General features: G+C 44.3%; 1 protein-coding gene across 6 annotated transcripts; it reads right to left on the bottom strand.

Annotated features, from left to right (window-relative positions):
- Nucleotides 1-13586: 13586 nt before the first annotated feature.
- LOC146810040 (uncharacterized) lies at nucleotides 13587-62263 on the bottom strand. 6 transcript variants are annotated; one of them, XM_085616921.1, is made up of 4 exons: nucleotides 62192-62263; nucleotides 60098-60362; nucleotides 47635-47825; nucleotides 13587-17010 (listed from the first exon to the last, which is right to left on the bottom strand). In XM_085616921.1, exons 1-4 carry the CDS (start codon nucleotides 62226-62228, stop codon nucleotides 16697-16699), a joined length of 807 nt encoding a protein of 268 aa, XP_085473047.1. In that variant the 5' UTR covers nucleotides 62229-62263; the 3' UTR covers nucleotides 13587-16696. The 6 variants fall into 6 exon arrangements, with proteins under 6 accessions (XP_085473047.1, XP_085473048.1, XP_085473051.1 ...); XM_085616922.1 differs by having other exon boundaries at nucleotides 60098-60359; XM_085616925.1 differs by having other exon boundaries at nucleotides 60098-60359; nucleotides 61897-62238.
- Between the last annotated feature and the right edge of the window lie 9826 nt (nucleotides 62264-72089).

Genomic DNA, 72089 nt, shown 5'->3' with positions numbered 1-72089 from the left:
GCAGAGGTCTGGGAGCCGACCGATGATGCAAAGTGTCAAAGATCACTGAAGTGGGTGCCTGAGGGATGTGCAGCGCGATGTTCAACTTCTGCGCCCCTCTACCCAGGACGTCTGAGAAGGTAGCGATGTCATCCACCGGGGACACTCGCGATGGAGGTGTAGAGGAAAAAGTAGGAGAGTAGTCCCGGACTGAGGACCTTGTGGATGAAGTCCCAGTGGGCGACCTGGTGCGTCTCCTCTTGTGAGAGCGTTCGCTATGGTGAGCCCTAGACCTTGAGCTGCGCTTTGATGGAGATCTTGGACGTCTGTGCGCGGAGCGGCGGTCCCTGGAACGAGACCGACGGGGAGTAGGTGGCCTTGGATCCCTTGGAGGAGACTTACTCCTGCGTGGTGGAGAATACCTGCGGGAGTAGTCCGATCCAGGACTTCGACATGTACCAGCGCCCACATCACGCAACCAGCGAGGTGACAGTCCGAACCTCTCTGAAGACTTGGGTGAGCCTTCCGGAGATATTTGTACGATGTGCAGTCCCGGAGATGATGACTGCTCTCCTGGAGATCGAGACCTCTCCGCGGGAGCTCCAGCTGTACCCTTCGACGTCGAATTCCTCGACGTCGACGACGTCTGCGTCACCATCGGCAAGCGTGGGGTATGGCGTTCTGGCCTCGACGGCGGTCTCGACGCCGATCGCGGAGACCTCGACGTCGATATCCTCTTCTCCGGCACCCGACGTCGACTGGATGACCTTGACGTCGGCCTTGCACGCCGTCGACTGGGTGACTTCGACGTCGACCTCTCACAACGTCGAGTGGGCGACTTCGACCTCTCACGGCGTCAAATTGTGGATCTCGACGTCGACCTTCCTCTCGACGTCTACCTTCTATGTCGCCGAGTGGGGGTATCCCTCGATGGCGACCTGCCCACTCGCGGCAGAACGTACGTCGCCGCATCTCTCGACGCTGACCCCCTCGAGAGTGTCTCGACGTCGACGGAAGCCTCAACGTCGACTGAGACAGTCCAGACCTCCCCGGACTAGCAGCCTTCGAGCCCGAAGGGCTGCGCCTCGACGCCGACTTACTTTTGCGCGGCGGAGATCGATGGGGAGATGAATCCCTTGACGCCGAAGTTGTCTTCTGCCGTTTCGGCGGCCTCTTCGACGTCGACGATGAATCCCTAGGACTCTTGGTCTTTCTGGAGCCAGAAGAGCTGGTGTGTAGCCGTTTTTGCGATTGTGTAGCTGAAGAAGGTGATCTTGATGAAGAAGGATCGCCTTCACGACGGCTTCTGCCCTTCTCCAGCTGTGCCTGTAGTCTAATGCGCTCGCTATCCCTCAGAGTGCGCTTGGAGAACTTCTGGCAGTGAGGACACCGGTCAGGATCGTGTTTAGATGGTAAACACGCAATACACACCGAGTGTGGATCTGCCAGTGCCATCTTGTTGCCACAAGAAGGGCATTTTCGAAATAAAGGAGGCATTCTGACTGGAAAAAATTCGAGATTTTACTGGAAACCAGCAGAATCAGCCCCCAGAAGCCAGAAAACGTCGAAAAATGCTTGAAAAAGCTGTAATTTCCAAAATTTCAGTCAAAAACTGAAGAGCTTAAGCTCCAGGATCCTCACAGAAGGAGCCGGAAAAAAGAACTGACCCAACTACCACCTGTAATGCATCATGGGAGCAGGGGGTCTCATGCAGGTCTTAAAGGCACGGTCCCCCTACTCTAATGCCTTAAAGGCAAGGTGTTAGTTTTCTTTGTTTCTTGATACTCTGCTGCAGCCTACTGGCGAATGCTCACAATTACAAGTTGCTTTATGACAATAAAGCAGTGCTGTGTTATAATTTGCCCGATGCTTCCTTTTTTCCTTACGGGTTAGGGGGCACTACTATGCAAACATATGTAATTTACAGCATTGCCATGTTTTGAACATTTTTAGGCTGCATGTATATGTTTTCACATATGTATATATATGTATTTTCTATATGCTCCCGGATCCCGCACATGGGCGGGGATTATTCATAGATTAGGACTATTGATGAGTATCCCCTGGATGAGAACTATGTTGTGATCTGGCTTTTATTAGCCAGTGGTCTAGGTAGGGGAAGACATGAATGTGCTGTCTTCTTAGATGAGCCGCGACTACTGCCAGACACTTTGTGAAAACCCTGGGTGCTGTAGTTACTCCGAATGGGAGGGCTTTGAATTGATAATGTTGGCTGTCTGCCACAAACCTGAGATGTTTGCGCTGAGCGGGGTGAATAGAAATATGGAAATAGACGTAATTTAGATCCAGAGTGGAGAGAAAGTCGCCTTGCTGAAGGAGCGGGAGAACCTGTTGAAGTGTGACCATGTGAAAGTGGTCAGATTGGATGTAGAGATTTAGTTGTCTGAGGTCCAATATAGGTCTTAAAGAGCCATCCTTCTTGGGAATTAAGAAGTACAGGGAGTATACCGCGGTCCCCTGGTATTGTAATGGGACTGGTTCTATGGCTTGTTGTTCTAGGAGTGAGAGAACCTCTTGCTTCAAGAGTGTGAGATGTTCCGATGACATTGCATGTGGACTTGGAAGGATATTTGGGAGACTGGCTGTAAGCTCCAGGCAGTAACCATGTTGGATAATTTGCAGTACACATTTGTCTGAAGTGATGGAGTTCCAGACAGGGAGAAATTGGGAGAGACATCCCCCGATGATCGGGGTATAGGATGGAAGTCACTGTTTGATGCCGGTGGGGGAGGAGCGTGTGGAGTTGCTTCTGCTTCTTGCCTTACCATTGTCTCCTCTAAAATCTCCTCTGAAATAACCTCTTGGTGAGGGGGATTGATTATTACCTTTGTAAAAGGAGGTAGTTTTTAGAGCCACCCCTATAAAAGGAGCGGCGAAAGGAATCCCTATTGGTGGGTGACTGCAAAGCCCTCATGGACTTTGCTACCTCTGTTTCTTTTTTCATTTTTTCCAGTGAGGTGTCCACTGCTGGTCCAAAGAGATGTTCCTTATAAAAGGGTTGGTTGAGGATGGAGGTTTGCACCTCAGGTTTGAAACCTGAAATTCTCAACCAAGCATGCCTTCGTAATAGTACACTGGTGTTAATTGTACAGGCTGCTGTGTCTGCCACATCTAGGGCACACCGGATAGATGTATTTGTAATGAGCTTACCCTCTTGAATAAGGTCGTTAACCTTAGTCTTATGTTCATCTGATAAGAACTGCATGAGTTTCTCTAACTCTTCGTAGTGAGCCCTGTCATAAGGGACCAGTAAAGCTTGAGTATTGGCATTACGCCAATGGCTAGCTGCTTGTGAAGCTACTTTTTTGCCTGAGGCGTCAATGAGCTTGGACTCCTTATCTGGAGGACGAGCTTCACCTGATGTTTGGGAATTCGCTCTCTTGTGAGCATTAGATACAACAAGAGAGTCTAAAGGTAACTGGCCCTGGATGTATGTAGGGTCGGTGGGTGCCGGCTTATATTTTTTCTCCACCCTAGGAGTAATAATTCTTGCCCTGACGGGGTCTTTGAAAATGTCCTCAGTGTATTGTAACATGCCTTTGAGCATAGGCAATGTATGAGTGACTCTGTGAGGGGAGCTAAGGGTCTCAAAGAGGAAATCCTGCTCTAATGTCTCAGAATGTAACTCTACCCCGTGATACTGAGCAACCCTAATAAGGAGCTCAACGTACCCAATGTTATCATCTGGTGGGGAAGGTCTGGAGAGGTACAAATCTGGATCATTGTCTTGATCTGGATCAGTGTGATAGTCCTGCCAAGCATCAGTGACCTGTGGGGGATCTTGATTGTCATCCCCATCATCTTGTGGGTTAGGTGAAGTTGGTGGTGGTAGTGAACTTTCAGGTGAAATAAGTAAATTAGGATTAATAGGAGAAGTAGGTGTAATGTAAGGAGAAGGGTTAGAACCCACACTTTTCTTCTTTCGAGGAATGTGGTAGTCCTCTGGTAGGTCCAATTTCCTCTTTTTGGGTATAGTGGCCTGAATATACCCTGTACCCGGGTGAATCATCAACTTTTTTGTTTCAGATCCAAAAGGGAGTGATCAGACCAAGGCTCTTTTGACTGAGTCTCTTTATCCTTGATTGCCTGTTTGGCGCCAAAGGTTTCAGCTCCAAGCCTTTCGGCGCCGGCGGTGTCGGCTTGGACTTGTGCTTTGGTGCCGAAGGTGTTGGGGTGGCACCGAGCTGGGGTCGGTTCGAGCCCGAACCAGAAGGCTTTTCTCTGTGTTTCGGAGCTGAACCCAAAGGTAGGGCGTCTGAAACCTTTTGTCAGTGCTGACCTTGGGCCGAAGGCAGAGGAGGGACCGGAGCCTTTGTCTTAGGTTGTTGGAGGGGCAAAGGGTTGTCTTTACTCACGGTACGCTGACCTGGAGTAACTTGCTCCTCTTCTTCGATGTCTGAGTCGCCCTCGGACACGGAGAAATGTTCTTCCTCTTCTTCGGCTCCTTGGGCATGATGTTCGGAGTCGGACTCTTTGCCGAAGATGTCCGGTGCGGAGCCACTTTGCTGTTGCATCTCGTGATGTCGAGCCCGACGATCACAGAGTTTTTTTCTATCGGAACGATCGGCACGCATCGCAGTCTTTCTCGTCATGTTCCCGGGACAGACCGAGGATGCACACTTCGTGCAAATCGGTGGGTGGAAATTTCACACGACACTCGGGACATAACATGAATGGAGTCCGTTCCATCGACTGCTAGAGCGGTTGGCAAGTGTAGGCCCACCGGCCTTCTACGAGTTTTCCGATCAAAGATTTTACAGTTGATACGATACGCGACGAATGTGGAATCGCGGTCAATAACAATACCGTCGAGGGTATGGATTGCGCGTTGAAGGAGTCCGAGACACGGTGCTGAACCGGAGCGCAGCAATACACATCCGAACCCGATGGCGGAAAAAAACAGTCTAAAAAACAGTCTAAGGATGGAGTCGATGCCCATGCGCACTATCACCGAAAGGAGGAGTCACCTACCTCGTGACTGGAAAGACTTCTTCGAACAAAAACCAAGTGCAAACATCCGGACCCAAGACTAGATGGCGATCTATGCTTAAGCATATGATCTACAGCTAATATGCCTCGAACACAAGAAACACAAGTAGGCCTCACCTCAGTTTCCGACCAGGCCTCCACCGATCGGGGTGTCTCGTAGCACCCCGGCAATATCAGATGAGGGTATCCATGCCCCAGACGGGCTCTGTACCAGACTCTGCCCTTCCACACTGATCAGCTGTGTCACACTTGAAGGCAAGAGCCCTCTGGTCACCATCCTGGGCACGGAGGGCCCGCCAAGGTACCACACTCCAGGACCCGGAGGCAGCTGGGTCTCAACAGATCCAGCGCTGCAACCCCAAATAGAGTCCACGTCCACCACTTCACTTGCTGCTGCCCTTCACGAGGGGGGGCACTCTAGAGTCCAACAGGAGCAGGACAGCAGCTCTGGCTCACATGGGTTATCGGCAATGGTGAGCCGCTCTGCCCGCGGTTCCATGGTACAGCAGGCGACGGTCAGGATACGGGCAGTTGGAAGGCATTTCACGGGGCGCAGAACGGGTCCGACGAGACAGAGGCACAGCAACAAGCCTCAGTGTCCTGATCCCTGGGAGGGGGCGGCACCACTGTCAGAAAAATTTTGAGAAAGGATTACATTCAGACAACGGGAGCTACACTAAGGCTTGACCGCCATCTTGGCCACGGCCCAAGTCTTTGGCTTTTTAAAAAAGATATGCTCTTTAACCATGAAAATCAGGGGGAAATTGGAGCTAAATTTAGCCCATACCTATAGTGTTACAAAACAGGAGTTAGCTTTTTGTTTTTCGACAAAGATTTGGCATATGCAAGTGACCCAGATGTATTAGAGACCCATATTTAATTATTGGTTTTAATTCAGGTTATTTGAAACAATGAAGTAATAGATGGGGAACTAAATCAATATGAAGTAATAAGAATTTCTTTACTCGCCCTCAATCTTGTCTTCCATAGTTAAACTTGAGCAGTGTTAAGGAAAGGACACTGCTGCTTGAGGCCTCTTTGCTGGTCTTTGATTCATTAGGCTGTATATGCTGAAAGTGCACGGTCTGAATGGCATATTAGGAAATTGAAACTAGTGGTTGCCTCTTGATGTTTCTGGGATATAGTGTGTATAGCTCAAACACTAACTGGTACGTTTTCAGAGATAACATATGCGATGTAAGCAGCACAGTTTCGGCAAAATGACCGCATTAACCCCCTCTCCGCCAGTGTTGAATATGTTTATGATATGGTTCCCGATCTTTCTTCAAAAGGGGCTTTGGCTCCTGGGTGCAAGCCGTTCAAGCCATAATGGTGTAAAATTAAGAGCAGGAATGCACATTGATCCTTGTAGCCATGATACGGATGCCTGAGCATTCTCAAAGTAAAGCTCAATCCCACTCTCAGAAAAGGAGGATGATATCATGTTGCAGCTTACCCTGGACTGCAACACTACTAATTGTCCAGCTGCTAACCTACTGGCCGCTTCACAGTAAGGCTCAGTGAACACTCAAGCCAAAATCTTATACAGTGAGCTAAGCTCCCAAAATGGGTGCATAGCCCCCCCGCTTAGGGAGGTCCATGGTCCTTATATGTATGGCCAAAACGGCATATTAAGTGACTTACAATGGCCGCAGGTCATGGCGGAAGCATCCATCACAGTAAAGTGCTTAAAAGTAGTGGACTGTTTAGATACCAGAGGGTACCAAAGTAGTAAACGTGGAGCATAATACAGGGTTTCCAGTTTCTATTGAAGAAGAAATATTCCCTTTGGTGGCGTTTTATTGGGTATAATTGTTTTTCACTGAAAAACAGAAACTCAATTATTATTCTTCTTCATTGGTGCTGAGAACTAAGTAACTCTTTAGAGAGTTCAGCTTGAAATAGGCATTTGATATTCAGTTTTGCATAGTGACGATGCAATTGTTTTGATGGCAGATTTTTCTGTGAGAGTTCTTCACCTGAAGCTTTGTGTCATCTGTCTATCATTGGAGGGTGAATTTCTCGCTGGTCAGGAGAACACCAACAGATTCCATGAAGAGGCTGAAATACTCTGATGGTTACAAGAATGTATCCAGATGGTGAAGTGTTCATTTGCACAAGCTGGTACTTTCTGAACAGAAAGGAGTTGAATCATTGTAGTATTTCATGGTCAACTGTTGCATGCAGCAGAGTAGTAAAAAGGGTATGTGGCTGCAATAATCAGAGATGTGCAGGGCATCATCAACCATCTGAAACGTTGTTGATGCTGGTGTCATGTAGTTAAAATCCTGATTAGCAGCCCAGTAGGAATGTGTTAGTTTTGATTTATTTATATCTCTAGAATGTAACTCCTGTATAACTTAACTCAGGAATGGTAGGTGGGAGGATAGACGATAGTTGGAGAGGCATCGGAGTCAAGATGGCCTATATTACATAGTCTGGCCTATATTACATAGTCAGACTATCTAGCCGCCAGTCTTGAGAAGTGATGCAAGTGCTTCACAAGTCTGAACTACTGATAATGGGATGATGTAATGGTTGTATGATGTCCTGAATATTGCTAAGTTTGAAAGGTTGTCGAGTGGGGGTGGGGATGAGGGTTCATTTAGCTGAGCTGAGTGGTGCAGAATTAATTTTGTTACTGAGTTGTAAAATGTTTCCTGATATTGTTAATTTTCTCCTTGAAGATATGTTTGATTGAATGGCAACTGTCTGAGTACTGTATCTTTCATCGGTCTGTTTTGGGGTTGAGGCTGTGTTAGATGGCTTTAAATAACGCTCTACTTTTGTTTTTTGGCTGTGCCAAATGGTCACCAATTAGTAAGTTGCTATGGCTTCAGTGATGAGTTTTCTGCGAGTTAAGCAGAGGGTTTTCAATAAATTAAGATCTGACTGGAGTAGAGATATTAACAATTTATCCTCTTGCGTTTGGCTCTTGGAAACATCAAAAGGGGCGATGACTACAATTCTGATGTGCATATATTAATGGTGAATTTATTTCCAAGTCAGCAAGGAGTGTACAGCTGAGGGTGTCAAATTGTGTGCAGCATCTGTTATGGGGTCTACAGAGATGGTTAGTCTGATGGATCTTGCTGAAGTGTCAAAGGGGTATTTCTTGAAGGAACAAAATAGATTTTTATTATGCTGTCCACAATTAAATGGTCTAAAATGGAAGAGGCTGCTGGGTTACTGGCACGGTCATTCCCTTATAGGGTTGGGTGGGAGATTAGGATAGGTTTGGAGAAGACAAAGTGGTAGTGTTGTGTATCGGGACAGACAAATGCCGCCTGATGTAACGGAGGCTCAGATGGTTGAGGAGTATTTATCATGTCTGTGTTATTAAATATATTGAAGTCACAGAAAAAGATGTTTGCGTAGTTTATTAAGGCTCTGGTTATTAGGTCATAGATTTCAGTGTCGAAGGTGAAGCTTGGTCTTTGTAATCTCCAGATGATATGGAAAGTGCCAATCATAACTGGAGACTGCATGGTCAAGAGGAGTAGTGGATGACTGTCATGCTACCTGTCTTGTGGGTTTGCTCAAAGTGTTTGATTCTCTGTTGCAATAGCATGAGGCATTGAGGATGTGTTTGGTGGATGAACAGTGTATCTAGTTTATGTGCTGAAATTATTTTTGCTGCTCGACACAGGCTGGTGTGTTGTGAAGATAAGAAGGAGTGTGTGTTGTGAGTGGTGGAGAGGGATGGCTGGCAGTTGTAGGTAATGGCGTGCCCGTTTACAGTATGAATGATAAAGCATATTAAATACTCCTTCCTGGTTTTAAAACCCTAATCTTTCAATATATGGTTCCTATGTATGTGAGTAACAGTATTTATAAAGGGCAAGCTGAGAGATACAAAAGCAGAGAGCTGTATAAGAGGAAGTACTTCCGAAGACATGTGTCTTCAACATCTTCCTGGAGAAAGGGTGAGAAGAAGTTGGTTGATATGTGCAAGGATTGTGTTATAAAATCCAAGACAGATCGTAGAAAGCAATTTGCCCTCTGGTATTTCCATTGTTATATTTCCTGATTTCATGCTTAGACTGTGCAGGATGTAACAACCTTGAAAAAGATGCAACACATTATAAAAGTGGTACGGGGCACAAGGAGCACACAAAGTTTGTAATGCACCCTTAGTTTCTATTCTTTGATGAATCATGCTGCTGTGGGGGAGCATACCCTTCAGCAGTGATTGGTGTGTGACTTGGATACTGGGGAGTGTAAGTTATTGCTGCTATAGAGTTGAGACAGGATCAGGGCTTGAATGGCTGCTCTAAAGTTGGTTTCAGAAACAAATGGCTTGACCCTGTGAAGAAAGGACGGCTGGTCTTAAGCGGTTCTGGTTATAAAGAGCTGCTGATGTTGAATCTGAGGAACTTAGAGTTGCAGTATAAATCAGTCAGTTTCTCCGATGTGAGCCAATCTTGTGCCTGGACTTGTCTGGTGGCATTAGCGATCAGACAAATTCTCTCCTAAGCTGGTTCCAGCTTAAGGTGAGCCATTGAGATTCAGGCTTGCGTAGTGCTAATGAAGTCCTTTAGCAAGTTGTGGTCATTGCATAAGGAGATCTTCAGGTAAAGAAGAGTCATGGTTGCTGCATACTGGTTGACTTTGATATTCTTACTAGCCAAGAGGTTCTATGTATATTTGAAGTTTCCTGATTGGGGTTGGGAGGAAATGGTGTAGGATGGGGTTGGGGGTAGTGGTGTGCGAAAGTGACGCAGTCAAGAGCCTAATGTAAACAGAATGGAGTTAAGGGTTAAACGTGGACCATAGTTAGTCTGCAATTCCTTTCAACTATCTTTAGCTGGGTACACCAGGGCAAGAAATGCCTTGAGTGAACAACACGTATGGAACAGGTAGCAGTTACAAAGATGTACTGTGAACACTTCAGTCTGGCAGTCAGTTTCTTAGTAGCCTCTCATCACGGCAACCTTGAGATTGCTTCTCATTGACTAACCTAGGTTCAATATCAGTTTGTACTGCTTTCTCCAGATACGTATGATACGTTTCTTTTCCTCATTAGCACTACTGCTACTTGACAGGTGGCTTATTTGGGATTTTACTAACTACTGTGCTTCTACAAGTATGGCACATCACTAGTACCAAGAGACTTGAACTCCCCTATAGTTACAACTAATAGGTTCATTCTCTTTTTCAAAGACTTTCAATGTCAATCATTTTTGTATTTACTGCCCTTCCTCCCATTTTTTACAGAACTTTGCTAGATCTTTAAATTTTAAGATATTTAAATTTTTTGTACTAGTAACTTTTGACTGTTGGCTTCTTCTCAGTCCCTTTTATCAAGTCTGTAAGCCAAAACTGCTCCATATTCTTCAAGCACAATTAATGCGCCTGGTTGATATTATTTGACTTGCACTCCATTTATAATTCCTTTGTAAATAGCCACACTTTGTTCCCTTGCTGACATTTGGTAAAGACCACTGTTTTCCATTTCTAAAACATTTCACCATAGTATCTTCTTTTAATAGCTCCCCTTTAATGTTTTGTATCCTTGTACCACCCCAATATCGTGTTCCAGCTAAAAGGCCAATAGAAATGAGTTTACAAATTAAAATGTTTTTTGTAGGCACAAAGTCGTCCATGGATAGTCCCGATCTATTCCAATATAATTCTTAGCAACAGTACTCCTTTCCTAACTGGTCTTGAGAAGTACTCTTATTTACACACCGTATAGTCCTTATTAAGCGTACTCTCCTTATTGAACATGTATCTACATAAGCTTCTAGTGCTATTGGTTGCTACCCCCTTTTCGTTCTCTCCTGCTTCTGCCAATCTCTACCTTTATGCCTTTCAATTTGCTATCCCTTGCCCTCCTTTCCACCTGGTTCGTCACTTTCACCATCATGTCTCAATCTTTCCCACAATTCCACATTGGTCTACTGAAAATCGACCACCTCCTTGCCAAACCAAGCTCAATTGCCACCACTGTCATTGTACAGTCCATTTAAATAAAAGGCTAATAGTGATTTTGCAGTCACTTTTAACTCTGGCATTTTCAGCCCTCCTGGACGTTTGGAGGCCCTGGCTCAGTGGTATCTAAATTTGCATGTAGCCCAGTCTGTCATTTATTTCATTTTCTCATGCTCACCCATATCTTGGTCACCAATGCTCCCCACTCACTCACACAACAGTCATCATGTAGAGGTGGAGCACTTTGGGTGCTCACACCCAAACACTGGAACTGCTTTCCTGTAAAGTTTCAACAGTTCAGGGACCACTCGTTTAAGAAGAACTTTCCAAAAGAAACCTTCCTCCTCTTTTAGACTGCTGATCGAGGATAACTGTCATGGACTACCTGGCCCTCTTTTCCAAGAGTACTTTTCCAATATGTCTAGGGCCTTCTGGTTTGTGTAAAGCCTAACTCCATAAAGCCACTTGTTGGCATACAAGAGCTAAGAAAATACCCAATCAATCAACCAACCATCAATACACTAAGGACCTGGTTGACAAAGGTAAGTTACACTTTGGAGTAGATTTACACTTTGGAGCAAGTGTACTACTTTTGTTATTCACAAACTCGGAGTGCAAACCTACTACAAAAGTGTAAATTACATGCCTGTACCCCAAGAGTAAATCAATTTGCTTACTCTTGTGTGGGTGCGTGACGTCACTCCATAAACTCCACTTAATTCTCCTTACATCAGTCACCTTTTGGAGTAAGTCATTTTCTCATTTCCCACCCATTCCCTTGTGTCCCTCCCACATTTGCGACTAAAACCTATACTTACATGGACACACTGCAGTCGGGCGTAGAACTCCGCACACATAAGTATGAGTAAAACGTATACCTTGTCGTGCGTTTTGTAGAACTACAAAATGTATGACAAAGCGCAATTTGTGAATCAGGACATTAATGTAGATCTCCTGCTGTGAAGAGCATTTATCACTGCTTTGCGGCTCCCTCTCTTTGGAGCTCTTCAACGCTCACTCTGTGCCCTTCTTTGTTGCACTTCCCTCTCTTTATTGCCGCTCAACTCACTGAAATACAATGTCTCCATTCTCCACAGCGGTACAAAAGGGGGTGGTGATGGATGGAGCATCAGAACCAATCAAACACTCACACCCAGTCAACAGATCCGGGTTTGATCCATCACCGTTCTTTAGCCCACTCTGCCACCCCAGTTCAGACATGGCCATATGCAAATCAGTCTAACCCTGTGACTCATGGGAACAGTCCAGCCCGAGCTGCCAAGCCATGCCTTCCCTAGACCGGAAACAAGCTTCCTAGGACTGGTTTCTGGCATTTCCGCCGTCTTCAGCCAGGCTTGCTTGAATCCAGTGGCAAAGTGAGCAAGGGACTCACGTCTGAGCATACCCTGCCAACTTATGGCGAACAAAGCGGTACAAAAGGGGGTGGTGATGGATGGAGCATCAGAACCAATCAAACACTCACACCCAGTCAACAGATCCGGGTTTGATCCATCACCGTTCTTTAGCCCACTCTGCCACCCCAGTTCAGACATGGCCATATGCAAATCAGTCTGACCCTGTGCCTCATGGGAACAGTCCAGCCCGAACTGCCAAGCCATGCCTTCCCTGGACCGGAAACAAGCTTCCTAGGACCGGTTTCTGGCATTTCAGCCGTCTTCAGCCAGGCTTGCTTGAATCCAGTGGCAAAGTGAGCAAGGGACTCACGTCTGAGCATACCCTGCCAACTTATGGCGAACAAAGCGGTAAATCCGGTGCCACTGGATTCAAGCAAGCCTGGCTGAAGACGGCTGAAATGCCAGAAACCGGTCCTAGGAAGCTTGTTTCCGGTCCAGGATAGGCATGGCTTAGCAGTTCGGGCTGCACTGTTCCCATGAGGCACAGGGTCAGACTGATTTGCATATGGCCATGTCTGAACTGGGTTGGCAGAGTGGGCTAAAGAACGGTGATGGATCAAACCCAGATCTGTTGACTGGGTGTGAGTGTTTGATTGGTTCTGATGCTCCGTCCATCACCACCCCCTTTTGTACTGCTTTGTTCTCCACAGGGCTTCGGTGACTAGAAGAGTCTCTGGTTAGTGTAATCAAAGGCAAAACAGAGCCTTCAACAACTGTGGCTCTAATCACTATTTCAGCAAAGCCACCTTATATCAATAGAAGATATTTTCTTTTCAATTCTGCTGGAAAAACAGTATAAAAGGCCGACTGGACCTGTTGTTCCTTGCTTCTCAATAGCACAATCTATTTTGATACTATTTCTGGAGTCCTAGTTTCTAGTTCTGTAAATGCCCACCTTGCTTCTATGTTTTGACAAGAGATTTCCTAGCCATATCTTATCCCACAACCAACCAGTAACCTAATCTCCCCACATTGAGCAGGGGATAAGCTATGACAATCTCTCAAAAGCCCAACTCAACCAGAGTACAAACAAGTGTCTGCTGCTGATTAATCATCTCCATGACACAAACGTTCACCCTCAAAAATGAAACAGCCCGGTACTTATTTATATAATTTGAAACCATATTACTGAAAAGGAGTCAAACCTGTACACTTTGAGAATTGAGAAAACAATTCTGGGATGAAACGGAGGAGGCCTGGAACTCGTTTGTGTTCAACATTAAAAAAAAATAAGGACACCCACCAATGTTTTGTGTTTAAAAATAAAATATCTATATAACGAATGTTTTAAATATATTACAGAAGTAGAGCAGCATACCTGCCTAAGGCATATACAGTAAAGCAGGTACACTGCCACAGGTCCCTTTTATCAGTCAAAGTTCACAGGATACCCTTTGAAGTGAGCGCTGCAGTTTTACTCCTTCAGTTTCTGTTGTTCATTCCATCAACTCTCACTTCATCTTTTGTTTGGGTCACTGCTTTTAGGGCATGGGCTCACTGCAAGTTTCGGCCACTTAGAAAGTCCACTAGTTCCACATAGTCTAGGCCGCATCATAAATTATGTCTGAGCTCCTTCTCTCTTTTGCCTTAGGGTCTGAGGCAACCTGACCTCAAGTGCAGAATCGGATGTGGTGAGGAACCAGGTATCATACCTTCTACATGGCAGCTCGACCGGTAAGCAGTTTGACCATGTCTCGCCTTCTCCTTGGTGCCTTTTATTTCTCATTCACTCTCTTTCTGACATACGCACATGCACACAAACACACATACACACACACACCGTTCTACCAACCTCTTAGAACACCTCCCCTCTCAGGATAATTTCCCTTTCTCTCCGACTAGCTCTCTATGTTTCTTTGTATTGCAATTGTGTCCTTGCAATTCTTCCTTTCTCTGTTAGGTCACAGTTTCTAGTTAACCTCTTACTCCAAGCGTTCTTTCCCTACCTCGTTGCCTTCATGCTCCTGTCTTCACCCCAGGTTCTCTTATCAAACGATCTCCCAAATTCTTTCACATCTCCTGGTCCACTTTTTCCCTCTCTTAATAACCATTTCTTAACCATATTGTCCGTAGTTTATTTTTCCTAGCTTCCTATTTTCAAGCACAGGCTTCATCTCACCTGGGGCCATATGTATGAACACACTTTCCCATAGACACAGAATGGGTAAAACTCCGATATAGCTGGCCCCTGATGTTTTGATTTTCTCGTACCATTTGTACCAGCAAGTTCCCATCTGAGTCCCACTTTTCTGCCCCACATCTCTCCATTTCAAGGTCTTTTGTACCTGACTGGGGGTTCTTGTCCCACTGTTCCCTTTAACCCTTCTTATTTCAATTGTGTAATTTAATTTATTAAGGTTAACATTCAACTAATGGCATCTTCCCTTCTAAATACTAGTTACCCCCTCAGGTGAAACAAACTTGATTAATGAAATAAGAGATGGTGCTATTAATAATTCAATTGAATAACAGCAACCCATCAAACCTTAGATCGACCGTTCAAGGAAGGCCTTTTCCAAAGTTTTAAGCCAGGAAACACCATTAGACATTGGAAAATAAACCAGAGGTGCCCTGTTAGGCCTCATCAGCCAGGCTTTTTTTGTTGCTGAAAATCCTGCTAGGGGATTGAAGGTAGACAACTGATAACATAGGACAAGGCCCCATATATGTGAGCTAAAGATCATGCAAGCATGGTTTTTGATTAACTAACCTTATTTGCAAGCAGTTTTAGCATGTTGGGTTTCGTCCAATTTGAAATTGCTGCCAAGCATGTTTAAAATGCATCATGGTTCACTCAAGGCACCATAAAATCCAGGCCCTTAAATGTTATCTGCATACAAGTAAAATTCAAAATCATGCTGTAGGAGATTTGTCAGTGGCCTCTACACTAGGATGCAGATAGAATCCTGTGGGATCAAACAAATCAGATGGTTCTACTTATTGAGGGCAGAAGTGCTATATCTTGCATTGTTACTATGTAAGATTTTATCCGCATAAGGGCCTCCTTATGTTTTACCCCTACTGGATGTCATCTATTCCTTTAAGGCAGGGTCATCAACCAACATATGTCTAAGGCTGCAGATGGGTCTAACAGCAATAGAGCAGGGACCATTCTGTCACCTATTATTTGCAGGCCATGGACAGAATTTTCTTCAATTGGGTCAGATCCCACATGATCATCAAATGCAACACTTTCTTCAACACACCGTTTTTCGGTCTGGTCAAGAGACAGCTTTAGTAGTCTTGCCAGCCTCAGGTTTTTGAATAATATCATAATAAAATATATATAGACATACATGCAGAGAGGGGCTTTCATCTTCATCCAGTGACTCTTTAGCTATTGGTCTGTTTAAGTGTAATTCATATTGTTTCACCCACCCCAGCCTACAGCATCGGGAAATGGGTCAACTTACTTTAGCCATTTATTATGGAGTAACTCTGAGTTAAGCCACTTTGCACTTGCACACACAACCCTATAATGTAGGGCAAGTCATGGGCTTTTGGGCCAATCTCTGCTTTCATTTCTTTATTAATTTATTTTGTGGTGGGACATTTTTATGAAGTCATTTTTTGCATATTTTTACCATATATATGCACGTCACAATCAGTAATTTTGACTTCTTATAACTTTACACTTTTAATGTCTATTGCAGATGTTCGCAAAAGGTAACAAAAGTGCAGGCTTGCCAGATAGCCCAGGCCTAATGGCTTTGCCGATGGCTATTTTCTATGAAGAGAAGTTGAGGTATTGGCCATTAACTCACTGGATTATTCCTATCCAACATGTCCTTCTACTGTAATGTTTTAATTTAAAGAGATTATTCCTGGCATAGATGACAAATTAAAACATGCCACAAAGAATTATTTTTAAAATGTAAGGGGGTGGTTTTGCACTTGATGTTGCTTCCTTAAATGAAATATACATTTTAATTCATCTAAATGTTCATCTCTTGTTCCTCTCTTACTTTTCCCTTCAAGACTGGTCCATCGCCTGGCTGGTTTGTCCAGTTCTTCCTCCAGTTTATTTTTCAATCTCTTAGTCTTCTTTCTCCTAATCTCATTTCTCAACCTAGATCCTTACTACATATATATACGTTCTTGAATATTTGTTCTACTCTTGCTCCTAGTCAAGCATTGCATCTACTGGTCTTCTTTTCCCACTTATGCTCACAGCCTCTCTTCTTTCATTCTCCTCCTTACATACATCCTACCAGTCTCTCATCAGTAACCCATCACACTCATCTCTTTCTCCCACACTTCCTTCTAGTACCATTTTGGTTTCATGGTCTTTTGTACTATCCTTCTTTTTGGTCTCTTTCCAGGTGGGTCCACCTCTGCTAAAGACTCCTGCAGGATAGTCATTTCTTCATCATCTTCTCTTTGAGAATGTCCAGAATCATTTGCCGCTCTTGACTCTCCAGCTCGAAGCGCTTCTCACGCTCCCTACGCTCAGTGTCCAAACGCTCCCGCTCCAGGGCCAGCTTCTCTTTTTCGATCTCCAGCTCTTCACGGCGCACTGCTAGCTCATCCTCCCGCAGGCGTTGCTCCACCTGTGCTCGCCGCTCCTGTAACAGCAACAGCTCTGAGTAGGTCTGGCAGCAGCCCTGGCACACTCTCTTGAGTAAAGGACCCTCATCCTCAGGGTCTTCAACTTCTTCCTTTGCCTCTTGAACTGCACAATAAAGAAAATCAAGACATTAACATGAGGAGCTGCAAGACCCAAAAGCAAGAAATTAACATATCACCAAATGTATGTCTATGAGCCTTAACTCTTTCTTTGCTCCATCTGTGCTGATGTCCCCCCCCACTTGCTTAGTAGCTTATAGTGCATACCTTGTTAGGGACAATCGAGTATTGTATGTAATGCAATGGAGAGTGAGTAGATTAATCTAACTCTTTCTGACAGAATACCCCATCTGTTTTGCCGATGACTGCCACTGGCCTACCACCTCCGCCTAGTAGAATACTCCACCTTCCTGTGTCCTCAGTATATATGCATTCTGTGTCCAGCAGAGCACTTCACCTTTCTGTGCTCTCTGCGTGTCTGCATCCACCATCAATCTGTACCTTCACGGAGGACAGGAATGCTGGAGAATGTTCTTTATTTCATGCAGTGACACTACCAGCTACACAGGACAGAAATTCCTTGGGAAGTGTTCCTCATTTCAAGAAAGTATAAAGTGACATCCAGCATCAAAATACACTGATGAGTCCTTATTCTCAGACCCGGCAATCCTTCCATTACAATTAGTTGTGAAATGCCTACAGACAGAATAAGGATCAAAATACTCTTGTCCAAAATAACGAGGTCACTCTACTACTCTGGCAGCAATCCTAGAGCGAGTGTCCCAGGGATGCGCTGAGTACCCACCCCCTGCTGATACTCCTAAATGACCAACTCCAATAGCTCCAACTTATTCCGTGGCATCCACTAAAAGGAGAAAGCATGATGGGTGTTCTGAGGGAGGGAAAGCAGACTCAGAATAAATATGAAGATTTTTATTTTCCCCTTAGTCCTGCTTGCCTCCTGGCACAGACACCATATGCCGGAACAGCCTACAAGCACAAAAACGTGCACAGACCTCAGAGCCAAAAGCTGCATCTTTCTAAGAAGATGCAGCAAGAGAGTAAGGAATAGAAAATACAAGTAAGTGACCCACATCGCTGCCATAAAAATCTTGGATTTATGCATTTCCCTAAAAAGCCACTACTGCTGCCTTTGATCTTCTGGAATGTATTCATTTATTTTATGTTTCAATTCAGGGTTTTAGAAGTGTTATTAACCACCCAACCGTGGCCTCAGAGAGCTTTGGGTGCACATACACATACCCAAATGAAGATTATAGGAAGGTGCATTGCAGAACATAAAGCTGATCCAGGTAGTCTTTCTGGTAAGGTTGAGGCATACCAGGCAACCTGCAATCATATATAGAGCAAATAAAATAGAAAAGCCTTAAAAAATGATGCCTGAAAGAAATCAGTGTGAAACACATGCTGGTCCTAGATGTCTGACCAACGAGGGCTACGAGCAAACAACGGGGGAGGCCTTGAAGAGGATTGGATCACTGAAATGCTAGAGAGAAGAGGTGGCTCGAGGCTTTTCTGTATTTAAGTAAGCCCTTGCCAAGCATACTGACGTTTTGTAGGACGGAGCCCACTACATGAATAGTTTATCTACAAACCTCTCTTATATCTGGTGGATCAGAAGATACCTTTTGTAAGCCTTAAGGCTTATGCTTAGTAGGTAAGGGATGACTGTTTTGAGAGGCAGTTTGAACATTAAGCACATTGTGTACTTAGCAGAGAGCTTTAAACTTCCCTACCTTTTTCAGGGAGTCACTGGAGAACTTTCAAAGGTTGGAGGGATGTGGTCATGCCATTCAAAACCAAATACCAGGTAGGCTGTCTAAATTTGAACTGTCATTGAGAGAGAAGCATTGGGAAGGCTAGTGTAAGAGCAATAACATAGCCAGATTAGTGTGATTGTCGGAGAATTATGACATAACCCCCATTAAGCGCTGAAATGCAGTTTTGCAGACAGTGTTTAGCTGATGGCTCATTATCCAAAAGAGAATTCCCAAGTTCAATGATTTTTTTTCCCTGGGGACTGGAGGACAGCCTAATTCCTCAGGCTCAAGTAAAGGGATGGGAGTACGTTGATGGGGCCAAAGAACAGGATCTCAGTTATAGAACTGTTGAGGCACAGGCAATTATTTGTATGCAAGGGTGACGCCCTGTGGGAATGGTTTTCATCAAGCTCCAAGTGGAGCGGTGTGCCACCAGCATACATGCAGTACTCTATCTTGTAGAGGTCCAAGTTGACAGCAGAGCAATGGGAAACACCATACTGTTTATAGGAATAGGCCCAGTTTTGGTAGGAGAGGTTTTGAAGGAACAAATCCAACCATGATAGTAAATCCTCTGATGAGGGCCGAAGTGGAGAATCTTTCGATTACCACCTCATTATTAGTGGGGAGCAGTTTTCTTTGGTGAAAAAGCACAGAGCACTTTAGCACGCACCGGGCAGCCAGAGCACAGGCACCATGCTGGGAACAGCCTGCAGAGGGTCGCCAGGGTTACAGGACTCCCTTGACCAGCAAACCTAGCAGGAGGCGCCCACGTCCACGTGAATCCTTTCGCCAGGAGGCGCCTAAAAGGGGCTGCGGGCTCCCGCGGCGCGGGACGCGCCCGGGCAGGCCCGTCTGCGCCCATCTGCGTCTGGACGAGGCTGGGCTGGGCCAGGGCTCTTGGTTGGACAATACTGATAAGGAGCGCCCGGAAATGCCCTCCGGCATAGCCATCACGTTGGGGGACGCTATATCCAAAGGTAAGGAGATGGGGAAACGTAAAACAGTTATGACTTCTGCTAAGGGCCGGCCGTTAGCCTCATCGATTACCAACTTTCTAACGACAGCAATGGGGGCAATAACAAGTGAAATAGAGTCTGTGGAGGAGAGACTGGGGAAACCCAAAGAGCATTACAAAATTAGACTTCAACGGAGACCGTACACGAGCATGACAAAACATTGGAACATATTGCATCTACTAGCTTGGATACAAGTAGAGATGAAGCCAATACTGGCACCATACAGGAGGGGGGGGGGGGGGTTTATTGACACCCTTCACCCATCACCATCCAAAAAATCTAAGGCCTGTGGGAAAGTTAAGAAAGACACACTGCCCATGGCAACACGCAAGAAAATCGCGGTCCCTCCTCGAAAACAAGTAACAAAGACTCCACCTTTGAACATTGTGACGGACCCTATGAGTATTGAGCTACTGGGGGATAGTGCGCTAATCAAACACTTTACAAGCTCGGTGGAGGTTATTATTAAGTCAATTATTGAGCCTCTTGTAGGGGTGTTAAATAGCATCGATGTGTCACTAAAGATATTAATTGGCTGTAGAGTTTCAAAGATCTCTTCAGGCACGGAAATTGTGACTAACGCTTTTCCAAATGTTAATTTGGACTTCCCCCAGGCGTCACCACCACCCCTGATACCATCACCTGTGGACTGTGTTACTAATAACACCCAAACTGCAGTGCAATCAGTAAATCAACAAGAAAAAGGACGGTCAGGCCCCACATCTGTGTCTGGGGGAAAACAGTGGGCTTAATCCCACGGGTAGAAATTACAATAAACATCCAGTCGGTACCAGCAAAAGTAATCTGAGAACACTCCATCTTCCCCCAGAAGCCACCCCTTATGTCATTGTCCTTAAAAATGTCCCATCCCTGCCAATAAACAAGGAAGAAGACTGGAAACAGCTAAAAAAGAAAACAGTGCATTGGTTGGCAAAGACTATGGATTGGTCAGGAAGTGACGCTTTACATGATAACAATCAATGTTGAACGTGTGTCATGGGTGGGTCCACAGGCAAAAACTGAAACAGGTGATTGTATTGTTGTAAATTTTAGGGACAGGAGCTTTGTACATTGACTTATGGACAGACTCCCCTGGAGTAATAGCGCGGGGGGCCTTATTGAAGCTGTACCCCTAGGATATTTTTATAAGCCGCTGTTAAATAAGGGCATTGGTCTCGACCCTTCATACACTAAAGCGTTCTCTCCGTTCACCATGCAAACTTGTAATTATTTTTCCTCTTTAGATCAGGTGCTGTGCTGAGGGGGCCCTCTGGAGATTAGGTGCTTCCCCTCACCACAGGAGCTGTGGGGCGCATGTTATACTCATTCAATGAGGTGCAAAATCACATCTGGTACAACATAAACAGGAGTAGTGTGACACTAGGGTGACCAGGCGTCCCGGATTTGCCCGGATGGTCAAGGTTTATCAACAGTTGTCCAGGCAGATTGTGGTAGAAGTGCCTCATGTCCCGGTTTTTTGAGAGGGTAAACTAAAAACACTGTGAGGCTCTTTTGAAGGTGTTCCAAAGCATGGCTAGTAGGCAGCTGTTATGTGTAAGCAATTTAATTAATAGGTATGATGCTGGTTTTAAAAATTACATTTTATTTATTTTCTTAGTGCCTCGTCAGTGTGTGTCTATGGGGTGAGAGCTGTAATTCTTTGCCACTTTATTGTTGTAAATTTGTAGTCCTTCCTCTATTTTTGCGAAATGTCCCAGTTTTTTGGTCGCACGATCTGGTTATCATAGTAGTGTGGCAATAGTGTAATATGAAATGAAGTTGCAAAATCTCTCAAAAAAGGCAAACTGCCATAGAAAGTTGTCACATAAGGGTAATCGATGTGCATGAACTTGATAGGATAGCAGCTCATTCACTTGAAAAAGCACCATTGGTGCAACAATAGCATAGGTTTGCAAAACGTTCATAAACACAGATGTGCAGCATCACATTTATGAGTAATTCACTCTGTGTAAATGATGCAGGGTGCACTGTCACCTTTTGGATCTAAATCTTATGGGTGCAAAAATACACGGAGTGCATATTTAGCAGGCGTGTGGAAACACATTTAGGAGTACAAATCCCTTTTAGGAGCAAAAACACATTTCAACAAAATTGAATATAGCTGCAAATTCAGATTTGGGTGAAAAAAGAGCTGGGTCTGATGAGACGCATTCGGGTGGAAAAATAAAATGAAGATAAAAAATTGATTTGGGGCAAAAAAACATTTAGGTGCAAAATCACTGGCAGAGTGGGCTAAAGAACGGTGATGGATTAAACCCAGATCAGTTGACTGGGGGTGAGTGCTTGCAATGTTCAACACTCCGTCCATCATTTCCTTTGGTTTTTGCTTTGTTCGCCATAAGTTGGCAGGGTATGCTCAGACGTGAGTCCCTTGCTCACTTTGCCACTGGATTCAAGCAAGCCTGGCTGAAGACGGCTGAAATGCCAGAAACCGGTCCTAGGAAACTTGTTTCCGGTCCAGAGAAGACATGGCTTGGCAGTTCGGGCTGGACTGTTCCCATGAGGCACAGGGTCAGACTGATTTGCATATGGCCATGTCTGAACTGGGGTGGCAGAGTGGGCTAAAGAACGGTGATGGATTAAACCCAGATCAGTTGACTGGGGGTGAGTGCTTGCAATGTTCAACACTCCGTCCATCATTTCCTTTGGTTTTTGCAAAATCACTCTAGGCACAAAGTCAGCAGGAGGGTGGTACCATTTTGAGGTGCAAAGTCATCGAATACAGAGAGAAAATATGGTTATAAAAAGTTACATTAACTGTACATATGAGATGGTGGAGATAGACTATTTTCTAATCATCACTCCAAAATGTAAAGCAGCTAAATACACATATGGCTTTATACAAATTGGAAATACTCTTTAATGCTGAAGTGGGCTGACCCAAACAATTCAGTGGCTGGAGGCAGCTGACCCAAAGCCCACTCTGTGGATTTTTATTTATCGGTGACGTGAACCTTAGCTATCAGCAAGGACTCTCAGTAGCAAGGCCTAAAATTAATGGAATGGAGTGTGGAGTGTGCTGCAACTGAATGCACCCAGTGTGCTTCCTGCCCGAGCTAGTGACGACTCTGAATAGGTTAATGGTTGCCAGTGGGACTGGGAGAAGGAAGGGTGGGTGAAGGCGAAGAGAGGCATCACAGAGGCTGGAAATTAAAGTGCAAAACATGCTTCCACAATTTGTGCTACAAACGCTTAGTAGGATCCCACCTCCCTTCTACGCTGCCCACCTCCACAAGGACTAAAACAATGTTCCACCTCATGGGCAGTGCTTATGTCTCACAGTGTGACTGACCTCCCAGTTACAGCGGTATCAGACGAGTGTCCCCTGCATCCAAATATTGCTGCTACCCCTCTGCCTCAGTCACCATAGCCCCCAATGGCACCACCCCCCACACAACCGCAGCTCTACCCTGCACTTTCATCTTCCTAAAACTCCCTCTCCTGCATTAACCTCTACACACAATGAAAACATGCACCTGAGCTCAGGCGTGCAACCCCCATTGGGCTGAAAGGGCTTCAAATCTCACCACCCACCCCCACACCCCCCCCCGTTGTGTGTGTCAGCCCAGGTTGAGACGGCTTCCCGGGCACACACACACAGCCTCACCAGAGTACTTCACAAGTCTTTAAAAGACCATTTACTTGCTAACGAGGCTTTGTTGTTCTTTCACCCCTTCTTAGAGCCCCTGCATCTCCACTCTGGCTATCACTGGAAGAATTAGCACCCCCCTTCCCCCTCAATGTGTCTCTCTCTAGTTGTGCCTCTGCCTGAGCCTATAAGGGGTTCTCTCGTCTGCGTGGCCCCTGCCGCCATGTTAATGAACTTGTACCATTCCCGAAATTAGCAGATCCCCGTGAACTCAATTTTACAAGAACGAGATAGCGGCCCCTCCCGTAATAAGAAATACAATGGAAGAAGTGGTTGAAGTTTTGAGAAAAAAGTAGGGGAACTGTGGGCAGAGAATCAGAGGGCGGGAGTAACGCTTAGATTGGGTAAGAGGGTGGAGTCAGAGGTGTGGCAGAAAGAGCAAAATATCCCAATTTTTTGTATTTGTTTCCCATTTCACTAACCGGTTACAGCTTATTATGTTATTTAATTTAACCAATAGATACACATGTTTATTTAAGGTTTAATATGAGTTATTGACATTAAAATACATTCACAAAGTGGGATATGTTTCCAATCACAGAATGTCCCAAATATCCTTAAAAGTGGAATCACAAGCCATTTCTCTTCCAGCCATGGAGTTTTTGTCATCAGCACTTCTCCTCCCTTTTTCCACAAGAGCAGTTCAAACATGAATGGCAAAATATCCTAGTTTGCAAATGTGTTCCACATAATTATGGCTCTGCAGTATTTGCCACATAATACATAATCTGCTGCATAATCTGACGATTTCACTAATAAATTGTTTATAGCTCAAACGGATCAAAGGTTACTAAAAAATGTGACTTGTGCTGCTGTGAAGAGGAGGCCCTTTTGCAAAGGTTGACTGGTCACCTTTCTCACTGCTGCAGTTGTACGTTCCACTGGTACTAATAAGGAAAAATCTTTGCAGAGACTGTTAGCATGTGTAAAAATGTCAAAATAAAGTATCAGAAAATGTACAGCACCACTAATACCAGTTGTAGGGTGTCAGAGCACTTTCATCATACATATTACAGAGAGACACTCATTCATACATGTGTAAATCACTGTATAGGAAATGTTATATAAGACAAAGGACTACAAGGTGTAGGAGTCACATGACAACCATACTAGTAGGCAGCATAGTTTAATAGTGATTGGTCTGGAGAAACACAAACTCAGAATTCAAAACGTAATGCCATGGTTGGGCGTTCTCTTTAATAATCAGAATTGATTTCTATCCAAATAAACCCTTTTTTGCAACATTAGGATAATCAAAGACTGGGGAAAAAACCATAACGCTCTAATTTATACCTTGCAGTTTGCATGCAGCTCTTACACGACAGTTAATAGCTGACGGTTCTATGTTAGGATTTTAACTTATTAACTGCAAGTAACAATAGGGTCTCTCTGACAAAGCAGTAACCCACTGACCTATTTACATGATGTGCACTTTGTGATCTGCATGGCACATGTTCTTAGCAGCAGGCACATTAACCCTCTGCGCTTCCTTTTTATGAGTCAAAACTTCCACTAGACAAAACACCACCTCTATTTACTATGAACATTAATCACTGGAGTTATCATGACATTTTTATTGTTGCCGAAAATTGTTAGAGGCCAGAAAGGAGGCAGCAAGTGCTTTAAAAACCATATTCTACTTATAAACACGATGCCCCCACCCGAAGACAGTGCCCGGTGCGGTCGCACTGCCCTACAGCCACCCTGCTCCAGGGTACTGTGACCTCAGTGACAGAGTCACTGTCACTCTAGAGTGTGCTGCTTCATAGGCCTGCCCCCAAGACTGGAGGTGAACTTCTTGGATCGTGGTGGACAGGCCTAGAAGGTTAACCCGCACTTGCCACCACGAGGGTTCACCTGCTGGTGCTAAGACACCAGGGCTTCTAAGGTCTAGCATGGGAATGTGCTCCCTCAGGAGAGCGGTCTGGGAGACTGGTCATAAAGGCTGAACCTGGTTTCCCAGTTCCAAATTCAGTAGCTCTGACCACATCCTCTCCCCCACTGAACACCATACTGCCCCACTGAGAGAAACTTGCACTGCACTGAACCGCTATAAACACCTGGATGGGACTCAATTAAAATTACGCAATAGGCAAGAGCAATATGCTGCCTAAAAAAAATAACAACATCCTAGAAAAAGCAAACACTCATAGGGAATGCAAGATTAAGTCAAGCATGTGAAATGTAAGCAGGAACAACATGGTTACCTTTTTCCTTTTACACTCATTATTCAGAAATTAGCGAGTGCTTTTGCCTAAAAAGTTAAGGCAATGACTAAAGGGCCCGGAAAGGACCAGTTTCAGTGTCCATTTTTTATATCCTTACAAAACATAGGCAGTGTGGTTGAAAAAGACCACATTTGTGAACACACAGCCGCTGTACACATTTTTTTCCAATTCACACATCAAGCAGGTATTTCAGTACCTCCAGGAAAGGTGCACTTTCCCACCCAGGGAAAACAATGTTGTTCAAAGAGAGGAGAGAACAAAAGTAGCGCTTCTCTGGCAAACCCTGTAAAGTGGCGCTAATGTGTTTAAGTGTGAAAAAATCAATGTGGCCACCTTGCAACCACTCTGTCTTGCTTTCATTAGTTAGTTGCTTATTTTTCCATATTCGGAAGGTTTTCTTTCTCTCCACCCCGAGGCGGCAAGTAGAAATTGCAAAATGTCAGTAAAAGACACTGTTTCCAGCAAAAACGTTTTTTCTTTTTTAGACCCATTTCACAGGGGAGCAAATAAACAGAAGGAGGAAAGAGAAGGTAATACCTGAACTATTGGCCTTGGCAATTTCTGCCTTCCGGAGCTCATACTAAAACATCTGTGCCGAACTTCTGAAGACTGTTTAAAATGAAAAACAACACTTCAACAGTTAAACTTTTTAAGTGTTGTTTTTCATTTTGTCACTGCTGCGATAATTTATTTTACTGACGCCTTTGGGGCCCAGCCGGCAGGGTGACTTTGATTCCATGATGGGTAGTTGCGGGGGTGGGGTGGTGGTGGTGGGGGGTGGCTTTGAGGCCTGCTGCCTTGCCCTGGTGGCGTACGTACATTGTGCAATTTGTTGGTAACTTTTGGTTTCGTTAGTTGGATAGCAGACATTTTGAGGCCCTGTGCGCCTTTGTGTGCCATTTTTAACAATTCCATTCATAAAGATACAAGGACGACTTATCAACTTAACAACTTCAAACGATGGCACTCTAATACCAACTCAAACCCTGCAATTGTGGCACTGTGATATGAAAAACGGGTAGCGATTGTAGGTTTGAATACAGCAAACCGTGCTAAGGTAAATAGTTAATATTAAGGAGGTGGTGGTATACGGCTCGGAAATTCCGAGTATAGCCCAATAAACGCAGATAAGCTGTCTCTTCAGTGTTCACACACTCCCAATGCCACTCCTCTGGTCTAATTCTTACAGAGTATGGAACACATCCTTTTTTATGAGAATGACTCACATCAGGCAGGCCATTGAAACCATTTAGGACATAGTTGATACCCATATGGTAACAAATCCAACCAGATGGTCAATTGACTCCGTCAATTAATCAGTTTTAAAGCCCAGTTATGAGCAATGTGCAGCAGCAGCTGACTGTCCAAAATTCATGTAAATCTCCCCAAAAAATATTGCAATTGATCTGTAATAATAATTCCTAAGACAGAGGCCCGCAAGGCCCGTGAAGTCTGCCCACTTCCTGTCCTGTGTCCGATGCCACATCTCAGCGTAGGTGAATGTGAGGAGGCCAGAAGTCGAATGCATTACATTTATTTTGCTCAAATGTGCAGCATCCCAGAGAAGGAGAGTGGGCTTGCCCAGAGCTTTAAGTGGGCAGAGTCTGAACCCCTGCAGTTGTTTAATGGGGGCCTCGAAACAGGTCTCTAATCGGGCTCTGTTTTGTGGCCTGGCACAGGCAGCTGGCCCGTTTAGTTTTTTAACAGACTGCAGTGACAACACATCATTCACGTAGGGTTCCTTTAAGTGATCAGACGGTTATACTCTGTAGTGCAGGGAGGGAGAAATCGGTAATCTGAAGCAGCACCAAAAACTTACAGAGGTACAACGCGGAGAAATCTCTTTATTTCGCCTCATTTTAATTTTTTCTATGCATAGTGCCTTCTGCAGCACACAGGGAAAGAGGAAAACGCCTCTTGTAATTGCCCGCAATGCAGGCACCAGTGCACCATGGTGCAACAGTGCCTGCATTGGCGCACAGCAGCTTATTGTGTGCCGGTGCATGGGGAAAGGACAGGAATGCGCCGTATCTGCTGATAGATACGGTGCATTTGTGCCCTTTTCTTTTGCTGTAGGTCAGGGCAGCAGGAAGGCCTACTGTTCTGCCCTACAGCAAAAACTCATGAGGCCCTAAATGCAAACTACTTTCTTCACTGATTTCAATTTTTTTTCTTGTAATGCTCTACATTTATATGTTTTATTATTTATGTTTCAATTTAAAAATTAAACTTATTGTGTTAACTCCTTTTTCTCTATTGTAAATTTTGAAACACTTTATAAACCATATCTGTCTTTATCAGTATCTCTATGCTTTCCACCCAAAATCTTGTCGTCAGGTTTGTATGCTTTGCACCTCAATTTCTGTTATGTGGACTTTCTGTCAGTGTACATTTATAGTATATAAATGCTATATTTCGCAAAATAAACACAGTTTGCTGGAATATAATTTCTGTTTGTCTGGCTAATCTTAAAAAAATCAAGGATGAACTGCAATCCTTGGATGGATCTCTTTCGCCATCTAATTTTCAAAGTATTTGCAATGTACGGTCTTACCAATGGTGTGAGCCTTGATGACTTAATTAACCAATACAGTAAAGAGGAAGAGATGTGTTACAGGTAGAAAACACTTAGAGGGCCTCTTCCCATTGGCTGTATGTGCTTGGCTTGGGGGTCGTTTTGCAAGCAGACCAGTTAGAGGATTGGGCACATTTTTGATATGTTTGTAATGTTTTCTTCACACTTGTGCTTTAAAATGCTATATTTGGATCCCGTTTTTGCAAAAATTTACAGTAAATATGTGGTGTAAAACCCACCATTTGAATACATTTTTTGCAAAATTTTCTTGCGGGGGGAATTCCCCCCGCACCCTCCTTTTTCAGTTCAGTAGGGTACAAATTTTTCGCCCCATCAGTTTCAAAATCCACCAGTCGCCCCTGCCGGGAGGCATGTTTCAAATAATAAAGTAGGGGAACGGACTCTATGAAATTAGAGAAGTAGGCCGGGCACGCCGTGCCCTGCCGATCCCGCCCACCAGTTCTTCTACCACTGAATGGAAGTGCAGGAAACGCGGGATCCTTCTTCTACGCTCCCAGCGCACTCATCAATATGGCCCCAGGGCCCAGTCCATGCATCACGCGATCCCCTAGAACAGTAATTGCATACGTTTACTTACAATTGTGGAGCAGGGTTCCTCTTGCAGAGAAGCTGGGGGACTTGACTTCACGTCTGCAGGGCAGCATATTCAATTCCGGCTTTCCTTTTCAGGCGCGTTATACCAATTAAGTTTAAATGAGCCAGTTATACAATGCATGATGGCCTGCAGCATGAAAATGACCAGCCGCGCAACATTTAATTTATGAGGCGGCTGCCGAGCGTAATGTAAGTTACGTAACTCCCAGCATTCGAGATGGATCGGATGTGTGGAGTGCAAAGTGGTTGCTGGCTGGCGGCTGCAGAGGGGCCCCTGGAGCACAGACAGCGGGGGCCTGTGTTACGCCCCTGGACACGGTGGGCGGTTATCCTTTTGAACATAGCTCTTGTGGGAACATATTTAATTCCTTGTTACTGAAATTTTCTCTATTTTTGGCTTTAGATTTTATAGAACTGTTAAATTCTGATGTGGTAACATATGTTGGCAGAGGCCAAGGCACTTTGATTGATTTTATTGTTTTGTCTGATTATTTTAATTCACACTGACTTTTAACATACCTAAAATATATTTTTTAGTGATCACTATCCATTAATTTTAGAACTGGTGGTCCCATCTGACGATTTAACTATGCCAGCCAGAACATCTCCCTTGTCCTATGCTACAAAAAAGGGGTTTAACACGGAAGTGGTCCACTGCTAACCCCGATTTTGTTTTGGAGGAGATCATAAAAAACAACCTCAGGCAAGTTCTGGATTGACTTGAAGATAATATAAATGCCCCAGTCATGATCAAATCGTTCATGGCAATAACTGAGACAACTAAGGTGCTTTTAATCAAGAACCACATTGATAGAACACATAGTAATAAAAGGTGGTTCAATAGTGAATGTTCTCACCTACATAACAAATTAATCAAGACCTTAAAAATTAAACCTCGTAATAAGGTGAAAGTGAGACAGACACGCATGGATTATAAGTGCGCGTTGGAGAAACGCAAGATGGAAATCAGGCAAGAAGCATGGGGTCAACTACATGTGGCATGCCAGAGCAAAGACTCTAGACTTTTCTGGCAAACTGTAAATCAAGTGTATTTTAGTGACACAAAAATGGTAATATTGATGTAAAAATCATGCCCGAAACCTGGGTGAAACACTTTGCTGGCCTCTACGGAACTAGTACTGACTCACAATGTGGTGCTGACCTCCAATATGTGGCATCTACTTTGGAACCCCCCGACTTTAGAGGAGGTAAATAGGGCGCTATCTCAGACTGTAAAAGGTTCCGGGGCCAAACGGTATACCCGCGGACCTGTTTTTAGCTAACAGCTCCCTGTGGCTAACCAATATATTGAAATGCTATGTGGCCCAGGGTCCTACGGATTCTTGGAGATCGATTATAATAGTCCCAATACACAACAAGCATTAAAAATGCAACAGGTCTCATCTTTGTCCAAGTTAGAGCATTTTGTTTAGCAAAGGGTGTTTCTTTTCAGAAGTGTTTTTCTTATTGTGTTATCAGTTTTAAATGTACATAATATGCATATTTATGCATGCATTTAGAGGTTTCGTTATTTAGATATATAGATGTATTGTATGTGTATATGTGCGCATATACATGTTGGCCTATATATGTATATAGGTATATAATAGCATAGTGTGCATACATATACAGATCTATACATATATAAAAGCATATTTTAGTGATATTGGGATGGATATATGTATATATAGTGATATCTTTAATAAAATTGCTTCAGCTTTCACAAATGCGAGACCTGTTGCATTTGTAATGTTTGGTATTTAATGTATACATATATATGTGCATATATATGTGGAAAGATATATGCATATATATATTGACATATGTATACATACATGTATACATATATATATATATGCATATATAAGTATGTGCATATATATGTGGAAAGATATATGCATATATATATTGACATATGTATACTATCTTTATATATATATGCATATATATGTATGCATGTATATAGGTAAGTGTGTAGGCCTCCTTTTGTTCGAGTCTCGTGGTTGGGAGCAGTCAGGAGCCACACACCTGATGCAAATGCAGCAGGGAAAACAAAGGCTCACACTTTGTTAGCACTTCACACATACTTAAGAAAGGCAGCTTGTGGACAATGACAAGCCAATGAAAAATATAGGCAGAGTGTGGGCGGAGCTTCAAGTCCATACCTGAACACAGCATGCCTCGCAGAGCAGCGCATGTACTGCCCAGGCTCTACCTAAAAACAGTATTTGATGCCCAAATGCCTCAGCTAAGAAGCTTATAGGAGCAATTGGCTCTCCACTTGCTTACAATTGACAATACCGATGATAAACTTTAAAGAGAGAGGTTTTCTTGCACAGAGGCACCACATAAGAAATGACCCATCACTAATCTCCTCAGCAAGCAACATTACTGGCATCCCACCAAAACCGCAAAAACACTATTCAGTAAGGGGGTCGGGGGGAAATTTAAAGACCTGCACGAAAACAATCCCCTATTCACTATAATTGTTCCAACAAAAAATCCGTGGGTCAGCTAAAACACAATCGAGAGCTCGTGAAGCCAACCCAACAAGTGCAAAGAAGAAGTCCTCATAAAGAGGACAAAGTCCCATCACCCGCCGAAGTGGCATGCTTCATCATTTGGGACCTCCTCTTAACCGCACCTGGTGCAGTTAAGGAGCTACAACTCCTTTGCTAGTGTGAAAAGAAGGAGGAGCTCGCGGATGTTTTGAAATGTGGCTAGAGAGGATAGTTCTCCTAACACTTGATGAAGCTGTCTAGGGTGTGATATAACTAAGTGTAAAGAATGTGCAGTGTATATGAGCAGTGTGTTAAAATTGACTACCTAGAGAAAAATATGTTTATTCAGTATCTATAGGTGTCAATAAATAAAAACAAAATGCGTGTGCATGAAAAATCTATAAGCACACTAATAGCACACATGGTCAACATGTTTCAGCCAATAGTGATCTGGCATTGTGATCAGGGCTTTTTTCAGGACCAAAGGTGGTACTACTGCATCAACAATATATACAAAGTGCAAAAAGTCAAATTGAACGATCAACCTACAGATGTACCTGCTGATTAGAGAGTAATCAAAACTGTAGGGATACACAGAAAACCCCCGCATATAGTCGGGGTATACTCCTACGCTCCTGATAATGACTCAGGGCGTGAGACAGCGCTCTATCCGTCGCCATCCCGGACGGTCTTCCTGATCGTACCGAGCGATTTAGGCAGCTTCATCAAGTGTTAGGAGAACTATACCTCTGTAGCCACATTTCAAAACATCCGCGAGCTCCTCCTTCTTTTGACACTAGCAAAGGAGTTGTAGCTCCTTTACTGCACCAGGTGCGGTTAAGAGGCGGTCCCAAATGATGAAGCATGCCACTTCGGTGGGTGATGGGACTTTGTCCTCTTTATGAGGACTTCTTCTTTGCACTTGTTGGGTTGGCTTCACAAGCTCTCGATTGTGTTTTAGCAGACCCACGGATTTTTTGTTGATACAATCCCACCAAAACCAACTTGAAAAGGAGAAGCCAACAAGAGGAGATCACTTCACTTCCCATCATTCATCTGCACAGGAAGTGACATCACTTCCTGCCTTCTCCTTACTTCAGTCAACTCCTATGGGCACCCCAGCAAAGCGCTGACTCAGACAAAAGCACTGACTGTTTGTGCCAGTAACCCCTGTATGTCACCCAGCCCCGCATACCATCAACCCCCACGCCGAGATACAGACAAGCCAGACACTCGCATAGCATTGGCGCTACACATACACAACCTTGTACACGCCCCACTAACTACTGCACACACCTCTTTAACTAAAGGCAAGCCCGTCTGCGCCAGTCGGCGCCCGTAGCGCGACCAGCGCTACAACCCCTGGACCAAATAGACTCATATGGTATGATAGACAGACTCTTCTGAGCTTAAGACCTACTGTTTGTGTACCTCAGAATTCACTGACTTTTTCGGACACGAGAGCTGCAGTTAGTTGTCCTAGGTGTTTCTTTCAATTAGATCAACACAGGCAGTGTAAGGGTAGGCAGTGCAAAGGCCGGAGGGGAATGGCGGAGGATATCCCTCCAGACATTTATTTAGAGTCACGCCCCGTTGTTAAGGCCTTGGAGCAAGTCCCCACAATCCCTGAAGTAACCACCTCTGATTATTTTAAATGTGTCCTGTTAAATGCTCGCTCTATGGTTAAGCATAGGTATGAAGTGGAGGACCTTATCCGCTCCTCCGCTCCAGACATTGTTTTTTTAACTGAAACCTGGACAGATAACTCTTCTGTCCCGGACTGGAAAATTGCAGTTCCGGATGGATATGCATATCTGTCGCAAAACAGAGAAATAGGGAAAGGTGGAGGGATAGCCATTATCCATCGAGCTAATTTTAAAGTTCATATAGAAAGCATCCTGACTCTCCCAGCAGAAGCGCTGCAATTTCGCATAAAAGTTCATAACTTGCAGATGTTCTAGGGTATTTATATATACAGACCCCCGGGTCCAAGAGGAACTTTCACGCAAACACGGACGACGCTTTTAGAATCGTATACTGACTCTCATTCTTTTACGGTCCTGGGCGACTTCAACTATCATTTGGAGCTGAATAATAATTTTGAAGCCGCAAGACTTTTAGATAATATGGCAGCCCTCAATCTAATACAGATAATAGTAGGTCCCACGCACACAGCTGGTCATATGCTGGATGGGATTTTTACTAATGAGGCAGATATCTCGCTCTCTAATGTAGTGGAGCTACCATGGACTGACCACAAGGCCATTTATTTTAAACTTAAGTCTTAAAAGGCGGCTTACAGTACAAGCAAGCTTGACTAAAACTCCCATTAGACGTTGGGACAAAGTAAAGGAGGGAGTCTTTGAATCAGCCTTAGGTCCAGGCCCCACTGGATTAAACGGCGATAACAACACCATAATACAGCAGTTTAATAACTGGATTCTGGGAGCAGCAGACAAGGTTGCACCAGTAAAGCTAGTAAAAATACAGAAAGGGAAGTTATCCTCCCCGTGGTATACTACTGAACTTAAAAGCTTAAAGATTACTTGCAGAAAGGCGGAGCGCCTCTGGAGGATTAACTATGATAATTCAAAGAAAACGTTATACAATCTCGCAATTCATGAATATAAGGAGGCAATAGTGGCGGCCAAAAAAGACTTTTTTTCAGTTAAAATTAAAGAGGCGGGTAACTGCTCCAGAGAACTGTTTAAAAAAGTTAACTCACTGATGAAGCCTCAGCAAATCAATACTTTCAAGCCAGACCAGACTTTCTTTAACGCCCTTGCAGAACACTTTCAAGAGAAGGTTAAGGGAATCTATGGTAAATTTTCTAATTCCACACAATCTCAGAATACGCCGGTGTCCCTCACACAGCTCTCATGTAGGCTGAATAGTTTTCAGCCGATGAGCAAAGATGAGGTTAATGGCATTTTGCTTTCCCTGAAATCCGGAGCCCCAACTGACCCATGCCCCCCCCTCTTTCATGCATCGTGTAGCCGATCCGATTTGCAAATATCTTACTCCGATTCTGAATCAAATTATAACATCTGGTCAGTACCCTGCTATTTGGAAACGCGCGGCCATTACTCCCCTTTTAAAAAAACCTAGTTTGGATCCAGCCAATGTTAATAACTACCGCCCCATCGCCGGCCTTCCTTTTGCAGCTAAGGTGTTGGAGAAATATCTAAACAAAGCGCTTACAGCCTATCTAGACTCTAACAGTCTGTTAGACTCGTCCCAACACGGCTTTCGGCCACGTCATTCGACGGAATCAGCGCTGGTTAAGGCAGCTGAAGAGATCCGTAGGGCAGTCGACAGTGGTGGAAAGGCAATTCTGGTACTTCTTGATCTGTCGGCTGCCTTTGATACCATCAATCAGTTGGCCCTTGCACAGCGGCTGAGGGAAATTGGGATAGGAGGAACAGCCCTTACCCTTCTGGTATCCTTTCTCAGCAGCAGGGAGCAGAAGCTGTTCTGGGAAGGTATGACTTCAGATGACTTTTTCCTTCCCTGTGGAGTTCCACAGGGGTCAGCCCTGTCTCCCACTCTGTTTAATGTATAAATGACACCTTTGGCTGATCTTGTCAGGAAACATGGCTTTGTCCTAGTTTCGTATGCCGATGACTCCCAACTTGTCCTAGCCACCAACAATCAGTGTGGAGCTGTAGCAGGCAGATTCCATTCTTGCCTCACAGAGATCATGTCCTGGATGGGTCAGAATTATCTAAAGATAAACACGGATAAGACTGAGGTGATAAGAGTTTGGGCCGGGTTTGCCCCTGTGGAACACATCATGGTGGCCGTCAGAGGCAGGTATATGTCCGACTCCAGTAGGAAAAGTTAGAAATCTGGCTGTCCTCTTTGACAAGTAACTCAATCTGGGAGCCCAGGTTAACAGTCTTGTATCCTCATGTTACTATCTTTTGAAAACTCTGAGAAAGGTGTTTCCTTTCATACCACTAGAACTCAAAAAAACTGTGATGGTGGCCCTATTTCTTTCGAAGCTGGACTATTCCAATGCCCTATTTTAGGGGATTGATAAGTGTCAGTTGCTGAAGCTGCAATCACTACAGAACGCAGCGGCTAGGCTGCTGCTGGGTCTTAATAGAGGACAACCAACCTCAGTAGGACTAAGATCTCTCCACTGGTTACCCATAAAACAACGTGTGGAATTTAAGGCGATCACTTATGTGCACAAGGCAATATATGGTGGCGCTACAGAGGATCTAGAGAACTTTTTTGTACCCTATGTCCCTGAACGCCCCTTTAGATCAGCTACGCAGGGTCTTGTTAGAGTCCCAAAAATCAGAAGGTCACGCTGGGGAGGTCGGACGATCACATATTGTGCGGCCAGACTGTGGAATAACTTGCCTCTAGCCATGAGACTGCAACCCGACCTCCAGGCCTTCAGGAAAGGATTAAAAACTCGCCTTTTTGAAACCATATGAGTGACTCTCTGATGCTCCCTGCTACTACACCTCAGCGCCAAGACGCCTCGGCATTCGAGCGCTTTAGAAACCTATAAACATAACTACAGAACACACATTCCAACTCATGCTCATTAATGCTCACTCAGCATACTCCATGCACCAGACGTCGCAGATCGCATCAGCTATGACAAGCTTGACACCCTCCTCATCACAAAAACATGGCGCACACCCACATCATCACACATCCTAGGAACCATCTCCACACAGGCTACAGCAGCTATCGTGTGGACTGTGCACAAAAGAAGGGAGGAGGCTTCGCTATCATCCGTAAATCATCCTGCACCTTATGCAAGTAACACTCAACGCCAAAGACTCCTTGGGCGTATAAGATCATAATTGATTAATTCTCGGGTGGTCTCACCACCTCATCTTTCAGACACACCCACACCACCCCCTTGTGTAACTTCACCTTCCCAGAAAACCAAAGCTCAAAAACACAAGAGACACCCTCACCTACCTCATCGACACAGTCAACACGATACAACACATCGCTCAACCAACACGCTTCAAACGCCACAACTATGACCTCGTCTTCTCAACAGCACCAGCAATCTAACGCAAACCACACATGCTCCTGACCAGACCACCTCACCATCTCTATGTCCCTTCTCAGCATCTATCTACAACAGACTGCCTGGTCTGCAGTGATTTCAACATCCTGGTGCAAGAGAGCGCCTCGTGGCAGCAGAGTTCAGCCGCACAGGCACCTGGGGAGGATGTGGCCTAACACCCAGAGCAGACGACTTCGGAGCGGAGGATCGGGTAGGTTCGAGTCTCGGCAATGACTCTAAACATCCTGTGATTCTGGCCAAATCACCTATTCCCCCCCCCCCCCGCGAGCAAAGATGAATGTGTCCTCGTGTAACACAACTGGTGCTCATGTAAAGCGCTCCAAATACCCTCGGGTCGAGGTCGCGCTATAGAAAACTGCAATTGTAGCGCCAAGAAGCAGGAGCAGACAGTGCTTGTCCTGCCAGCCTCAAAGACGTGTGCTCTGTCCAATTTGAGGGAGAGAGGGGGAGGGCACACAGCTCATGTACCCCTACAGCTCTCACTCAGTTGTGCGCCCTTAAAATCACAAACGTATCAAGTATTGACAAACCCAACAGGCGGGGCTTTCATTGCTTCTCTTTGTGTAATGCAAGCAGATGCCACAAAATTAAATCAAATCAAATGCAGGTGTCTAAACTTGGCTGCCGCACGTTTGCAATAAACAAGTTTACATTATAAAACATTCACTGAGGCGGCTGCTTTACTAGTGGGGTTTTTAAATAGCAAGCCCTTCGGTTGCACGGGACATTGTACGATTATTTGAGGAGACGAAAATAAATCAACACAAAACCCTCCGATCACAAGCGCTCTGATCACAGGGACCTCTGACGCGTCACTCACGGGACTTACTAAAACATCATTAAAACAAGCGCTCGCCATGACGTAGACTTTTGGCTTTTTTCGCCCTTCCCTCTTGGACGGCCTCGCCTGCTTTCCTTCAGAAGTAAAAGGTTTCCTATCTTTATGGGGCCATGTGTTTGGCTCCATAAAGATAAGAAACCTTTTACTTCAGAAGGAAAGCGGGTGAGGCCGTCCAAATGGGATGGCTCAAAAAGCCAAAGGAAAACGTCACAACAAGCTCTTTTCCAATGGCTGGCCACCGTTTAGCATAAACGGTGACGCCAGCCAATGGAAAAGAGGGGCGGGGCTTAAAGCCCCTTACAGAATATACCTAAAACGTTAAATCTCGCCAGCAAGACTGCGCATGTGCGCAGCCCACACTAGCTGAGACCTAAAAAGGCAGACAGGTCGGACCCCAAATGTTACCGACCAATATCTTTAATTGATTTCTCCTGTAAGATCATGGGACGAGTAATATTAGAGAGGTTGGAGACATGGATAGCAGAAAACTGGAAGTTTTCTGATGTTCAATATGGCTTTAGGAAAGGCTTGGGCACTGTAGAACAGTGCCTTAATCTGCATCTGGTCATTGGCAAATACACTACGGCTACGTCAGGGTCTTTATACCTCGGGTTTATGGACTTGACTTCTGCCTTTGACTGGGTTCAGAGGGGGAGGCTCTGGGAGAAAATGCTGCTTATGGGCATGGAATCATCTATTGTCCACTTTTTAGCATCTATGCACCAGGGAGTCACAGGGAGAGTGCGATACGGAGCAGATGGCGAACTCACCTCACCAATAAAGATGGATTGTGGGGTCCGCCAGGGATGTGTACTTGCCCCTTTTTTATTTTGTTTATATATAAATGATTTAGAAAGCCACATCAGAATTGGAAATGTAGATGCACCCCTGATAGGCCGGAGGTCCCTTCCAGCATTATTATACGCTGGTGACTGTTTTAATGTTGAGAACTGGGGTGGGATTTCAAAGGCTTTTAACCAGTTTAACGATTTTATGAGTGACCTTGGCCTAAAAACTAATGTTGCAAAATCACACGTTATGGTGGGTGGCAAATCCCCCTCAAAAACAAAATCCTTAACATAAAGAATGAAAAATTGCTTCAGGTGCCAACCTTTTCTTATTTAGGCATCCTTTTGAATGAAAAATCTCTTGGTCTCACCTAGTCGACGCAAGGCTTGGAGGTTTTAACAAAAATGTTGAGGCCGTTTTTAGATTCACAAAAAAATTAGGCTCTTGCCACATAAAAGCCATCATCGTTATCTACAAAGCACGCACGTGCGCTGTTACTTTGTATGGTGCCGGAGTCTGGGGACTTCAGAGAGCAGAAAATATGATCTTAAAACATGTGTTGACAGTACCCAAAAGCACCCCTGCTACCATTTGTAATAATGAACTGGGTGTAATACCATTATCTTTTCGCACACAATTAGAACCTTTGATGCTATGGCACAACATTTGGGTAAAAGAGGAACCAGTTCTGAACCGTGATATCATTTTGGACTGTTTGAAGCTGGACTGTGTGAAAACAATTCCCTGGTTTTCTTATATACAAGAACAATTGGAGAAGTTGGGACTGCAGGATTGTTTTGACACTGCCGGAAACATATCCGCAATCCCAAGAGCCAAGCTGAAAAGAGACTTTTTTTCTCATCTGAAGCATGCTAGAGACAGTCAAGAGATGGTTAAAAAAAGGGTTGTAGAGCACTAATTGTTAGTCAGCTCCCCAAGAATTGAATCCTACCTTTCTTTTTATTTTAATCATGCCAAAATGTTTTATCTGATTAGGTTTAGGATGGGCATTTCTCATCTCTTGGTCTCATATCCACGCGACGCATATTGCGATGCCAAATTAGAATTGTGTCCATGTGACTCAGTGTCCGCACAGAGCACCTTGCACTTTATATTTTTTTGCAAACTTTATCTTAATCCAAGGCGTGCCTTTTTAAAACCATTGTTAAGATTTTTAAACATAAGAAAGTGTCAGCCTGCATTATATTATTTACTTCTTTCAAATGATTAATTTACCTGTTTGATGATTTATAAGTACATTTCCTCTGCAGTTCGGCTCCGTAATATTGTTGGAAAATGACTTTCTTTGCATTGATCATGTTGGTTAAATTTTATTGTGCTAATTTTCTTGAAATATTGTTCTTTTATGGCTGGTATTCAGCCGAATAAAGATTTTTGACTGACTGACTAGTGGTATTGAAGACAGACGAGAGGTCCAGTAGGATTGATGAATGGGGTGAGAATGGTCATGGGCACTGAATTGCTCTTGCCTAATATTTCAAAGTGAGGTCTAAAAATTGGAAATACCGGTGACCATAAATGTTTCCTTATTAACAGTTGCATTTGATACTTAGCTGCTTAAGTTTGTCCAACGTGAGTGATAAATTGTTTTAAATGACAAAGGAATGGCTTTTTAAAAAAAAAATAAGATGTTAATGCTTTGGAGACATCTTCAACACGGCACAATCAGGATGCTATATCTTGCATTCTTTCTACTAAGTAGGATTCTACCCACATAAGGACCTCCTTACGTTTTACCTCTACTGGATATCATCTGTTCCCCCAAGGTAGGGTCTTTCCCCATGTCTAAGGCCACCAACAGGTCTAACAGCAATAGTTCAGTGGCCATTCCACCACCTCACTATTGCTGGAGACATTCTGATTATGCATGGTTTCCTCAGCCGAGGACAAATGTGACCTACGGTGAAATAGGAAGAATTAGGTCTTCTTTCTGAGGGAATTTCTTCGGAAGGCCATCCTGTTTTTGAAGAATATCATAAAAGGCCCCATAGTTGACAAAACCTGAAGTGTTCCTTTCTAAGAAAAGAAAATTACAATCACATATAGGTTTTTTGTATAAATATAAAACTTGCTCTATTCGGATATGCTGATATAGACAAAATCCAGTGCTTACAAGAAGCAACAAAATGGAGGGTGGCCAATACTCCCCTCACTATGCACAGAGAGGCTATTGTATGGTGTCAACTGACTGTTTTGTTGATAATCCAATCCATTAACTTCCACCTGATAGTGTGAATTGTGCTTGTACTTGTATGAGGTATGTAAACAACACATTGTAGGGAGAGCAGCCTGCAAGGACATCGTCAATGTAGCATGCAGACTGTCATAACTTGGTGGATGTGACAATCTGCATATAGAAGCCCCTGGGCCCGAATCTTTGGAGACCCTGCTGATGTTTGGGAGGATTCAGAGTCATATACACTTCCTTCGAGGCCGTGGGATAGCTGCAACAAAAGCACCTGTTTAAGTGGCTTGGTTTTCCTGAGCACAGCAAGTTGTGCTCCACCCAGCAACAGCTTGCGCCCTAACCTGGCAGGCACCATGGGATTATTCTGAGGAAAAAAAACACACATTCATTTTGAGTGATCTCAAGGGACTAACAGAAATGTCAAGACCCCTATAAATATTTTAGTGTGGGTTACTGCTGCCCATCCTCTCAGTCTATTAGGTGACCAGCTGCGTTCTCATAGTTGATGGACACAAATGCTTCTTATACATGCATATCAACAACAATGGGGACAGAGAGGCAAGTTTAATGAGGTCCAATGTACATACCCCATCAAGGTTATATGCAAGAAAAAGGTACAGAGTTCCTCTAGAGAAGATAAGAAAATGTACTATCCCGTGTAGGCGGTACCAAGTGGGCCTGGCTGTAAGATAAGCAGGTCGTGAAGAAAGGGGGGGAATCCCTTGTTGGAACTAGGGCTCTCACACACCCAGCAAGCTAGGTGTCATGCTTCATCATTTGAGCCTGCCCCTCGTCAGGTCGGCGCTGCAATACCTGACAGGCACCCAAAGTTGGGGATCTTTTGTTCCCGCCGATGGGTGCAGTGGGGGTAGGGGCCCTAGTGTGTGTAGATGTAAGTCTAGTGAATATAAAATAGGTTCTGTTTGTCCACTAAGACACTTTATTATGGTGGTAAACAGCCTAATTAAAAAGTGATTGAGGTGGGTATTTAGAGCTAGAGGTAATGAATCTAGTTATGTGTACCCTACTCTCAATGGGATCTACATGTTTCGTGCCATAGTAGCCATAGCGGTCAGGGCACTTCCTCAGGATCAGTGGTGGAACTATCTACATTATGTGGATATGTGAAGACTCTACATACCACACAGGCTTGGTAAGGTATCCTGCAACGAGAAATGTGAAATAGCAATAAACAATACCAGTGGAGAAGTGTGGCTCAATGATTAGAGCGGCAGACCCTGATGCAGAGTTCTAGCCCGGGACCAGGGTTCAATTCCCCTCCTCGGCGGATCTTGGGCTCAAAATTCCACGGACCTGATAATTCTCACCTCGGTGCCATTCCAATCATGGAGTCCCACTCTGCAACTCTGGGCAATAGCTTGCTTAATCTCCACAACGGCCCCCACAACGCTAAGGATGCCTGGCCTCCACCTTGGGGGTGCCCAGGAGTGGACGCCTCACAGGGAAAGCCAGGATGGGTTCCACAGCGGTATTCGTACAAGCGCCTTGAGACCCTTGCGGGTGAGTAGTGCGCTATACAAGTATCAATTTACAATACGTGTAAGTGCACTCACACAAAGTACAGATCTCATCTCCATTCAAAAAGGGGGGGGGTTTGATGCCAATAAAAACAAGAAAGATAGGGGGCCATCATAAGCTCCTGGATGCCAGTGAGTAAATTAGTACTGGAATATCTCTTAGTGATACGAGGGAGGGGGGTTGCAGTAAGGAAGAGTCAGTAATAGACTGTAAGGACTCACCAAAGCTGCTGACAAGGAGGTCTTACAACAGTTACCGGCGGGTAAAAACTGACTCCAATTTGGGTCCTTAGAATGTGGACCGGTAATGTATAAAAGAAGCAAGTTAGCAGGGAAGGTTACATGGGGAAGGGGAGCAGGTTAAAAACGGGGGAGTACGGCTGGCAGAGGACCGCTCAGGGGAGTACAGAGAAAAGTCGCAGACGCGGTACACTCATCAACATGGGGTACAAAATGCAGCCACGAACACTGTGTTCACAGATTAGGGTTGTCAGCAGGGAAGCGCTGTGGAGGAAACGAGGTATAGTAACCAATCACCCTCCACACCGCCGACTGCATGAACCGGCCCGTCTGGGATACAAAGAGTGGTCATAGTGAGTAGTGCCATGTCTAGTATGTTCCACCGCGAGATCCGGTCGAATTCCAAATCACAATCTCACCTGAGGAGAGTCTCAGAGAAAAGCGCGTCTCCGAAAATAAAATAGCGAGGTACTCACCAGCGTGTAGAGACGCTACAGGTAAAGCACCTACCCAGCCGCCGGAACTGGGATGGTAACCGGAAGCTGGCGGCTGATGCATAAAAGTGTTCAGAACGGGGAAGTGACGTTGATGCGGTCATGTGACCGTCGGAGGATGTCACGAAAGTGAAGCAGGTAGCTGGTAAATGTGGCGGCCATCTTATAACGGAGGGGCGCCGGGGGCTAAAACCCGTAATGCAATCTAAGGCATCCCGCTAATAATGCCAAAGAGGCGTGTTAAGCAGGGGATATGGGCCGTGGAACTAACCCAGGGTGCAATTAAGTTAAACCCGGGGGGAAAAGGAAAGGAAAAGAAAGGCCAGATATGGGGAGACGCGGGGATCGCAAATGTGCAATCCTCATCAGGAGGGGTATATATAACTCGGAGATAATGAGGTAAAGTTCCTCAAATATGAAATCGACAATGATAATAGAAATATCCAAGGTATTCAGTCGAGGAGGATAATAAAACTCCTAGAAGGTACAAAGTTTACCCATAACAGTGGAAGGCCGCTCGGCCTCCAACAGTAGTTTGTAAGAGTAAGCAGCTGTCAAGGTAGGGGGCCACAAGAACAAACAACAAAAAAGGGGGGGGGTGTTTCCCTTATACATGCATCCCTTTTGGGGAAGACTACCTTCTGGTGCTCCCCTGCAAAGGTCATAACTGGGATTCATTGCCTGTCATCAAGAATGACTACTCCGTGTTAGGAGCTTTTACTGAAACAAATGGACGTTTTCAGGACAAACTGATAGAAAGTGCAGCATTCGCCCAGATGTCACAATTCATTGAAGATAAATCCATAATTTCCGACTTCCAAACAGGATTCCGTCCAGGAGCAGGCACAGAATCTGCCCACGTTGCCATCTGGGATGACCTTCAGAACACAGCTGACCGGTATGGGGTTGCTGCAGTGCTGGTCTTGGACCTCTCAGCTGCCTTTGATATGGCTAACCATGACACTCTAATACAAAGACTCTACAAATCCGGCAGAGGGGACTGCTGTCAATTGGATCACATCCTCCCTTCGCAACAGAACTAATGTCATCCATACCCTGCCTTTCTCATCCAAACCGTACTTCACAAAAGCAAGGGTGCCTCGAGGCTCTATCATCTTACCCATGCTTCCCAACATTTACATGAAGTCATTACTGGCACTGATCAATCAGTTTCACCTCACATGCTATAACTATGCAGTTGACACACAAATGCTCCTTAAACTAAAAAGATCCAAAGACATTGGAAACTCACACATTTTCAGTTTTCTCAGAGCTGTGGATCAATGGATGACATGGAGCCATCTCAAACTGAATGCTTCCAAAAACAGAAATACTCATGTGTGGCGATTGGAAAACGTATGACCCACTCGCCGCCTGGCCTGATGATCTGGGAACACCACCTAAAGTATCAAAGGAAGTAAGAAATCTCTGAATTACCATGGAATCAAAGCTATCAATGAAGGCCTAAGTGGACAAACTAGCAAGATCAAGATTTGTTACCATAAAAACTCTGCAACCCATCTTCCCCCACCTGGGATCTCCACACAAGGTCCAGGCTACTCTCTCTCTTGTTCTGTCTAAACTCGATCACGCCAATAGCCTCTACCACGGATCATCTTTAAGAACTATGAAAAGACTACAACAGATTCAAAACACTGATGGCAGAATACTCTTATTTATAAAGCCACAAGCCCACATCTCCCCTGCCTTGAAAGCCCTACATTAGTTAATGGTTGCCAGAAGATCCACATTCAAGCCGCTTAGTATCACTCACGAAGGACCGCTCTTCAGCAGGAATAAAATCACTAAATACATTCAACAAAGGAACCTCTGCTCTAGATTGGCACCTCACCTAAAAATCCCACCATACAAGAAAAAAAACCATAGGTGGCACATCCTTCTCTGTTCAAGCAGCCAAACTATGGAAATCTTTATCCCCAAACTTAAGATCCACGGATAACTACTTTATCTTCAGAAGATTACTCAAGAGTTGGCTCTTCCCCACATAACCACCACACACAAACATAAATCTACAGCATATCCCTCTGTATAAAAGCATTTATTTGGACTATAGATGTGTACCTACAAATATGTATTGCTTTGTATAAACATGTATAATAATTATGTTTTTAAATATATAGATAGTCGTTAGTTCTGCTTAACAAATGGACATATTACTTATGGTTATATTATTCCATGTTAACATGTATATAGGTGACTGCATAATAAGTACATCTTTTATCATAACGATCTACAATTGATTCACTATTGAATTACATAATTCTTTTAATAAAAATAAATAAAATAAAGTACAGCAACACTTGAAAGTCTGAGTTTATTAAATACAATTTAAATCTACATATATTACCATCTTTATACATATGTGCACTTATGTATCTTTAAATGTATTACTTTGCTTCTAATTCAGCATCTCCAATGCAATGCCCTATATCTGACCCTATACCTCTCACAATATATCCTCTACTTCCACTCTGACTCACCTCAAACCTCATTCTACTACTCTCTTCAATGCACTGCCCTATTTCTCACCCTATACCTCTCTCAATAAATCCTCTACCTCCACTCTGATTCATCTCAAACTTCACTGTACTACTCTTTCCAATGCACTACCCTATTTCTCACCCTATATACCTCTCTCAATATATACTCCATCTCCACTCACTCACTCATTCCAAACCCCATTGTATTACTATGATCCCCCAAATAACCATTTTTAGAATATTCCCTCCTTGCATCACATCATACCTCTTTTACTATTCACATCTCCCAAAAAAAGAATTTCTAAACCATTCCTTCTGACTCTTCCCCCTCCACCTCCCCTTTACTCATCCCAAACCTCCTCCTACTGCTATGAACTCCACCCCAAAAAAACTTCCAAGACCCTTCCCTCTTCTATCCCTCCACTATTCCTTTTTAATCCAAATAACAGACTAAAATGTCAACCACTCAAAATAATTTCAAATTTCCCTATACTAATTCCCCCACTAATCCGTTTTGGTTTCCGGAGTAGCGTGTTACCTGCAGAAAAGCACTTTAACACCTCATCATTTCATGTCTTAACCGATCTTCAACTGCTGATTAGCAAATTTTCCACTTCACAAACTCAAAACAAATTCCTCTGCAGTTTCTATTTTGTTCCAGTTTCGGAGATTGCAACATAATATCACTGTTTCAGCTTTATTTTCTCTAAAAGAAAGGAAAGTCTTTTGGTGCGATTTTTTTCCTGTCTGACATTTTTTTAACCAATGCATAGTAATACTGAGGAATAGATCATTTCGTTTTGACTAAGCCAGCATTGAGTACAGGTTGCTTTTGTCTCCTGCAAGAACCCCCAATTCCCTTCAAGGGAGTAAATGTCTGAATCTACTTAAGCTTTATTATTAAGAGGGGAAGGCACAGGATAAGACTCTGAGTCGCTCACAAGTCTTTAACGAGTGCTGATCTGACACATGCTGTGATGCAACATTTGAAAAAGGGAAGGGGGGGTCACATCTGGTTATGGTGTCTTATTTTTAAATTTGTGCTGCAAAGAACTCCCCCTCACTTCTTCATGAATTCCATCTCAAAACAACCTCTGTAACGTGTCCAGACAACAAGATCAAAGAGATTTGAGAAATACTGGTGTTTTTCAGGAAAGAAGCAGAATGTTGGACAAAATCGCCAAGGATGCTCAGTATTAAGGTATATGGTTAAATCTCTGGGGACACAGGGTTTTGTCTGAAGTCAAAAGATTTGCTGAACCAAAATCTGTGAGAAACTGTAAGCTAGAATACTACTTCTCTAGCATTGGATTTGCAAAAGCTCATGTGGAAACAAAAGCAACAAGGACACTTATGGAGGACTGGCTGAACCACAGAGAGATCAATTTGCACACATACCCAGCTATCTTCTTTTTGGACCTAGCTTTAGATGCATCATTCACTCCACAGTGATAGTGTTTAAACTCGTAGATAAGAAGAAGCGTGCCTCTGGTACTTTGATATCATTGATAAGATGAAAGGTCACCCAGTACTGCAAGACCCAAAGAGGAAGAGATTTTCCTTCTAGGTGGTAAATAGACCGGCATGCGCATGGAGCATATTTCTCCTGAACAATTTATACAAGGATCCAAAACTCACAGAGAAACCTTCAAATACCTACCGTTTGGCAATGCAAGCTCAAGGATTAGACCCAGGCCACTATTAGATTTTTACAATAGCTTCTATCTAGCACTGAAGTTGGGAGTTTTTTTCGGTTCTGGTCACAACATAGACCACCAACAAGAGATCGGTTCGCTATAACGTGGGTTGAATTCCAGGACAAAAATGAAAAAACTTGCAGCATGAAAGCAGGAGTGTAATACAGCGTCCCACATTCCCTGCTGATCAATGGGTCCACTGTGATGAAAGTCTGTATGGGTGTGAGGGGTGGTCCCTCCACGTACTTCACAGGGGAGCCCCCTCTGAATTAAAGTTCTCCCGACATGGCAGTCAAGCTGTGTGAGGGTAAACACCACTTAATGTAATGCTTTAGGCCTAGTGGCAAGAACATGGGAAGAAGGGGCAATGTTTCGCCTTCCTTATCCAATTACAGATACAGATAAATTGAGACCCCATTCTTTTTAGAAAGGGCGAAAGAAACAAAGTACTGTACAAGATGGAGGAAGTGCCCAAAGAAAGAAGCCCTGACCTCAGCCAAAAAGCATGAAAGGTGAAAGAAAAAAAAGAAAAACACTTAATGAAGAACCTGGAGGGGGGCAATTAAAGTTTTAATATTACAGCATTTTTGTATTTAAGAAAAGGTTTTTTTATCACTCCCGTCTGCAAGAAGGCTACTCCTGCCTCGCTGGAAAAAGGGTAAGGAGAACCAAAGAGCACTGGGAGGAATCTTTTATTCCCTTCAATGATACAGTGCAACAGAATGCTGTTCTTAAAAGGGTCGTCCATTGTAGGAATAAAAACAGTTATCTTTACCTAGTACTGCATCATTAACAATAGACAACAGGCATTGGAGAATATTTTTTAGTGTGACTCTGTCTACTTGGGTTTGGAAAAGTACTCTAACATCATTTAAGACTCTCAGGTTGTTCTTAGATGCAAAAGGCAAAACTGGCAATCACATACTGGCAGCTTGACCTGTTCTATAGGATGATCAAGGGGTATCCAAACCTGGTTGCTGCCATAGGCTGTCTTCTTGAGCTTTCCTCAGCGTCTCCTCTGTAATGGTTACTGCCACTGCATCATCTGGATTTTCCTTGTAGTGGTTCTCAGCGGCCATTGGTAGGCTCTTTCCCGCTTCCAGCTCCATAACCTGATGGAGAAGGTCCTCCTTCTCCATGTACAGTGACTCAGTGCCATACCTAGGGACAGGAAAACAAACTGATCATTCTGGTGGGGAAGTGTTGAGGGGTGGCAGCAGAAGACGTGGGGATGGCGGTAAGGGAAGAATTATTGAATGCCAATTAATGGCGATCTTATATATGGTATTTTACAAATGGGAGGAAAAAACAAAATTATAAGAGGGGTACTTTAGCTAAGGCATGTTGAGGGACAATAGACATCAAGTGCTCTCAGTAATGGACGTGTTACCTAAAATGCTTTGGACAATCTTGGGGATAGGAATGTGAGAACCTCAAGAATGTGGTTAACAAGTGGATGGCAGGACTTGAGACAAGAGGAACTGAATGATATCATCCATACAAGGATAAGAGCCAACAGGTATGGGATGAGCTAAGGGCTGGTGGAGAGAGGGACAATAAAAGCAAGAAGTTCTAGATAAGAAGCGTAACTATCAACAGAAATGGGATGCTGTCAGGAATAGAGTGGTAGCGTTCTGCTGCAAAGAGTGTTTTCATACTTCCCATTGCGATAGTCAAAAATAGGGGGTCATCTCTGGGATGGGAGATAATGGCCAGAACTCAGAGAGGTCTGGGCACCCTTCATCACACGTGCTTTTAGAGTGAATAATCATTTGAAATGAATAGATGTGTCAATATTATAAGTGAAGCTGTGCTTCTCTTAAGTAGTTCACTCATTCGTGCAAGTCATTATGAGCTATGTAATGCTTTCAAAACATTGTCATCTCACAAATTAAGCTTACCAATGTTCTAATGTTTTTGTAGTAACGTACTATTGCATTAGATAAAATAGATCCACAAATTTCAAAGCACAAAGTGATCAAAAGAAAGTGGCATTATGGTCATCGTCCGGTGCCTATGGTGAAAACTCCAGGGGTCCAGGGGTCCAGTGCAACAAGAATATATCTTTCGAGCCTAAAGTGTTGTAATCAAGATTCCTATTCGTGTTTATAATGCTCTACGAAGTGGTAACCTTATTTGGTTATCTCCCAAAGACTAGATGCTCTGATGATCCTTGTACCATTGTAGAGGTGCTGCAGGGGCCACATCAGAACCGCTCTTCCCTTTCATGTTGTGCAGAAATGCATTGAAATTTAAGATCAAATGTACTTTACACCAAGCATTTTACGAACAATGTCCAATTTTCTTCAAATGGAAAAACCCCAAAATCTGCACTTGAAACAGGCAATCCATTTTAGGGCTCCACCTGAAGATTCTTTAAACTAAATAGCATCTACTCTCACAGCTGCCATCTCAACAAACATACCCTACACTTGTGAATGCACGTCCACCTGACCTTACAAACATACAAGACAAGATCAAATTCAGGAAAAAGCTATAAACCCAACACTTTCCTAAATAAAGGCTATAGTTTGCACTGCTTTTCTTGTGGATTTATTTAGGTCTCATTGAAGTGTTAACAAGCCCTTGGGTGTCACAGAGCTGAAATAAAATGTATCAACATAAACAAATGGTAATGGTTATCCAAAATATTGCTGGCTTCAGTCATTCTCAAGTTATGTGCGGTCATGATCAAGTCTACCTGTGCCATGACATCTGTAAAATAAAGTAAATAGTTCTAAGTGTACTATAATTTACATCATAATACTTTAACCTGTCAAACAGTCATATGTAAAAAAATATGGTTCCTTTTTAGGTCTGCCCGAGACAACATCTGTTCCTTTAAAAAAAAAATAAGGATAATTTACTCTTAAAAAGGGGCTTCTACCCCACCCATTACTCACCATTGGTTGGCTTCATTATCACTCTTATTTTCTTGCTTTTTATTGGTGAGCATGTGTCAATGTGTGTCAGCTTCACTTTATCTCCATGTGTTTGCTTGCCTCCCTAAAGCGTGGACCAAGCAATGACTGATTTCTTTAGTAGGGTTCTTATGTGCTGCTTGCAATCGGATTGTGATACTTAGGTTTTTTGTGTGCTTTTTCTTGCAAGACAACTTGAAACCATCAAAGTTGAAGCTCATGCTTCCTAGTATTTGCCAAAGCTGAGAGCAAAGTACTAGCAATAACGAAACTTTGTTCCCCTGACCAGTTTCCAAAACATACATTTTGGCCTCCTGCAGCTTTTATTGATGGTGAAGCTATAAACACACTCCCTTCGTATTAGACGGATTCTATAGAGTGTGTGTTTTTCTGAATTAACATTTGGACTTCTGTCACATTTAATTTCAGAGGTATATGTTTTTCCTTTTACTTGCACCTCCTACTTCCCTCCTGCCTCTCAAAGTGCTGCCTTTCCCTCCTTACCCTTGTGCGTTGCTGCTTGTCCGGTCCGGTCCACCCCACCCTCGTTATTGCTTGTCCTGTCCGCCGCCCACCTCATCCTCCTTCCCATTGGTTGCTTGCCCCCTCCCTTTGAACCAGGAAAAAAGAACCCAAAAGTCATGCCAACGGGTCTTAAGATGCTAAAAACATGCCAACAGCGTTGCGCTCACTGTTCTCCACAGCCTTGTTGGCGTAGTCTGCATGGGGGACAAGCACAGCAAACTTCAGCTCGGAGGTAAGATAATTAAATAAGCTACTTTTTTCCTTGAATGCTTGTTTTGTAATTGTGAGTTTCAGACATCACAGCCATTCCATGATCCTTCTTACTTTTGAGAACAGACTGCTTTAAGTAGACTGAAGCCCCCAAAGGCATTTATGGATGCCAAGTATCATTTATGTTTGTTATTATTGCTTAATTTTTGTTTAGCACAGAACCTTTCAGCCTTTGGCTCACATTTCCTGTCCCCAATGAAAAAACATTGATGCATAAATGTGTATTTTATTTTTTTGTTGGTTACGTTTCCAGACAAAGTATTTTTTTTCTTTTGTTCCTGAAAAGTTTTGTGAAGGCAGAGAATAACCCCATACAAGAAACACAGATCATTGCCCCACATGATCAGCGCTGGCCGTGTCAGAGAGCTTTTTTTTTTTTTTTTTTTTTAATAACTTTCAGCTATGCTGTTTAGCAGCTGTGCTGCTGTACGACCTACCTAAAAGACATTGACAAATCCAGTGGCTCTTGCATAAGCAAAACATATATTTTTTTAATTCTCTTCTGTATGTTAATTTTTTTTTATTTATTTTTTTAAATAGAATCTCTCCAAACCTTAACTTGTAAATTCATGGTTGGCCTGTTTGGGAGCGTTCAATAAATGTTATTTTACTTGGTTAATATTTATGTATTAGAAGTCTTCAAACAGTTAGAAAAGTAGCTCTGGGGAGGGAGTTTGAGAAGCTGTGTTGTGAGCAGTACTGGAAGGTAAGCTATTTTTAGTTTCTGACTGTATACCACCAGATACCCATTTTTGGCTCTCACCTACTATACTACTATATAGCGCATTTGCTGCCTGCTGAGATGGGTATTGTTGGTTTACATGGTCTTGGAGCATGTCCATTGCTTATCATTTGCTGACTTAATTGTCACTTTCATTTGCTTACTTCCTATTCATTAGTGTATGTGGGTTTCACCTCTTCTTCTGGTTTGTCCCTCCCCTGGAGCATGGACACATTACCGTGTCCTTACACTATTCGCTTTTTCAAGTGCTACTTTTTTCTTTTTGTTTAAATGCTCTATCAGATTGCATGTATGTTCCAGCTGTCTTCCAAGTGTACTTCTCTTCCTCTATCTGGGCTGCTCTCTCTTGCTTCCCCCCCGCCCACACCCTCTGATTCCCATGCACCCGTATGCTCCTCTGGCCCATGCTGCTTTCGTCCCATATGCTTCTACCCTCACCCACCTACAAATGCTTTCTCTCTCTCCAGTTTGCTTTTCTCCCGCACCCTTCGCACTTCATGTTGATCCCCAAGTGCTCTCTGTGTTGCTTCCAGACCCCAGTGGTGTCTACCCCCTCCGAACCATGCTGCCCCACCTGTTTTGTTTCACTCTTCCTGCTTGGCCCCTGTGGTGCTTCCGTGATCCGCCACCCACTTTCCCAAAAAAACATGTTTTTATTTCTTTTTATGTGCCAATCATAGTTGGATTGGGAATTAAAAAGAAAAAAAGAGGCTGCGGCAGCTTGTAGCCATGAGCATGCTTGCGACTACAAAATTACATAATAGTGTTTATTTATTTTTTATTTAGCCATGCACAGCAATGGGGGATGCTGTTCAGCATTGCAGAAAACAATTGACAAAGCCAATAGGTCCCAAAAGTGAGACCTACTGGCTATCCCAATGCTTGATTGAGACTGAGCTATCACTGCATTGTTCTACATGCTGTCTAGCCTCTCTCCAAGAGGTCAGCATAATGTATGCAAGTACTCTTGTTCGCGTTCAGATATCTGCTTTTATACTTCATAAATATCTGAGAGAAGAACTTTGACTCAGGGTACTGTACTCTATGGTTCATGAGTATCTAGAATCCGAAGGTGAAAATCGACAGGAACAATATGTTGGCTGGAAGAATCTGCTGCTTGCAGCTACACAGGCAGGGGCAGCCGGACATGGCTGCAAAGCCTGTTTGAGGAGCTGTGGACCACATATTGTAAGGTGCTGGCACCATCCTGCAAAGTTCAGCAACATGAGCCCCTCCTCCCCCCGATCAGGATTGCGCATAGGCAGCAGAGTGGTGGACCGAAGTCAAGTGCCCTGTGGCACTCCCTGTTGGCTCGAGGGTGGCGAATTGCTGGACTGTGTGGCTGGTAGGGGTACTGGGACACCCTATCTACAGCCAATCTTGCTGTGAAATTGATGGGCCTCTTGGCGGCGCAAAGACGGGGGGCCCGCTGAGAGGTGAGGTGGGGTGGAGCGCAGGCTACAGGATTGCGGATTGGGGGGTTGCAGCTGAACCACAACTAATGCTGCTTGCTTGGACTCTCCTCCCACAGGCCTTGGAGCCATGGCTCACTTGCCTCATACTTTAAACAGCACCTGACACGAGGAGACTGCACATGGACCACCTTCTCGAATATAGCTCGTCTACGGGAGAGATGGGTGGCTTCATACCATACACAAGTAGGGACTTGTTTTAGAACTTGAGACAGGGGGAGCCACCTGGGCTTCAATTAAATCTTGCTTCCTGGGGGTCCCAACAACCCCCACCCCACTCCCAATCCCCCAACAACTCATCCCACCAGCACACCGTGGGCAAGTCTGATACTAAACAATCCTGTCTGGTGTTTGATGCCAGGAAGAGCGCCAGACATCTAGAAATAGAGGCTGCCTGTCCATCTCATCTAGGGGTCACAGCTGATGGAGACTCCCTTTTGTTGGGGGACATCAAGGACCTATTATGAGAGATGAAATCAAGCCTCACCTCCATACATTCTACGATTGACTAACGCAAAGAATGAATTATATGAAAGACCGCTTAGACAAAACACTTGCGCATCGCTGTCGCTAAACAAAGATTCTCAGACAGAGGATGACCACCCACATCAACCCAACACGGTAAAAGAAATGCAGGTGGAACTCCACCATATCAAGTCAAACAATGAGGACTTGGAAGCTTGCTTGTGAAATTCTGGATTCTCTGAGTTTACAGTGACGGGCCGCACCAAAGATTATATCGAAAAAGTGATACTGACCCGCTTTGTCTCAGACACCTCCTCGAAGATGTTGGTCATTGCGGAGACGCACAGATCTCTGGCCCCAAGACCTATACCAGAGGCACAGGCCAAATTTCTTAACTATCGAGATAGAGATCAACTTTTATGACTGGCCAGAGAGGCGAAGGAGATTCAATCTGAAGGGACAGGCATTTCGTTTTTACTTCAAAAACATGTGGTAGCCCAGGTGCCCCATCATCACAAGATAATGCCAATAGTAGATAATCGATTGAGGAAGTGGAATGAGGGACTTGTAGTGGTCCTACCTGAACATGATGGCCTGCCAGTGTCCTGTCCGATTGACTGGAGTCTCATCACCTGTTTTAGTTGGAAAAGATTGCCGAGGCCAGGTGCCCTACTCTGAGGACACCACATACCTTCTGACCATATTGTGTTTGCTGTTGGTGGGTTCATTTTACTAGTACATGTTTGAGTCTGCTAAAAGATATAAAAGTAGGTGGGGGTTTAAAGGATAGGACTTCTTTAAGATTAAGTACATCCTTTATGTCTTGATTATGGTCTCCAGAAGAAGTCAGTAAATTGGGAGAACGGCTCCAGAATGGAGCCGATACCAGATACTATAGATCTTCCCCTAGGCATAAATCTCAATTGGTGTATTTTAGGTCAAATATACATATATCGTGAAATAGGTTTGTCCGTCTGTAGGAACTCAGCCTCATTTATAATAAGCAAATTGTGTTTTCAATGCCCTCTATCACTGTTTATTACTCAATTTTAATCTAAGGGCAAGGGATCTTTGGAGATCTTCAAGTAATTCAGATCATCATTCAACCATCTTGGTCATCCATTCCTGTAATCAGAAAAGCAAAGCAACTATATAGCTTGCCCTTTGTCAGCCGGCTTTATGATCTGTTGGTAATGAGCTTATTCTGATCTAACTTCCAATAATCTTATACTTTGTAATAAATGTTATTTAAAACTGATTTGGTTCCCTATAAAGAGCTCTGATACCGTCGGGTCTTTACAACTCTATATAAAACTCTTCAAATGACTCCATTTGGCAGTGGAAAAGAATAGGCGTCTATGGTTCTTGATACAGATTGTAACATCCGTAAGTAGTACCTGTTTAAATTAGTCACTTCTGGATGGATCAAGTGTGGGGGAGGGATAAAGGTAGAATTTTTCTTAAGGCCTGTGTTGTTTTCTAGTGGATAAACCTCTTACTGTATTGAAAAAAACGTTTAACCTCATTTCCGAAAGAATTTTGCCAGTTCAGAGTATACCATGAGCTCATCACCATCACTGTTGGCGGCAAAACAGAAACCTTTATTTAGTATGCCATGTTCTTTACTGTTTAATATTTTATCCATCAGAATAATAACTAGTTTATTGCACGATTGATAGAGACGTGTTGTTCCCTCAACTGCCTCTGTGTCTGTGGTGGTGATGCTGGAGGGTTCCAATGCACCTGTGATGAGCCTGGTCTTTTTAAGCGGCCTCTTCGTTTTTATATAAAAACGAACCACAATTGTTACTTTACGGATAATATACATACCAGAAGGAAATCAGTGGAAAAGCCCAGGGGACTTGTGGCCAAAATGGCATTGGTGGTCTAAAACGTGGTGGCTGAGAAAACCTCATCAGCCCTCGTACGGATAGTTGAAAAACTGGTCCCGATCGAGTTTTTCTTAACTACTCCCATCTCCCGAACTGGACTGCCAGTCATGTGATCTATATAGTCGTGATTTTGCCCCTTTTGCTGTTGACTTTTCTGAAGTAATCTTTTGTGATGTTTGAGTAGACTTTCTGATGGGAAAAGGTTGAAACCAAACATTTTATTTAACATAAGTGGACTGTAATTACAGCTCAGTCTGCTCCTCTCTGACATGCTGAGAGAGTCAGTGTTATTATCTTTTCCATGGTAAGAATAACAAGCATTAGAAAGGCAATCGATCTCACATTTTTTGAGTTAGAGCTATTGGCATAGCTCAACAGCTACCAGAAAGAAATTGCCACTTTGTAGGTGAAGAACAGAGCATTGCGACGTGAACGGCCTGAAAGCCTAAAACAATGTTGATAGCCAACAAAATAAAAAGGCAGATCAGGATGACCATGAGAGAGCGTGGACTTATTGGGATAGCCAACGCAAGCAAACAATGAGTGAAATCGACTGGGCGTGACCCAAGCATGCAAAGGCAGGAGAATCAGGCCCAATGCACTAATAAAAACCCCGTATTTCTAAATGGCACAACAACGAACAAATGTCAATTCATGGGCATGCCAAAAGCCGATAGAGGAGATAACAACAGGTCTTGCAGACAGCGCATGCGCACTGCCTACGCTCAACCTAAAAAGTCAATATTGTGCTGTCATTTTTGAAAAAATATAAAACGGGGGCTAAGGGTTTCATGTGCATGTTGCATACTCACAATCATATTTTTGATGTGTGTGCAGTTTTACCCTAAGAAATACTATGTGAAAAAGCATTGTTTAATGTTTGTCTCCTGATTCTCTATACATTGTCTACAGCAGGTCCATCCAAAATGGGAACAGAGTTCTCAATACATTGTCTACACCAAGGCCGCCCAAAATGGACACATAGTTCCACAAAAGGACAACTAGGCTTTGTAATTAAAAAATGTTTCTATAAATGTATAATAATATATATATATATATATATATACACACACACAGTACATTCAGAGAGGGTCAGTCCGTAAAAAAAATTCCGACACTTATCTATGGCATTTACTAGGACTAAAATCTCCTTTTATTTTACTCCTACACACTGGAGACCACAATAATGTTTGGCAATCTACCAGTAGGTCTTTTTAATATTTACCCATCTGCATTCAGCTTTTGTTTCATCCCATAATAAAACTTTTAGGCCCCTACTATCACACTGCAGTCGACATTTCCACTGTATAGAGCACCCCTATTTAACAGGGTTGTAGCCCAGACTGATAGTATTCTTCTAACACGGTGAAAGGCCCTGTGATGAAGCATGCCACCTCTGGGTGGGTAATGTCATGACAATGTCCACTGTTGTTTGAGACTTCGGATGGTGTAGCCTGGTTTTCCTGCATCTCTCTAATTTGCCCCTAATGAGATATATACCCCAGTAGGATGATTTCATGGTCTCCAGCCCAAATGAAAGAATGAAGCTCCCTGGCTGTGCAGCTACCCAGTCCCTACCAGTTATCCTTTTTCTGTTCCCCTGCATTTTTTTTTAAAAGTAAGGTAGAGTATGCAAATCTCAATAATAATAATAAATGTGGTTTGAAATTCCTTGAGTAAGATAGTGATCAGAAATTGTGTACTAATCACAAGTTGAAAACAAATGAAAGCCTCTATTAAACTGTGAGGCAGCAGAGAACTTAAACCAGCCAACATGTGTTTTGCTGCTCATTGGTGCGCAGGCCTGGTGATTTTTCAAGGCTGTTTAAGTATTATTAGTTACAGAATTACAAGAATTACATGCATGCACATACATATGTCACATAAATAAAAAATGAAAAGTAGAAGCAAAGGATACATTTAGGATCAGTCTGGAACCAATACATAAGGGTTCCTTCTCAAGCAGACCACTCGAAGTATGCATCAGTTTGTGCCACCAAGGCATGAATCCCCGAAGTGTATTTGCACATCTTAACCCTAAACTGGGAGATAAAGCAAGGATACTCAACCCCCATAAATCTTTAGCATAAACAATTCGACAAATTGATTGTATTTCTTTACAATCCTATTTTATTTTCCCTGAGCTTACAGCATTGTTTTAGCGTAATTTTGCAAGAAATCATGAACACCGTTTTTGGTTGTAGGACGCCGATCCTCTGTGTTCTCAAAAAAATTACAAACATCATAGCACTGCATGTGATCACAAACAGTAAATATCATACATAAAGTGGATGCAGATGGTACAATTGTTTTTCTTTTGAGATATATTGGTGCTTTATTGATCTGTGTGATCTACATACAGCTACACAGTGTTAAAGGGCTGACCCTTTTATTTAAAAATATATATATAATAATTATAACTCTGGCAGGACCTATGTGCGATCGCAACTGTTATAACTATATTGTACTATTTATAATCTAACCCTCCACCATTGCGTCCACTGAGCTCAGTTCTGACTGCTCGATTTAGCTACCACAAAATTAAGGTGATACGAGTGAGCAACTCTACATCGTAGATTGAGTAACCAGTGTCATAATTTGTAGACAGTGCTTAGAATCTGGCCTGATGTTTACCGGTCCCTGCTAGTTCAAGTATCTAGGAAGAAGTCTGACACCTTCCTTGCCTCTAGTATAATAAGGATCAGTAAACTGGAGACTATTTTAAGCTATTCATTGGCATTTAATTACTGGAAGGACCACAGCAGTGTATTCCGCAGGCCAGCCGTATATTCAAAAGAACCCTTTCCTCCGTGCAATCTTGGCTTCAATACACTCTCCTCTCTTGGCATCTCTTTAGCTAAATCGTTCTCATTTGTCCTCGACCACAAAATAAGTGTGTGCAAACCCACATATATTAGCTATATATTAGCTGGCTAAAACCGGTTAGCTCATGGTGCAATCTCACCTTGATGATGCCAATACCATGCTAGCTGGCCTCCCCAAATACTCGGCAGCACCTTTCAGTCATCTTGCTGCACACTTGGCGAAGGGAGCAACAAATTTGACATTACATCCATTTAAAGAGACCTACCCAGGCTGCTACATGAGGCTAGAAATTAATTCAAAATAGTCTGTTCCATCGCAAGGCGATTCACCTTGGCTGGCCCTCCTAATCATACATAAAAAACAAGTTCCACATCACAAGAGGCCAGAGAAACATTAGACACAAAATACTATTTCACGAAACTGAAGAAAAAAAATATCAAAAACTCCCTAAGTTTTCTCCTATCAAGCCCCCAAGACTTATAATACCCTCCTCGAAGAACTGTGATGCAATGCAAACTTCCTAGCCTTCTGTGAGGCTCCAAAAGCTCACTTTTCACGCTCCATCTGCAACAGGATAATTATTGGACCCATCCCTTGCTACGGTAGCTTCTGTTCTTGTTCTATATTCCTCGCAATTTTGCATCTTTGATGTGAATCTCTTTGCTGTTATCTAGTTCTATTAAATCTGTCTTTCTATGTGAAGTGCTGTGCTACCCCTGAGGTGAAGTCCGTGCTATATAAGCAGCATCATAAATAAAATAAATAAAAAAATTCTGCCACCTGTAATGATCATTAAAAGACCTTACCCTCCACAAACGTACCCAAACAAAACACTCACATAAGGATCTTAATTCATGACATGCAAGCACACTACAGCTGAACACTCTTCTTCAGAGTCCTAGATTATGTGTAATTACGAATTTATTAGAGATTTCCATGCTGTAATGTGCAGTATTACTGCTTAGAGATCAGGCAAAATAAATATTTCACTACATATAAAGCTTTGCAAAAAGTCTAGATAGAGGAAACACATATAGGCGGTCATATCCACTCACAATATAAAGGATTCATTCAGAAGAAAAGTGTAAAAAGAAAAACAAGGCGCTGTGTTTTGTTAAATAACTAAACAAGGTCATACATGTTGCCTTTACACTAGTGTGCGGTTTTCAATTAAAACATATTTAAGAATGGGCACCAGTTCCTGGATCACGGTTACAATCCAAGAACCAGTGCTGCAGTACCCACTAAGCACAGTGCATTTCATTGTTCCTATTTTGAACTTACCAAAAGACATCAATGTCAAGATACAACTACATGAGGATCTGAAGAGAAATAACTGAATGCCTCTTGACTTCTCAAAAAATGAAAGTTATCTATGTTTGAATAAACCTTAAGAGTGTATCCTCGTATTGGGACATGCAAATTGTGCCACGACCCCAGAGTAAAAAAAATAAAGAACCTCACTGTCATGTTTGAGTCGGACCTTGACAGCACCTTTCAGGTATATGACATTGTTAAGAATACAGATGGCTAGGTCATGATGCTCAGGAAAGCCCTGTCGCAGTTACCTATCGACTGCAATTCGGGAGGGCCTGGTTAATGCCTTGCCTGGTTTACTGTACCACATACAATGGTGATCCCCCCAATTTGTTTTTTTTTTTACAGAATTCCCAACAGATCCAAAACTAATTCAGATTAAAATACAAATCAACATTCTGCAAGAATCTCAGAAAAAAAGAAGCACAGAATAAAAAGGCTGAACGCTCTCCTAATAATTCCAGTAGCACTCATAGTCAAGTTCACAATTCTCTCTCTGCTCTCTCATAAAGTCTAAAAGGGCCAAAATATCTCTAACTCAAAATTATAATCCTATTATGCAAATGAGATTAAAAAAATTAAACGGTGGTATTTTCCTTGTTCCCCTCAATAAGGGTCCCAGAGAGGTAGCCCTGAAGATGTCACTTATTTAATAATGGCTTCAAACTGAACACCATCATCCTAGCAGCCGTCATCACAGCGTCATGCGATCAGGAATATAACCATTAAGTGGATAAGAAACTGACAGCATACTGGAAAATCATGAATCTGTCAGTTCACCTGCTCGCCCTACCAACCAAGGGCATGATGGATTTAAGTCTCAATTAGCGATGGATGACTTTGGTGCTGAAAAGTCATCATAAAGTGACACTTAAACATCTGAATATGGTTGAAGGCATCTTTGAACAACTGCATTATGTTTTGGAGAAGGACTAAATGAACAGACCATGTCGGTTATAGGGGGAAAGCTGACCCAAAGAGGGTAGAACCCTGCAGTCCTCACCTCCGGAGTCCGGCGAAGTTTTGCCTCTTGTAGTAGTGCAGTAGCAGGGCTGTGCGCTCCCTGCAGCGCCGATAGTCCACCTCGAAGCACTCGTCCTGCAGAGCTGCGTTCATCTCCTCGCCAATCCGTGCCCACACGTGCCTTGGCTCCTTGAGGGCAAATGGGTTCTGCATCACCACCTTGCGCAGCAGCATAATGTCGTGTTGCGCTAAAAAGCGCACCTTCTTTTTTCGGGTGGAGCCGGGGGTGCAGTATCCCTCCACTGCTGCGCGCGCACACACACACACACAAACAAAGCGCATCGGTCAATTAGTATATAATTAAGAATTACGGTACACAACACAAACTGTCTGTCGCTTTAAATAACATCAGTTTAGTAAAGCGGTTTAGAATATTTGTACAAAACAAAGTGTTCAACATTTTAGACACGATAACATTATATGTATTTTCTTAGCATGTATGTCTAATACTGCTAGACAGATTATGGTGCGTTTTGAGGAAACCCTTGAGACGTAGCTCGATAAATATAGTTATGGTACCATTAATCCATATACCTACTAGTAGGCAAATGCATATTCTCAAATTGAAATTATTAAACATTCCTACGTACTACAGCCAGCCAACCAATGAAGCCAGTAGGGCTAGAAATGAGTCTGTAAAATGCGTTTAAGAAGTCGATGTGTTTGGGAAAGAAAGCCATTAAAAAACCATCAGGTATAGCACACAGACAGCCAGCTATTAGAGGTGCATGGTGACGGTGGGGCTGGTGTCCAAGTCAGTCACGTGTCTGGCCTCTGGAATTCAAAGGCGAATTAGACAGGGGAAGAGTTAGTCACATTGCACTTCCCATTTGAAATGTAGGTGCTGCCATGGGCCAGTCCGAGATGCCGAACGTCGAAGGCGGTTTAGGGGGGAGTAAGACGTAACTGGTGGATGCCAGTAAAAGGCAGCTGGAGAATGGGGCTTAGCGGTAAGACATTAATGCTGGTTCCGAAAAGCGGGTTGGATTGAGGTAGGGGAAGACAGATGGCAGGAAGATTGCGAGTAGGCTGCATATACGAGCAGGTACTGCGTTAGGTAGGTGAGGCTGTGGCGAGGTCCGTACCACGTCTAACGTTCCCAAACTAACGACTCAAGCCGTGCCACAGCACACAACGGCGTTAATGCCTATGCCCCCTGCATGCACCCTATTTGGCCCAGCGCAGTCAAAAGCAACTTTTTACTCTGCTCGCCCAGTGCGACTACCTACTTCTTATATACAATATCCCCATTCAGCACCCAGTGACTTCTCTGTGTCTCGGACCGTTCTGCCTCTGAAGAGCTATGCCCTGTATAAATCAAGTACCGCGTAGGTCTGGACCAGTAATGTCGTATCCTCCTCTATGTTTTATTGGAAGTTTTATCATGCGCGTACATGACCCAAGGGAAACGGAGCGCTATACAGTACACAGGTGACAACCAATACAAATGGTGATTAAGGAGAACGAACGTATCTGGTGACAGTTTCAAGTTACGTGAGGTCATAGCAAAGGGAATACAAGTGGGGAAGGCAGCATATTAATCACCACGAGGGGCATCTCCCTGACCTCCATTCCATACAATAAAAAATAAGATATTAGGACATTTAATATCTTTTAAAGCAGGGAAGATAGCAGATGCATCCAATGCCCTTCATACAAAAAAAGATTCATTTGCACATTCTACCTCAGTTGTCCCTCACCCTAATATCCAGCACCGTCCACACATTCATCCTCCAGACATGCAACACTTGCCCCTCCTAGTTTCCAGGAACGCTTTACCTCTGCATGCCGCTAATATCATTGCTTTCACCCCTCTCTACCTTTCTCACGACATCCCTGCTCCTCGCCCAGTGGTGAATTTTAAACAGCATCGCGTTACGCCCCTATCCACGTCTCTTCTCGTCACCTGTCAAGCAGGGGCCCACCTCTCTCCCATATCCTCCACATCATGGTCCCTTATATTTGGCATTTTATGTCACACCGAAATGGATTTGTTCAACATTTTCTATTTACATGCAACCAAAAATATAACCCGAGCCTCGCTCTGTGGTCACCCACAGCCCTGCGCCCTCACCCCCACTGCTGGTCTGCACTAGCCCTACGGGGTCCATTGTTGTCACTCCTTGGTCAGACAGGAAGCACACAGACCTCTGACGCAACCAATCAGCGCGATCACGCCAACGTGTACAACCAACTTCCCCTCAAGTGTAGCCTAAACAAGCCCCACCTACACACACCAAGAGTGATGGGTAAAAAACAGAGACTACTATTACAACAGTTGAATATATTCAGCAAATTAGGGAAACACCAATGTTTCTTTATTGAAGATCGTAGCAAGCTTTCTGTCACTGGTGACGCAAATGTTTCGATCCTGGACTGTCGTTCAATGTAGGGACCTCATACATGGCAACATTTTAGAGCAGAAAAGTGGTAGATTTTGAAAAAAATAATCGGAGTGACTTTTTTTTTTATCCATTAACTTCTATTGAAGTTGAGGCAATTTCGGGCAGGGGATAGCCAAAATAAAGCCATTTGTGGCTTAAAAATCGGTATTCTAGAGTATGAATTGGGGCTATTGGCATGTATGGGACCTATTACCAGATGTATGTGTAAGGGAAGTGTGTTGGACGATATCTATTTATGTTGCAAGGAAAATGTTGATAAGTACAGGTGCACAATGTTTTTGTGCATCGACTGTCGCCCAATTCTCCTTCTGGATTCACAAAGTTCCACCACTGGTACTGCCTATTTTCACAAAAGGCACCACCTGCTGCCATAGGCATGCCTGATTACTTAAATGCGCAGTGGGCCCCTTAAGACGGCGGCCCCCTAGAGCCGCTTCAGGCACCTCCCCCAGTGTTGCCAGAATTTTAGACCCATCCCAAGCCCAAAGCCGCTCAAATATAAGCCCAAATTAAGCCCAACCAGACCAGTTTCAGCTCAAAAACCAGCCCAAACTCGCAACTCTCAAATTATGCATCAGAAACCACTTAAAGGATGAATCTAAATTCTATTCAATATACAGATAGTGGAAGGGGGTTAACTGGGCACCTGTGTTAATGCTACTCATTTTCATGATCCATCACCACTGTGACATTGCAACTTGTAACAGGCACTGCTAAAGCTACAATAGTAGAAAACACAGAGATTGAAAAAGGCAGAAATAGTATTATGTGCTAATTACTGCTCTCTCTAATTTGTATTTTAAGCAGCTCCCAAAGGTAATGCCTAGTAGCCCCCGTTTACCCCATAACCCTAAAACCCCCTCCCTCCTTCCCGAATGAAGTCTGACAACCTCACTGCTATTTCATCTACAGCATATTTGTCAACATTTGGAAACAAATAAGAGGGAGATTCAGAGACAAACCCATGTTAAAATAATTACTCCTTTAACTTGTATCTTGTTTGGGGGGGGTACTTTAAGAAGTAATTACGTAAAATAGTAGACTTTTTAGCTTCCAAAACGTGTAGTCTTCTGCCTAAATTGAATAATAGTACCACCTATGGGAGAGGATGTGGCTTTAGATTTAGGATTTAGGCCCAGATCTCTGTACTGGGGTGAATGTATGACATTGTTCTGCATTCTGTCCATCAACTGTTGTTTTTGCATTTGTCACCCAGAGTGGGAAGGGTATGACCAGACGTGGTTCCCGTGCTCTCCATGCCACTGGAGTCAAGCTATCCTGGCTGAAGAGGGGTGAAACCCCGAAACTGGTCCTAGGATGCTTGTTTCCAGTCCAGGGAGGACCTAGCTTGGCAGTTCGGGCTGGACTGTACCCATGAGGCACAGGGTCAAGACTGATTTGCATATGGCTGTGTTCAAACTGGAACGGCATGGTGAGCAAAAAAACTATGGATTTAGGCCCAGATCTCTGTACTGGGGTGAATGTATGACATTGTTCTGCATTCTGTCCATCAACTGTTATTTTTGCATTTGTCACCCCGAGTGGGAAGGGTATGCCCAAACGTGGGTCCCGTGCTCTCCATGCCACTGGAATCAAGCTATCCTGGCTGAAGAGGGGTGAAACCCCGAAACCGGTCCTAGGATGCTTGTTTCCAGTCCAGGGAGGTACTAGCTTGGCAGTTCGGGCTGGACTGTACCCATGAGGCACAGGGTCAAGACTGATTTGCATATGGCGGTGTTCAAACTGGAACTGCATGGTGAGCAAAAAAACTATGGATTTAGGCCCAGATCTCTGTACTGGGGTGAATGTATGACATTGTTCTGCATTCTGTCCATCAACTGTTGTTTGTTTTGCATTTGTCACCCCGAGTGGGAAGGGTATGCCCAGACGTGGGTCCCGTGCTCTCCATGCCACTGGAATCAAGCTATCCTGGCTGAAGAGGGGTGAAACCCCGAAACCGGTCCTAGGATGCTTGTTTCCAGTCCAAGGAGCACCTAGCTAGGCAGTTCGGGCTGGACTGTACCCATGAGGCACAGGGTCAAGACTGAGCAAAAAAACGATGGATTTAGGCCCAGATCTCGGACTGGGGTGAATGTATGACATTGTTCTGCATTCTGTCCATCAACTGTTGTTTTTGCGTTACTGCCACAGCCATGTGTTGGAGGCAGCAGCAGTGTGCGCTTCCCTCACACAGAACAGGTAACACACAGACAGTAGCACAGCAACCTTCACTTATTTATTTGTGATTATTATATAGCAAGAGCTAGATCCAAAGTTATCAGAACACTTTACAACCGCAAATGTTCACATGATTCAGAGTGTTTTACTTGTAATATAGCACTCATTCCTACTCTTACTATAAATGAACTTACTTCAATTTGTGCTTGCTTCTACATAATGCGGCCAGGCCCCACAAGTCGACGGCCACAGCAGCACAGGGCTGCACCACCAGGCCGTGTCTGACAGTCTGAGACCCGAGAGAAAAGTGAAACAGTGCATAGCTGCCAAGGTTTCAGATTGCTTATGTGTGATATTTTCATAATTTCAGTATAATTATGAGTGACATTCAAAGACTATGAGTTACACTTTCTTGCGAGCAAAAATCAAGTAAAGAAGATGAGGGAAAAATATATAACAAATTACAGCCATTTCAGCAACAAGAAACTCTACGAAGATCTTAAAACTATTGCAAAGCACCAGAAATGGAAGGGCCCTATTCAACATGAAAACAGACTGCACAGTTGCCACGTTTTAAGAGTGCTTATGTGTGACATTTTCAAGGTTTCAGAGTACATATGAATGACATTCAACTGTTAAATGTATGACACTAAGAGTGACACTTATTTGCGAGCAAAATCAAGAAATTAAGATCATGTAAACAGATAAACATAAGAAATGACACTCATTTAAGCAAGGACAAGCTATGAAAAGAAAATGAAACTGATGCAAATCACCTGATCGTACTGACAAACGGTTGTATACCCACAATCTAATCCTATATGATTTTACACTTGTGATCACCACTGCTGCTTTCAGAACCACTGAGAATTTGCACTGACAGTGTAAAATTGCCAGACCATGACTGGGTCACAAAGGGCAAATGCTAGCAGCAGTATAACTTAAGTTTACACAGTGCGCTATTTGTGTCTTTAAAAGCAGCCTCACCGTGATAGGAAACAGGTCGATTAGTTTATTTTGCCTATGCCCTCCCTAAAAGGATTGCAGCAATGACATACTAGGACCCGGCAGGACTTGTAAAAATAAAAAAAAGACTGATCCTGTCTGGTGTTCGACACGTGCAGAGTCATGAGAACACTGAAAGGAGCTTGCCCTGCCAACAATTACCGGCTGCATAACAGTGACTGATTTACAAAACAAAAGCAGAGAATATATTACTTCACTTACTGTTTGCTGCAATTCAAAGCTGGCGAGCATGGCAATTCATAACGGGCCGCTTATGGCAGCAATGAGGACTCGGAGTGAAGTCACAGGCTGGCCCTGGTACGGAGTGGGACTCTTGATGTTCGTTGCAGCATTGATGGTCACACTCAGTCACTCATTTTGTCTGTCTTTTTCATGATGACGAGACAGTGACAGTATGACTGTGACACGATTGTGCGATCCGGACGCCAGTCGTCACTTTGCTGAGTGTGCTGGCCGCGCCGAGACTGCCTGCAGCCGCTTGACTGCTTTTAATAAAGTGCGTGGGGAACAGTATTCCCAGGGCCATCATTAGTAGTGCTTTCACGCACTACTAGATTGATGGCGCTCTTACCCAATGCTATAAAATCACCAGTTGAAGAAAATAAAGTTGTAAAAACGTGGGTATCAGTTTTATCATCTGAATAGGATTTGTATTTTCACGAACTACATCTCCTTACTTGCTCCAGGGTGCACAGTACTGAGGGGCCTGGCGCTAAGACCCTGCAGGAAAGAGGAGCAAAGCCTAGCTTCACGAATGTCAGCTCTCCCCCTCGCCAGCTGTCCCGGCCAGGTGCGCACAGGCTGACCTTGTGGGGGTCCTCCTCCAATCATAGTCACCATGTCAGCGCGCTTCTTCGCCATGATGGACCTTGCAACACAGATGAGCCAGTGTGATAGGCGCACACCACCGGCTCGTCGTAGTCGGCGCCGCCCAAGCCAGTATTTTGCGCACACTGGCCTGAAATCATCCCAAAAAGTAGCCCCCGCCAGGTATGGCTTTTTCCCGCACAATTGGGAAAAATGTCGCCCAATTGTGCGGGAAATAGCCCAATCTGGTAACATTGACCTCCCCGCCACTTGTCGCTGGGACCCCTTCCCCTGGATGTCCCTCCTTCGGGTTGTACGCTCCTACGGCGTCATTTCCGGTGCACGGTGGGCTTGGGACAGGTATTTATACCTGCCCCACCCACTTGCCACCCTCTTTGTCCTCCGCTGGACACGCTGTGTGTGTTTCGCATCACGTCTCCTGATGTACAGCAGGCGTCAGGGATTTGCAGTGAGTGCCGGGTGGGATTCACGCCCCCCGTGAACCATGATGGTGAGGGTGCTCAGGCCCTAACCTACATTTATTTATTTATTTGTGCATTTTTATAAAGCATGAACATTACCCGAAGCTGTCACAGCGCTGTACAATAGAGCCAGTTACATTACAAAAGAACCGTGGAACACAATAAAACATTGCAAAGAAAAACAGTAGTGCTGTACAATAGAGCCAGTTACGTTACAAAAGAACAGTGGAACACAATAAAACATTACAAAGAAAAGCAGAAGACTAAAAATGAAGGTTACATAGACACAAATTCCGATAAAGCACGCAGGAGAGAGGAATGTACAGGAAAAAATACAAAATTTTACAATGAGGAGCGAACTTCCAAGAGGGGCCTGAGAATGAAAGTATTAGTTCTCAAAGTGTCTTTGGAAGAGGAGAGATTTGAGATCAGCTTTGAAGATCCGGGTAGAGGAGGTGGCACGGAGCAATGGGGGAAGTGAGTTCCAGATTCTCACCGCATTGCCTGAGAAGGATTGTGCCATCGATCTTTCCCTTTTGAAGATGGGGGGCTCTAGCAGAAGCTTTTCCGCATTGCGAGAGGGTCGAGAGCCTCCGGACAATTTCAATTTGTTTGCCAGGTAACAAGGGGAGGACGTGTTTAAGGCTTTATGCATGATGCAGGCAGTTTTGTAAATGGATCTTGCCTCAATCGGAAGCCATCGAAGAGCGGACAGGATAGGGGTGACGTGGTCACTTCGTTTAGACCCTAAAATGAAGCGCGCTGCTGAATGGAGGATGGATTTGAGAGGGGAGAGGTGGGATTTAGGTAGGCCCGTCAGGAGAGAAGTGCAATAATCCAGTCTTGAGAGAACCAGCGATTGTACCAAGGTTTTTAAGTCTCTCTCCTGGAAGTACAGACGGATCCCCCACAGGGGGCGCAACTGGTATCGTGCGTTCTTGGCAATAGAGTTGATGTGGGAGATTAGGTTGAGTCTTTTGTCACGAATGACACCTAGGGATTTAGTGCTGTCGACAATGATGGGTTTGATGTTTAGTAAATTCAGCTGATCCATCCACGATTGAACGGGAGGAGGTGAGAGAGAGGTAGAAAGGAGGAGGAATTCAGTTTTGGCGGGATTTAGAATGAGTTGGTGACCTAACATCCAGTTGTAAATGGAGTTGAGAGTAGAGTTGAGTAGTGAGAGATCATGTGCGGAAGACACCTTGAGGTAGATTTGAGTGTCATCCGCATATAGATGGTAATGGATCCCAGATTTGCTTAGGAGGTTCCCTAATGGTTCCAGGTAGAGATTAAACAAGGTGGGTGCCAGAATAGAACCTTGAGGGACGCCTTGACCTACAGCCAATGGGGATGAAAGACTGTTCGCTATCTTAATCATTTGGGATCTGTCCGAGAGGAAAGAGGCAAACCATTTAAGCACTGTGCCATCCAATCCCATTCTCTGTTGAAGAGTGTTCTGGAGGGTACTATGATTAACAGTGTCAAAGGCTGCAGAAAGGTCTAGAAGAATCAGAAGTCACGATTCCCCAGAGTCGAGTATATGCAGCGCATCATCAATCACTTGCAGCAGGGCTGTTTCAGTGCTGCAATTTTGGATGAAGCCAGATTGGAAAACGTTGAGGAGATAATTGTCCATAATATGTAGGGCCAGTTGTTTCGCAACACATTTTTCTGTGATTTTTGACAGAAAAGGGAGGTTGGTGATAGTGCGGAAGTTGTCGAGGTCGTTCTCATCAGCGGAGGTTTATTTTAGAAGAGGGGTAACCTGTCCTGATTTAAGGGCGATCTCTTCCTTGACTGAGGAAGAGATTAACTAGCCTTATCCAGTAAGAGAGAGTATGGTACATGGTATCAGTTGGGGGGGGGGTGGCAGGGCTCTGGGAGCTCACTGAAGTCTCGGGTTGAGCGATTTCTCCCCCCCCCTGCTGTTTCAATCTGCTTGCCCCCATCAATCTGGAAACACCAGGCAGGGTGGGGGCGGTTAGCTTGTGTCAGGCGCAGCCGGTGTCGGGTGCCCAGGCCCTGATGACAAACAAGCCGCCTGGTGGCTCCGGGCTGCTGGGCGGCGGGGTTAGAAGGATGACAATGGCCTGCTGGATGTTCGGCCCTAGCCTGAATTGTGCCCGTGGATCCGAAGGACCGCATGCTTGCTTCTGCCCCTCAGTAGTTTTGCGGCACACACTGCTGCCATTTAAGGCCATGGGGCCTCTTTGTTCCCCACCGGACACGCTGTAAGTCAGGTGACGTCTGGTCAATACGGCCAGCATTTGTGGTGTGTCGGTTGATGTTTTGGTGAGTTGGGCTCGTTAGGGCAGAGAGCTTCGTCTCTCCCCTAGTGGCTTCGGGCTGCATGGCCGCTTAGTGCGGCAACAATTGTTTTTGTTTTTAAGGCATGCCACTGGGAGTTCGAGGTCGCAGGTCAGGCGGCCTTGGTCTCCTGGGGTTTGCTGTCGGCAGCATTGAAAAAGGGGGGGGGTGCATTTGTGATACCAGGGAGGCGAATGGGTCCCAGGGCCATATGGTGTTCGAGCGGTGCCTTTTGAATTCAGCGCATGGCTTCCCTTCCCCTCCCGCTGCCCCCCACAGACTCGACCGACTGTTTACAGCAGTATGTAAAAGGTAATGGTGATTGTTTCGCGCCGTAAACGTGCCACCGTTTAGGGGGCTACTGGACAGAGAAGGGTGGCAGCAAGCCCCAAGTTATACTTGACTAGGCACTGAATATTAAGGCCGAATTGTTGTTAAACTTCCCAAAGGCTGCAATAGGAACAGTCTCCCACCATAGCTGTATAATTTAGATAGGAAGGTTCACTGTAGCACATTGGGGGCAGGGTGTGCCGCAACGGCCAGAGCTGCCTATTCTGGTGCAAGGGATCCATAATATAACTCTGTCTCTCGCAACTATTCAGCCGCACTGTACTTCACTTTGAGAAAGACTCACCAAGATTGTGGCTCTGGGGGGGTGGCTTGTTGGTTTGAACGGTGGGCTTTTGGTGTGTGGTGAGCGGGCGACGCCATTTGGGCCTAATGGTCCTGCCCCAGGCGTTTTGGGGTGCGCCTGGCATAGCTTTGTAGAGGGGTACAGGGAGAGAGTGGCACGGTCCAGGAGCTGCATCTCCAGGGCAGGGTTGTGCATTTGAGGAGCGGGCGCTTGGTCATCGCATCGCGTGGCTCTGGGAGGACAGCCTTGCACCTCGGCAACGGATGCATTGTGATTTGCAGTCGCCTATGTCGGCGGAATCGGGGAGGCGCACCTCGCATCATAAAAATGTTTTGGAATCGGGGAGGCGCACCTTGCAGCATAATATACCGTGCCTGTGCCAAACCCCAGCATGTAATCCCCCTCGTTATTCTACGCGTTGATCGATGGATTCCAGCCGTGCAGCATCGAATCGCGCTCGTTGCCTGCAGGCAGCATCAGTGTTTTGTGGGGCGAGCTCGGGCCCCGTTGAGGTGATTGATTTACTCTCTTGGTGCTGCCCCTTCACCAACCCCACCACCCCTTTTGGGGTCGTCTGCGCTGCCCCCAGGCAAGCTTGCCTGCCGGTATGGGGTGAGCAATTGAGTTGCTAGGCTGCTTCCAGGTTGGGGGAGGCAATGGCAGGGGTTAAGGGCCTGGTGCCAGGTTGTGCACAGGCCCTGTAAGGTGTGCCGTCTTCTGGCGATGGCGACGAGAAGAGCTTCTCTCGTGGGCATCAGCAACCGTTGCCCATGTACAGTGCCCCAATATATGCTGGTCGAGCAGCGCAATATAGAACGTCAATATACATAATCAATTAAAGAACGCAACGCAGGGGGCGGTGTTTGCGAGCAAAATTACCCGGCAACAGTTGGGCAAGTAACTGGTAAACGAGAGGCACTTTGTCAAGTGAATTGAAACTGTGCCCGATCTTGAGCGCCACCAGTCCTTTGGTAACTATACCTGCGGCTTGATACAGTACTTTGCAAGAGGGAGTCTGTGATGTGCATTTAAGGGTGCCTTGCTGACTGAATGTCTAAACTTGGAATGTGTTGCTTCTACTACATTCTAAGACAGTCACTAGTTATATGCTTGTCTATGATGCAAATGGTAGACCATCGGGTGGCACTGTGGCTATTTTTTACCATTACTAAGCCAGAAGGAAGCTGAAATATGGGGGACATATTATAGAATTAGTGTCAGTTGTCGGGTGCTCCACTGTTTGACTAATATTAGGCCACAGATGAGCAGAATAGACCATTGCCATTCATTGCTTCGGCTGTCCATTTGCTCTTTCTTCACCAACTTAATATCATGATGCCTGAGGTATAGGAGGGAGTCGGATGCTTGTAACGGTTTCAACATCCGTTCGGTAAAGGCAACTACCTACATTGTGCGTCGCACACGGTTGAAAAATTTGTGTAGCTTTCAATTTTCTGAAGCAGGTGCTAATAAACCCGGTGTGTAGCTTGTTTGAGCCGTTCTACATCTGGCCCGGTGCTTTACGCATGGGTGCAGAGCATGATTTCCAGTCTGAAAGGTCTTCGATCAAGCGTGGGTCTGCTGAGGGCCAGTTTTCACCCTGGCCTCTCTGAGAACAGCGACGTTGGTGTTTTGCCTGCGTACAGGAAGTGGAAGAGCTGGCTTGGAGCCTCTCCCACAGAGGAGGCCCCTTTATATCTTGTGTATGTTCTACCATCCATGCGTTCTCATCATGGCCTCTTCTTGTGCGCAATACGCCCAGAAGTTAGCAGGGTCCAGTGGGAGTTAAGACCCCCCCACCCCACCCAGTGGTCATTGATCATCCTCTGTTGATCTCTGCCAGGGGGAAATGAGTGACACGGTGAGGAATTGGCTGTCTGTTGGTACCCCCTTTTCAAGGGAAGCCATCGGGTTGCTGGTTGCTCTGAGCGGAGTATATGCAGGCGTAAGTAACATGATCAGCCACCAGTTTAAACGTGCATCGCCTTTTCTAATTTATTTCGCTATGTCGCAGAGAGGGCAAATAATCCAAATAAACTGCCATGCCAGTTCAGGTCAAGATAACTCGGGTGTTTAGGTTCTGCCTAGAAGAGATCGGAGGTTCGTCTAGGGGCAGCGTTGACCAGGACA

Source organism: Triturus cristatus, chromosome 7 (genome assembly GCF_964204655.1).
Source record: "Triturus cristatus chromosome 7, aTriCri1.1, whole genome shotgun sequence".
Taxonomy (NCBI): Eukaryota; Metazoa; Chordata; class Amphibia; order Caudata; family Salamandridae; genus Triturus; species Triturus cristatus.
Note: the sequence above shows the minus strand (reverse complement) of the source record. Positions and strands in the feature narration are given on the sequence as shown.

Bases quoted from the DNA above. Each gene is read 5' to 3' on its own strand.
- LOC146810040 (XM_085616921.1), bottom strand. From the start codon at position 62,228: ATGGACCCCGTAGGGCTAGTGCAGACCAGCAGTGGGG. The intron at 60,363-62,191 runs GTGAGGGCGCAG...GTGCGCGCGCAG, and splicing joins AGTGCAGACCAGCAGTGGGG to CAGTGGAGGGATACTGCACC. The intron at 17,011-47,634 runs GTTTGGATACCC...TTTATTGTGCAG, and splicing joins CAGCCTATGGCAGCAACCAG to TTCAAGAGGCAAAGGAAGAA.